General features: G+C 38.6%; 3 protein-coding genes across 5 annotated transcripts; all 3 read left to right on the forward strand.

Annotated features, from left to right (window-relative positions):
* Positions 1-7,729: 7,729 nt before the first annotated feature.
* Positions 7,730-14,310, forward strand: LOC122042742 (diacylglycerol lipase-beta-like). Of its 3 annotated transcripts, none has more exons than XM_042603041.1 (9): positions 7,730-7,962; positions 8,138-8,247; positions 8,570-8,872; positions 9,725-9,924; positions 10,454-10,804; positions 10,945-11,145; positions 11,262-11,332; positions 12,145-12,284; positions 13,700-14,310. In XM_042603041.1, the coding sequence occupies exons 2-9, from the start codon at positions 8,235-8,237 to the stop codon at positions 14,041-14,043; spliced, it is 1,623 nt and encodes a 540-aa protein (XP_042458975.1). In that variant the 5' UTR covers positions 7,730-7,962; positions 8,138-8,234; the 3' UTR covers positions 14,044-14,310. The 3 variants fall into 3 exon arrangements, with proteins under 3 accessions (XP_042458975.1, XP_042458976.1, XP_042458974.1); XM_042603042.1 differs by lacking the exon at positions 8,138-8,247 and having other exon boundaries at positions 13,700-13,921; positions 14,003-14,310; XM_042603040.1 differs by lacking the exon at positions 8,138-8,247 and having other exon boundaries at positions 7,731-7,962.
* Positions 14,311-17,144: 2,834 nt separating this feature from the next.
* LOC122040157 (LOB domain-containing protein 14-like) lies at positions 17,145-18,416 on the forward strand. Its single transcript, XM_042599501.1, has 2 exons — positions 17,145-17,652; positions 17,912-18,416. Exons 1-2 carry the CDS (start codon positions 17,374-17,376, stop codon positions 18,302-18,304), a joined length of 672 nt encoding a protein of 223 aa, XP_042455435.1. The 5' UTR covers positions 17,145-17,373; the 3' UTR covers positions 18,305-18,416.
* A 2,793-nt stretch (positions 18,417-21,209) lies between these two features.
* LOC122040159 (zinc finger protein ZAT11-like) lies at positions 21,210-22,512 on the forward strand. The gene has a single exon (XM_042599502.1). The coding sequence runs from the start codon at positions 21,376-21,378 to the stop codon at positions 22,168-22,170; it is 795 nt and encodes a 264-aa protein (XP_042455436.1). The 5' UTR covers positions 21,210-21,375; the 3' UTR covers positions 22,171-22,512.
* Positions 22,513-72,089: the final 49,577 nt, after the last annotated feature.

Genomic DNA, 72,089 nt, shown 5'->3' on the forward strand with positions numbered 1-72,089 from the left:
ATCTGGGAATTATCCTTCTGTTGTAGTTTTGCTTCATCCTCTGTCGATACGCCATCAATCGAATGGCGGCTTTGACTCGCGTCTCGTCCACCAAGTCCAGCTCCAAATGCCTCCGCTCAGCATTGCTCTCGTCGTAGACTTTGATCTGGTCGGATTCTACCCCGACTTCCACCGGGACGATGGCTTCCCCGCCGTACACCAGGTGAAAGGGGGTCGCTCCTGTTCCCTCCTTGGGCATCATTCGGAGCGCCCATAATACCCCGGGCAACTCGTCGACCCAACTGCCACCCTCATGGTCGAGCTGAGCACGGAGAATTCGTAAGATATCCCGATTGGTGACTTCGGCTTGCCCGTTACTTTGGGGATATGCTACAGAGGTGAAGGCTTGTTGAATGTCGTACCCCTCGCACCATTCCTTGAGCTGCTGACCCGCGAATTGCCTTCCATTATCGGAGATGAGCCGCCGCGGGATGCCAAACCGACAAATGATATGCTGCCATATAAATTTCTTGACCATTTCCTCGGTTATTTTAGCTAGCGGCACTGCTTCAATCCACTTGGAAAAATAGTCCACGGCTACTAGCAAGAACTTCCGCTGTTCGGTCGCCATTGGAAATCGTCCCATAATGTCCATGCCCCATTGATCGAACGGGTAGGACACCGTGGAAGTTTTTAATTCTTCCGCGGGACGGTGTGAGAAACTGTGGTACCGTTGGCAGGATAAGCATGTGGCGACTGTCCGAGCGGCGTCCTCCTGTAAGGTCGGCCAAAAATAGCCGACCAAAAGAATCTTCTTTGCCAACGAACGACCGCCTGGATGTTCACCGCATGAGCCTTGATGTACTTCTTGCAAAATGTAGTCCACATCCTCCGGGCCGACGCATTTAAGCAGAGGCCTGGAGAACGCCTTTTTGTAGAGATGATCACCAATGAGGACGAACCGACCAGCTCTTCTTCTGAGCAGGTGTGCCTCCGACCGATCGGACGACGTTGTTCCGGACTTCAGAAACTCTGTTACAGTCGTTCGCCAGTCACTTGAGAATGCGAGTCCCTCCATTCGGTCAATGTGGGTGACCAGGGACACTTGCTCGACTGGCTGCTCAATGACGATAGGTGATATCGAACTGGCCAACTTGGCCAGTTCATCTGTAGCTTGATTGGCCGAGCGGGAGATCTTCTGTACCAGCACCTCTCGGAAACCGACCCTTAGTTTGGCGAAGGCTTCCGCATAAAGCTTTAGCTTAACGTTGCTTATCTTAAACGCCCCCGCAAGTTGCTGAGCGGCCAACTGTCAGTCTGAATGAATTAACACATTGCTAGCCTCCACATGCCGAGCAGCCTGCAGACCAGATATAAGCGCCTCATACTCAGCTTCATTGTTGATTGCTCTGTAGTCCAGCCGTACGGATAGGTGCATCCGTTCTCCGTGGGGGGAGACTAGCAGCACGCCTACTCCACTTCCTTGCCGAGTGGACGATCCATCTACATACACCTTTCAGGTAGCTTCGGGCTCGGAATTTTGTATCTCAGTGATGAAATCTGTCAACGTCTACGCCTTAATTGCCGTCTGGGGCTGATATTGTATGTCAAACTCGCTAAGCTCTGTCGTCCATTTGATCAGCCGCCCGGATGCCTCAGGGTTCAGTAGAACTCAGCTTAAGGGGCTATTCGTCATGACGATAATCGTATGCCCCAGGAAATATGGCCGGAGCCTTCGAGCGGCCAAAACAAGTGCGAAGGCAAGCTTCTCAAGACCAGTATATCGAGACTCAGCATCCTTTAAGATGTGGCTAAGGAAATACACTGGCTGTTCTTCGTCGTTCTGCCTGACCAGCGCCGAACCGACCGCATGCTTGGTTGAAGACAGATAAATGCGGAGGGGCTCGCCGACAGATGGCTTAGATAATACAGGTAATGAGTTTAGGTAGGCCTTCAATTCTTCGAATGCTCGGTCACATTCCTCATCCCATTGGAATTTGGTCGCTCGATGCAGGATCTTGAAGAAGGGCATGCTCCGATCGACCGTTCGGGACATGAACCGGGATAACGTTGTTATGCGGCCCCGTGAGACGCTGGACTTCATTTAAGTTTCGGGGTGGTGGCATATCTTGTAGCACTTTGACCTTGCTAGGGTTGGCCTCAATGCCCCGCTCGGTGACTATGTAGCCTAGGAAACGATCACCTTTTGCTCCGAACAGACATTTCTACGGGTTCAACTTGATCTCGTACGCCCGTAGTGTCTGGAAAGTTTCCTCCATATCTGCATAGAGGTTGGCCGCCCGGAATGATTTAATGAGTATATCATCAACATATACCTCTAGGTTTCGCCCGATCTGCTCCCGGAACACCCTGTTCATGGGCCGTTAGTACGTGGCCCCCGCGTTCTTCAATCCGAACGGCATGACGTTGTAGCAATAAGTGTTGTCCGCCGTGATGAAATTGACCTTCTCTTGATCCTCCCGGGCGAGCGACACTTGGTGATAACCCTGATATGCATCCAGCATGCATATCAGTTCGCACCCGACGGTAGAATCCACCATTTGCTCAATCCGGGCAGTGGGTAAAAGTCCTTCGGACACGCCCTGTTCAGGTCACAGAAGTCGATGCAGACTCTCCATTTGTTGCCGGGCTTGGAGACTAGCACCACATTTGCGAGCCAGCTTGGGAACTGCACCTCGCGTATGTGGCCGACCTCCAAAAGCTTCTCGACTTTTGTCCGTATGATGACGTTCTGCTCGACGCTATAGTCCCGCTTCCTCTGCTTGACGGGCCGAGCATCCGGCCGGACATGTAGCTCGTGTTGTGTGACGCTCGGCGAGATTCTTGGCAGCTCGTGCGTCGACCAAGCGAAGACATCGTGGTTTTGTTGGAGACACTGGGTCAGCTCTTCCTTCTGGCTTGCCTCCAGGTCGGAGGTTATGAACGTCGTGGCCTCCGGTCGAGCTGGATGAATCTGTACCTCCTCTTTTTCTTCATAAACAAAAGTAGGCGGCTTCTCGGTTACAGTATTTACCTCGATACGGGGGGCTTTCCGAGCAGATCTCGCCTCTGCTCGCACCATCTCCACATAGCAATCCCGCGCTGCTAACTGATCGCCTTTAACTTCTCCCACTCGGTCTTCCACGGAGAATTTGATCTTCTGGTGGAAAGTTGAGACGACTGCCCGAAACTCATTGAGGGCCGGTCGGCCCAAAATGACGTTGTACGCAGAGGGAGCGTCCACAACGATGAAGTTAGCAGTCCGCGTTCTTCTGAGTGGCTCTTCCCCGAGCGAAATGACCAACTTAATCTGACCGACTGGCTGAACTTCGTTTCCCGTGAATCCGAACAAGGGCGTGGTCATCGGTAGTAGCTCCGCCTTGTTGATTTGGAGCTGGTCGAACGCCTTCTTGAAGATTATGTTGACCGAACTCTCTGTGTCAATAAAGATGTGATGAATAGTATAGTTTGCTATTACTGATCGGATGATGAGGGCATCATCGTGTGGCACTTCGACTCCCTCGAGGTCGCCAGGACCAAAGCTGATTGCCGGCCCGCTCGCATTCTCTTGGTTGCATCCCACAGCATGTATCTCCAATCGTCGGGCGTACGACTTACGGGTTCGGTTGGAGTCCCCACTTGTTGGTCCACCGGCGATGATATTGATTTCCCCCCGAGCGGAATTACTTCTATTTTCTTCCTCCCGAGCAGATGGTCTGGCTTGCTCGCGGGTGACTCGGGGGCTAGCCCTTGGCTGGCGCTGTTGCTGCTGATGTTGATGCCGCTTGGGCGAGCGCCGAACTATTCGCCGCTCAGTGTGCTGATACTTAGTTCGCCTGTCCGGTGAAGGTGACCGGCGACGATAGATCCTCGGCTCAGGTTGGCTGACCGGGGGGAGACTTCGGCAGTCTCGAGTATTATGGGCGGCTGATTGATGAATTTTGCAAAACATGGGCGTCCATACCTTGCCCTTTTGTCGAGGCCGCTCGACCGCTATGTGCTGAACGGTGGGCGATCTGAAATCTTGAGGTGGCATCATCCCCTCGGCACGCGACCCTTTTGGCGGTTGCTGGTTGACATGAGTTCTCCGTTCGGCTTGGGATGGGGGCTCGCCCATCGCTTCCTTCTTTCGGGCCGCTTGTGCTTCCTCGACGTTAATGTACTCATTAGCTTTTTTCAGCATATGGTCGTAGTCGTGAGGCGGCTTTCTGATGAGCGAGTGGAAGAAGTCCCCATCGACTAAGCCTTGTGTAAAAGCATGCATCATTGTCTCAAACGAGACCGTGGGGATGTCCATAGCTGCTTGGTTGAAGCGCTGGATGTAGGCTCGGAGAGTTTCTTTCGGGCCTTGCTTCATGGAAAAGAGGCTGACACTAATCTTCTGATAGCGTCGGCTGCTGGTAAAGTGATGGAGGAATGCCGTTCGAAAATCTCTGAAGCTCTTAATCGATCCATTCGACAACCTCTGGAACCAGCGTTGAGCCGAGCCGGACAATGTAGTGAGGAAGACTCGGCATTTAACTCCGTCGGTATATTGATGAAGAGTAGCAGCGTTATCGAACTTACCGAGATGGTCGTCCGGATCAGTTACGTCATTATACTCCCCGATCAATATTGGAGCGTAATGCTTCGGGAGTGGGTCTTGTAAAATCGCCTCAGAGAATTGGCGATTGACCTGCTTGGGAGATGACTTTGTACACGGTGCTTTCCCCTTTCTGGCGTCCCTCATGGGCGCTTCGTCGGACGATCCCTGGTTGGCTAGGGCCAGCTCCGACGGGGTCTGGAACAGTGCCCGATGAAATGGAATGGGAGCGGTCGGCGCGTCTCTTGGTGTGCCGGTCTGCCCTTTGTTCTGAGCCCACGTAGAATATTGTTCCGGTCGGTCCTCTATGGCTGCTTAGCCTCCAGAGACCGAGGCGGCCTGTTGCGCTATCCTTTCTGCTTGGGCCTTTTGTTGTTGCTCCAACATCTTTGTGGCTCGCGCTTGGATGAGTGCTTCGAGCTCCTCGGGAGAGAGCGTTACCATAAGTTGGCGTCCAGCTTCTTCCATCTTCTCAACTCGGATTCAGGTGCGTTGCTACAGACGGCGCCAATTTGATCCTGTCCATGCACTGAGTCGATGGAAACTGGGGACGTGGCGCTCTCTGCTGCTCCCAGGTGATCTTCACGGCGACGTAAACCTCTAGTGATCCTGCAACCAAGTCGGGCCGGGAAGGGGTTCCAGGCGACGACCCTCCGACGCTCAAGTCAGACGACGGCGAGAAGAGGCACAAGTAAAACAGAGACTGTAGCTATAGTAGAATAGGAGAAAAAAATCATACCTCCGTCGAAGTCCGGGGGTCTTTATATAGGACTCCGGAGAGGTGAGTGCACGCTTCCCAAGGCGTGCATGCTACTCAAAGTATACCTTGGAATGACTGTGTCAGAAAAGCATGCTTGACACCATACCTCAATTGTCTGAGCATATCTCTGTCATGGCAGCGGAAACTTCCTCCGTACGATCCCTAGCACGGCCCGGCCGCCGACCATGCTGCTTGTCGGCGGCAGACGTCTCGAGAATGATATCACTAGCTGCCCCTTTTGTTTTCTTCTAAGCCCTTTGTTTTTAACCGGGCCGGTCGGGCTGATCGCTCGACCTCCCGGACGTCCGGGTATACACGTGCCTCGGACCGGGTGAGCCGGCTGATCGGTCATATACTCGGATGGGGGCACCAGCTAGTTGTTCTGCCGTTCGACCTAGCAGCCCAGCTACTCGGCATAGCGGTTCCTCTATAAAAGAGCTGGTGAGCGTCGGAAGCTCGACCCGAGGTCGAGCTGTCTTCATGCCGGTCCGGGGTCTACCCAGGCCGGTCGGCCAAGAGATTCCTCCCTGCTCGACCGAACCTTTGACTCTTTCGTACCATTGACCCCTTCCCCAGTGGGCCCCCGCTCTTTGCCACCGGATCACTTATGCTTATGTAATGGATGTGGTTAGTTGTACTCGAGGACCTAAGCCCGGTAAAGCGTACCAAATCTTATTATGAGTTAAGTCATGATCCAGGGACCTAAGCCTGAGGAGCTTGCCAAATCATGTTCTGGGATGGTGGTATGATCTGGAGACCTAAGTCCGATGAGCATGCCAGAATTAATCAGGATATGTTCTGGGATGATTGTATGATCCGAGGACCTAAGCCCGATGAGTCTGCCAGAATCAATTAAGATATGTTCTGGGATGGTGGTATGATCCGGGGACCTACGCCCGTTGAGCACGCCAAAATAAAGGGGGACTCCGGTCCTAAGTTCGGACCCCTACCAACTTAGTGCTAGGGTAGTTGTCTGATCAACAACTTATGTTACGACACTGCTAAGTGTAACTATGCCATCTAACAATATGTTTATAAGTACACATGCAACTATGTTCACGTTATGCTCGTGTTCATGCTTAAGTTTACGTTACGTTTATACTTATGTTTATGTTTATGTTTATGCCTATGCCTATGTATATGCTTATGACTAAGTCTATCCTTATGAGTATATTTATATCATACAAGTATGCTTATGCTTATGCCCTCATGCTTATGTCTATGTCATGCTTACGTTCATAGTATGCTAGTAGGAAGATTTCAAGTTACTTAGGATGGAGTCTCCCTCAGTACATTAGATTATAGACGTTAACTAATGCATTAATACGATTTTGAATATTCTGAGTCTTTCGACTCACAGATGTTAACTTTTTTTTTCAGACAACGGGACAAATGAGGCAGGAGGCAATGATCAACTCGGAACAATGGCAGCACAACTCGAAGATCTCGTTTAATTCCACATTTAGTTATGTTTACTTTTGAAACCGTTTATGTAATTTGAACTAAAAAATCATCATGGAAGTAAGAATAAGTGACCCTCGCAATTTATGTTTTATTATGTGTGTTTTTTTTAAAAAAAAAAAACTAGGGGGAGTTTTAATAACCTAGTTAAAACAACATTTCAACAACAAAATAAATGATTATAACTTCATGACATTTATTATATTTCAAATGAATATTATCTTATTACAATCGATATAAAATTAGCATGTAGCTTCTATAGAAAATAGTTGCTAGTTTCTACCATTGTAACTTTATATCATTTGTTTTTTTTTTTTTTTTTTGTTTGTAGGAGTGATAATTGATTAAAATAACATGTCAATGAACCAACTAAACGATAAAATACTCATTACATTTTAAATAAATATAATTTAATCATAATTAAATATGTAAAAACTAGCATTTAATTTCTTCAACGTAAAGTAATTATCAGCTAACTTTTACAATATATAAAAGTTAATTGTAGTTATTACATATTGAAAAAGCTAGATGCTAGCTTTATACAATACAACTGAATTCAAGATTTTTTTCGAAATAATTAAATTTACGAGAGAAATATTTATTTGACTTTTTTTTTAACAAAAAGACGTGCTAATATGATATTTTTAATTTGGGACACCATTTTAATTTTTTCCAAGATTTTTTATTAAATATTTTATTATTTTTTTTAAAGAAGAGGTATTTAAAAAAAAGAGAGTAAACTCTAACGGATAAAATATTAATAATTAGGGTGTTAAAAATTATTGTATCAAGATATCATGCGAAAATAAATACTCTAGAGAGTCCATTAATATTTTGATCATAGTTTTTGTCAATAGATTTATTCTGAAATTTAATGATTATATATATTTTTGGATGTGAAAAATGATTATAGATTTAGCTCTTATTTTCATGATTGTTCTAGAGACATTGATAAAAATAAATTGTCACGAGTCTTCCCCCTTTTCTCCCATTTTCTACGACACGATCAACTGCAGATTGCCGAAGGATATCGTTGCCAACTCTCTTGCCTCCACAGTCGTCTTCGCCACCCTCTCTCTCTCTCTCTCTCTCTCTCTCTCTCGCTCGCTCGCTCGCTAGTCGGTTGTATTGCCACATGCGCTATCCCTGGAAATGGCGAAGCGGCTGCTCCTCCATCTCAGTACGCGCTTCTCTCCTTGCATCTTCTAATTTTTACAATTTTTCGAACCCTAGGATCAAGAATTGCGCTTGTTGTTCTTGTGGGATATCCTTCCCTTTCAAAATCACGTTTTAGTTTCTTTTTGAGGGAAATTGATGCGCGATACGATTAATCGCCTGTATCATTTGTGCCACAGGAAGTGAAGTGGGGAGCAGGGCTTACATTCATTATTAAATCATGTATTCAACTTGCAAGTGACCGATAAATTTTGACCAGGCTCGTATTAGGTTTTGATGAGGTCAACTGGTAAAGGATGCTTCAATTTATACTCTCAATGAGGAAAATGAGCTTTCTTTTTTGAACAAGAAAGCAAAATTCATGAATTTGTTTGTACTGTGAATTAACAAGCTCTAATCTTCATTTAATACGGACTCCATGAACTTATGATACTTTGGAAATGGGTGTAATCTTTGTTTGGTAATCACATTTTGGAAAAGCTAATGAGAATAAGGGCAGTCTAATGCTGTAGATCAACCTTGATTAGGATTCCATATTGGTTGTACCAAGTTTATATTTAGCATCTTCCTTTTCTGGAACTTACAGTCTGCATCCCATTGATTTTCTATAGATTCTGGTATCCGTTCAATGAGAAAAGAAGAATCGTACCTACAATATGTAGCCGGCGTTATAAATCGATGCCTTTCACAACACCCTAAAGTGGAGAGAGAGGATAAAGTGTTCAGCTCTAATTTGAGCAAAGCTGAAACTTCACCTGTTATCAGGGATGAGAAATTGCATGAGCCTCACATCTATGATAATGGTAGTGATCAATCTGACAATTTTGCTGGATGGAAGCAGAAACTTGAAGTTGCATGGCTTTCCAAAGCTCTTGAGCCAGCAATGCAGTTGTACAAGTGGGCATCCTTGGCAGGTGATTTTGTTGCTTGATTACTTTGCTTCAATTATGCATGTAGTATTCATGCTATCATATCTCTGGTATTTCCAAACCAGACAACTGTGATTGTTATTGATATTTGGTTATTTTGTTATCTTTCCTAATTATTTTTTGAAAAATCTTTAAATTGTTCTTTGTCCACCACAAAACAGCCTCTTACAACTTTCAATAGACTTAAGGATCTCTTCAAAATTATTTGCAATTGAATTTCCAATATTTGCATATTCAAAGATAACTTTACAATCTTTTGTATATGCTTTAAAGGGATTCCTTTTTTGGTTTCCATCAAATGTCTGGAATTGTGATCGGGATTGCTTTCAGAAATATTCATGTCAGAGTGTTTATTTTGTTTCTCAAAACTCAAAGGCATATTTATGATCCTTGTTTAAGAAGAAATCATAGAATATCCATTAGTATACGTATTATGTTTTGATATGACCTTGAATAGTTGTTTTTGTAGTAGTAGTAGTAGTAGTAGTTGTTGTTGTTGTAGTTGTATCTGTCAGGACTTTTACTCACTTTACTAGTTTAAGCTTTTGGGATGAATGTTCATCCAATCATTATAGCAATAGGTTAGATGTTCAGATCCTGCTAGCTCCAATAGTTGTAGAAAATATATTCCGATGTAATTCAATTTACGTGCTGGGTTTAGGCTGTTTGTTCATAGTTAAAATTAGTATTTCTGTTTTTTTTTCCCTAATATCCCAAGCTTTTATGATAAATTTTCATAAAATTCAAACTTAAGACCTTTCAATTGACCACAATAAGAACTATTTTGCTTTCTATTTGACCTATGGCTTGATTGCTTTGATTGACAAAAATTTTCAGGCAGCGATGAGAAGCATAATGCACCCTCAAGCAGTAGATCATTGTCTGAAATTTTTACGAGTATACAGAAAAGTAAAATTGGCATCCAGGATTGGAGTTTTAGTGACTTAACAGTTGGTTTATATCTTATTTATATCAGTCAAGCTTCAACTAAGAAGGCTGAGGAGTTTGAGGGTGTTCAAATTTTCTCAGATTCTATCGTAATTTCTTCTCTGATTCTCTCATTAAAAGCATTCACCATATATATTTTAGAAAGCATTTCAATCAGAATTATTGAAATATATGGCTTCATATACACTGCCTGGTGGGGATTCTCACATCTATTGCCTTGTGTAATCTATGTTGTTTGAAACTTTTTTGTTGTGCAACGTATTAGTCAGTAATGTATTTCTGTGTGATAAACATGAACTTTAGTTGTGATTGTTCTTTTGCCAACTCAGTTGATGCCATATATACTAAATGTAGGAGCTATCAGTTATTTATATTTTTGTGTGGATCATATGGTTGAATTGACCTAAAGTTGTTGATTTCTCATATTCCAACTGACCTATTACCTTTTTTTAACTGAGAATTTGAATCATTCCATTATTGATCTCCATAAGCACCTGTATATAAATGAGATATTTTAACATTGATTTCCGAACATGTAAAACATTATATTTTTCTTTGAAGAAATAGTTATAGTAAATTTTTTATTTTTAGTAGCTTCCATAATCTAACATTTTTCAGGTCCAAGATCTTATCTATTACCTTGAGCTAGCAAAGGGGGCTTATAAAGACAATGCGACTGTTCTCTCACGGATAAGCATGCTCCAAGAAAGGAACATTTTGAAGTTTATTAAAGATTCAAGCTTGCTAAGGCCAGGCTACTATATTGGGATCGATAGACGCAATAAACTAGTTATCTTTGGGATACGTGGAACACATAATATCTATGACCTCATTACTGATATTATTACTTCAAGTAATAATGAAGTGTCATTTGAAGGTTTCACGACACACTTTGGAACAGCTGAAGCTGCTCGTTGGTTCCTTCATCATGAGTTAAAAACTATTAGAAAATGCCTGGAAAAACACAAGGTAAGTTAAACATTTCTGCAAATACAATGTTACACCTTATATATAGCTTTCAAATAATAACTAGATAGAAAGATTCTGTTTGTTGCTTTATCACTGTCGTTTCATACACTTATCCCAGTGGAAAGATTTTTTTCATACAGGGTTACAAATTAAGGCTAGTAGGCCATTCCCTTGGTGGTGCAGCTGCTGCTTTATTTGCTGTGATCTTGCGAAAACAATCAGCTGATAAGTTGGGCTTTGATCCTGACATTGTATCTGCAGTGGGATTTGCAACTCCACCTTGTGTTTCAAAAGAACTAGCTGAAAGCTGTGCCAGCTATGTTACTACAGTTGTTTTACAGGTTAGATTTGGATAACAAAATTTACGTGTTGTATTTTTATTTTTTTTTTGGGTTTTGTAGTTTGATTTTGTTGCATTGTCTTTTTCAATTTTTGCTTCCTTGACTCCTTTTTACAGGATGATGTGATTCCTAGATTAAGTGTTGTTGCATTGGCAAAATTGCGAAATCAAATTTTGGAAACTGACTGGTAAGCATTGAAAAGGTACATATTCTAAATGCATCAAAGTTAAAGCTGCAGACCTTGCACAGCTGTGGTCATTGAATAAAAGAGACGATTGCTGGACACATTTGTAGTATATATGCATTGTTTCTATATACGATAATTCCGTAATTTCTATTTGCTTTTGTCCATGGCTATAGTCCATGGTGAATTCGTGAAGGTGACAATTTTAACTCAGTTTTTCTTCTTTTTTGTAGTATAAATTAATCAATAGGTTTAAGCAAGTTCTCCACTGTCATCTTCAACCCTGTTATTCATAGGTTTACCATGTTCTAAATTTCGATTTAGACGCCCTTTTGATACAATAATGCACGAAATTGAACATTAGGCTAAAAATGCTCTAGTTGAACTTTTGTGTCGACAGATGGTAATACACACACACATATACATATAGTAACGTGTGGAGAACGAAGCCTTTAAACAGGTTGAGCAAGAATGGATGTTATCAACAATAGTTCTTGTGATCTGGTTTTCATGCCTATCCATTTTAGGTTAACCAGCTAACCTCTAGACATTCCATTTCTTATTAAATGGAAGCCTGTGTTGATCACCCTGTTTGCAAGTTTCATGTCATCTTTAAGTGAGTTAATTGAATAATGGAAGCAAGTGTTGATCATCCTGTGTTGATCTGGTTTTCTTGTCACTTTGTAGTTTCAGTTTTATTTTGTCAATTAGGTATTCCATGAAATCTTACTTAACACTCAGAAATTCTGTTTCGTATAACTTTTTATGATGTTTTTTACATGCTCATTCATCTTTCTCTCCCTGAAAACTTGCAGGATGAGTGTTCTAGGTAAGGAAGATTGGAAGGGAATGTTTGATTTGGTGGCAAATGCTAAGCAAGTTGTTTCTTCTGTTCAAGATGCCGCACGGAAGCTTACTTCTTACACCAAGTTTAGGGATGCATCAATCGTTTTTGGTATGCCTTTCAAAGATATTTTTGTCTCAGCAATCTGTAGGGTTTTTTAACGATTAAAGGCAACATCATACAACAACAACTAAATTTTATCTCACTAAGTGGAGTCGTCTATATGAATCGTCTTATTTTATTGGGCTCTATATTAAAGGCAACATATAATCATATTCGCTTTGCAAATCCTAACAATCAGTGATTGAAATACTGCTTTGTGCCGGGCAGCAATAACGGTTTTTACTGTTCTGACTCGGGAGCGAAACCGGCACTATACGCGCGACAATTTTGCGTGTGTCATCACACGCGTGTCGCGCGATAGGTGGGTCGGAAGCGTCCTACGATGCCTCCTGTGCCGCTAGCAGTGTCCCACAACGCGAGATGATGCTGGAGGCATCTCGCGACACAATGTTATTGTTCCTCCGAAGAAAATTAAAATTGGATTTAATTAACTCAAACAATTCTAACTTAAGTGTGATATTTTAAAGAGATTTTTATAAATCCTAATTAAATTATCACAATAAAAAACATATAAAAATATATTTAAAAATTTTAAAAATTAATAAATTTTATTAATTGATATTCTGATTTTTTATTGTTTTAAATTTTATTTAAACATTTTAAAAATTCTAATAAGTCATATTTATATTTTGACAATTTATATATATATATATATATATATATATATATATATATATATATACTTATTTTTTTACTATTTTAAATATATATTATTTAAATTAATAATTAATTAAATGAATAAATAGTTAATTTATATAATTATTATATATAAAATAGTTTTTGTTGTATTTATATAATTATAATTATTTAATCTGGGTGTTGGAGAACCAATGCTTTCATTTGGTATTAGTAAAATAGCATATTATGATGTATCAATTTTAATTCGAGTTATTGATTGATCAATTTTCTTTAAAGAAAATTATATTTAATTATTTTTTTTCTAACAATATTAAGTTGTTCAATAATGAAGAATTTATATAAAATCAATAGACAATTTATTTTTAAATTCTACACAATTAACATATTTATCTAATAATTCCTATATATAAATAAAAAAATACCGAAACTGTATCGGCACGATACGATACCGAAATCGTATTGTTCTAGACATGTGTTGAGATTTTAAACCTTGCTAACAATCAATCATTGACTCTGAAATAAAAAAAAGAAGATGAAAATGTACTCATCTTTCATGAAAGATTCAACATGACTATATCTTTGACAATTTACAGTCCTATCACTACTGGAAATACTAAAACTGTGGCTAAATTTTCATCTTTTTTAGTGTCTTTTGACGGTAAAATTTTTAGGAAGAACAACACGATATCTGAATACTACTCGATATTGTTTTTGCTGTAAACATATTATCTGAATACTACTACTCGATATTGTTTTTGCTGCAGAAGCAAAACAACACAAAGATTCAGCTACTTCAACTAAACCCGACACAGATTCCCTATCCATTACAAAACTTGAGGAACAGCTTCCTGAGGAGCTTTATGTACCTGGAACAATTTATTACCTTAAACGCGGTATCAATAATATCGACGGCCACAAAAGTGGAGAATCATATTCGCTCTGGAAGCGGAACCCAGATCAGGATTTCCGCAGCATAGCAATATCAGGCAAGTTTATCTCAGATCATAGATGCGATAGTCATTATTATGCATTAAGGGAAGTGCTCAAGAGCCTGCCAATCTCTGAAGGTGGAAGAACAGTCTCAGATCTGAGAGATCTGAAGACTTAGTGATTACATACTTAAAACTTTTGGCGTATGGAACCTTCAAATTATTTCTATCGACCAGGGTATCGACCGAACTGAACGTGCTAGACACTTGGATTGGCATTCAAAGTTACTTGGATATACCTCAGAATTTGTAGTATAATGTAATTGGCAAAAATAAAAAGGTGCGACCTGTCATATTTTTTTATCCATATCTTTTTTAGTAATAGTTGTTACAACGTGTAGCTACAATCATTACGTGTCAAGTAAATTAGTAATATTTTTTTCCAACTTGATTAAATTATTACACATTGTCTCACTGTTATATTAAAATATTCTTTATCAACTTATCAAATATACGATAATAATTTTATTGTTTGTATGTATACAACAAAAACATGGCATGAGTTTTGTGGAGGAATAATTTCTCTGTTAGCACTTCTTGCTTCAAGTGAATTTGAAATCGCTGGGTTTCAATCCAGATTTTTAATATCATTCTGAGTGACAGTTTCAGCGACCTGTTCGAAGGAGATTGATCGATCGATCGCTGACATATGGTGCTGATAACGAATTGGATGTTGAGGAATTGAAGAAGAAGAAGAAGAAGAAGAAGAAAGTAGTAAAGAGGCATTCAATGGCACACAACCACAACTCAACCTCACAAAATGAACACAGTTCTAACTCTCATCCTCAATTGTATTTTCTTCGTTCGTTCATTCGAGAAAACAAACACCTCCATCAATCATCAGTCTCTCTAGCATCAAAGGTTGCAATTGTTCAATACTATTTTTTATTTTTTTGTTTTTCTGGTCCAACATCAAAATCAAATAGCAAAGAGACATGATTAAATTCTTGGTCAAGGCTTCAAGAGTTGGAAGATCTGTCTCCAAATAAGACAGTGAGTCCACATCCCACCCAACTATAAACCACCAAAACCTAAAGAAAAAGGAACAAAAAGCTTTTCTGCATGGAGAAGACCTTGAAAGCAGTCATGTGTTGTGTGACCATCAGGCAAGAGTGGCAAAGGGGCCACCATTGTCCCCCCTGCCTCAATATGTGATCGAATTACGCTTCGGAGGAGTGTGTTTCAATTTGTCTAACCCTTTAATTTGTTGGAAGAAGACAAGAGTTGGAGAGCTTCAATAGTTAAAAAAGGTTCTTGGATACTCATCTAAGCACAAGGATGAGAGTTTGGATGCTAAAGCATTGCAATCTGATTATATTCATTAGTACTCATCCACTATACAATTGGCCATTTCAATTTAGCTTTCTACGCTGACAAGGACTGCAACTTAACCTAATCAATGTGCATGTTCTCAATGATATCATACAAGTTTACAATGTCATTTCAAGGTCAAACCTAAGTGAGGAAAAGTTTGAAAAGTACAACCCTTTATGTATCCATCAGATCAATTTTTTTTATTTAGTAGATTGTGTATCCTACTGCCATTGACTATTATTTCTCAGCATGTGGTTTTCCACATACAGCTAAAAGCCCTAACTAGGGTTTTGTCTCTTGGAGCTAATAAGTTGGCTTGTTGGAGAAAGACAAACAATGGTTAAACCCTAGAATTATTTGTGAATCAATCTTGACCAGTCTTTGGAGATTTCATGCTTTTACTAACTTGTTAGTTTGCTTAAGCCTCACTAGTTTGACCACCTAATGATTAGGGTTTGGGTTTATTAGGGTGTCCTCTCGATCGGTCCAATCGAATCAAACTAAACTAGATTAAATTTGAGATGTAGATCAAATTGAAATCACAATCCAACATTTTATCCTTTTTTTACAATTTTTATTTAACTATAGTTTTAGGGATATTAAATGTATCGTCTAGGTCTAGATGTCAATCCCTAAAACTAGATGATTCATTCAATCTTCAATTATAAATTCAATCTTCAATTATAAATTAAAGCTTCATGAATGTGGCAAAAGATAATTCGCTCGTCCCAGCGCCCCCATCAACCTATCCCTAGATCAACACGGAAGAGGTAAATCACGGGTGAGACTACTAGCCATTAGTGCAGGGCTAACACGGGGGGAAAGACATGCTCGGACGCGCCAAGTTTCGACCCCATGACCTAGTGTGGGAACATTCCATGCCTAAATCATCGCATCGCCTCGAGGGGATAATTAAAGCTTCATAAATGAACTTTGGTTGGGTAGATTGTGTTGTTTCATGGACTCGATTAGACTTAGTGGTTATGGAAATCAAGCACACAAATGAGTGCGTGACAAATTGAAGAAAGTGAGTGAGCTTACGAGTTGGATGGACCCGATACGAATACAAGAGATGAACCTAATGGATTAAAAAATGGATAGATACAACCGAGCTAATCAAACATGTTAACAGTGTGAAAAACATATATATAAAGATATAATCCTCCTACCTATAGTTCAATCATTCCTTGTAAGAGTAAGCAACAAGACTTTGATGATCCTTTTAGTTCTAGTTTCTTTCTTTTCTTTTCTTCTTCTTCTTGAAACATAAGACTCAATATATTAATTAGAACATGAAACAAGACTTTAATCTCATACTTGGAAATAGTTTCAACTAACACAATTTCATTATTGATAATCAATCTAATATTATATCTTTCATGATTAAAGACAAAAGTGGGCACAAATCTCTCTTCTCAATGGTAGCCATTTTGAATAGATTAACATTTTTTATTTATTTGAGTGCTTTCGGTATGCTCCCCCTCTAATTCTTTAACTTTCCAATTGTCTTCTTCACCTAAAAACAAACAATTTTGTGAACCATTTCTTCATGGTTAAGTGTCAAACATCTAAACTTGAAAATGATAACAATTATATCAACAAGTAAATAAAAAAACCTAAGTTTTTCAAAGAAATCGATATAGAAGAAGATGAAATACTACAAAGCTAATTCTATATTTCAAATGATCACCTTCTTTTAATGCCTCAAGAAACAAAAAAAACACTAGTACAAGACAATCTAGAAGCCAAAAAGAAAAAAAAGCTTTCAATTTCGATCACGAGTAACACACTTACCACCCTTTTCATTCATAGAGTTGAGAATCTAAAGGGAGGCAGAAAAGGAGCAAGCAAAATGCTGAAGCAAACTGAAATGGGTTGGGTTGTCTTTACCTTCTTTTGTCATCACTCTCTGTGAATTGGCCTTTCGAATTTAGATGAAGAAGATGATTTTCTTTAAAAAAAAATGGCTAATGCAGGCCATTAAGGAGACCAACTCTTTGTAAATTATTCCCCAAAGCATGATCTCCACCTCCCCTTCTAAATGTTTATAATGCCATGGTGATTCACCACAAGGCCTAAGAATCGAATTGAATCGAATCGTCGGCAGTGTGAAGTTGAGTAGTAGCTAGCTCGGCATGGCAGGCTTTGGCTCTCCTTGTGGTGCATGCAAGTTCTTGAGGAGGAAGTGTGTGAGAGGATGTGTGTTTGCTCCCTACTTCTGCCATGAGCAGGGGGCTGCACATTTTGCAGCCATTCACAAAGTCTTCGGGGCGAGCAATGTCTCGAAGCTCCTCCTCCACCTCCCGGTTTCCCACAGGTCTGAGGCTGCCCTCACCATTGCCTATGAAGCTCAAGCCAGGCTGCACGATCCTATTTACGGTTGTGTGGCACACATCTTTGCATTGCAACAGCAAGTGAGTACTATTTTAGTCCAAAGAAGTGATCTTGATACTAAGTATGCAGTATCAGTTTGATTCACTTTCGATCTTGTGCCAAAGAATGTGGATGTTCAGGAACATAGTTCTGGACTAATCAGTATCGAACATATCAAATTTCATAACTTTTGATACAATTTGAATCAGAGTTGATAAATTAGTACATGAATCAGAGTTGATCAAAGAAATAAAATGTCAATGCTTTACCATCACTGATTTCTTACCTTGTTTTGTGCAGGTTGTGACTTTGGAAGCTCAAATTGCTTCATTAAAAGCTCAAACATCAAGGCTCGAGGAAGAGGAGTCAAGTAACAAGTTCCTGCAGTATGAAATAGGCGAGGACTATTTCTTGCCCCGCGAAGTGAGCATGACCCAATCTTCAGTTTCAGATGCCAATATGAACCCTGAAGTGATGTTGTTGTACCATGACAATGGCCTTCTCGATTCGAATACTTTACGACCTTCTCAGCATTCGTATATGAGACACACTGATCAGTCCTCATTCACCATGGATGACAATTCGTCGTGTGCCATGACCTCACTTGACCTTCAAGCAAATGCAATGAGATCGACATATCATGATATGGATGACCTTCACTCAGTGGCATTTGGTCATCTTAATTGTGCATGAGAAACTTATAAGAAGAATGATTTCTTGGTCAAATATGACAACCGATTAGGCTTGTCGGTGTATGATAAATGAAACGATAAAGCTGAATTGAATCGAACTTATTCAGGATATATTACAGAGGTCTAAGTGAGTAATTCTATAAAAGAAAATTGCTGTTCATAAAACCTTCTTTTCTCAGTAGCTTCTCATCAAACAAAATATAAATAAGCTAAAGAACAAATTGTCCCTAGTGCCTCTTTCTTTCTGCTCTTTTTCAGATACCTGATCACTTAGAACATTATTATATCTTTTCCTTTTTGTGTTCTTGAATGCTCAAATTGTCGACACAAAAAAAAACATATTTTTCTTGCTTTCGACTCTAAATTCAAACAACTAAAGCCATGAAGTACCAGTCAAACAATGGATTGAAGAAAGAGCAAAGCAACTCTAATCATCATTGAGATAAAGAACAAGAAGGTGATCAAATGAGAGTGGCACATTAAAAGTGTGGCTTAAAGAAGTGAGAGTCAATTAAATGGAGTTTAGCTGCTTTAATGATTGCTTTGCCAACTTATTTGTTTACTAACATTAGAATTAGATAGCCATTTAGCACACTGTTAGTATCACATTAACCTAATTCAAAAAGATCAGTCATTAAAAGATTGTTGGGCTCAGCAAACATATTAAGCTCAGTTATGCTCGGCCCAAGTCATAAGATATCGAAAAACTCATGAGAATTTTTATTTAGTACTAGAGTTTGGAAAAAAACAGTCTGAAATGAGCCTTAACCCCTAAGTATCTAATTGAAGGATGATAAGAACAGTGGTTAGGAAGTCATTTTCCTTTTTGGTTTTATTATTTGAAAATAAATAAATCAATCGAGTGAAGTTTTCTTTTGTGAACAGTTTTTATTAAATTATTTGGATATTTGAGTTTGCAATTCATTTAATTACATAATTGTGATGCAGAAGAAGAAGAAGAAAGAGATTGCAGCTCAGCTGTATTTTTCTCAGCAACTATGGAAATAGAAGACAGGGACAGCAAGAGATGCTTCCTATTTAATGCTGGATGTCAACTAGCACCATCACCTCCACCACTTGCTCAATTTTTTCTCTAGTTGTTTCTTTTAACTAGGTTCTAAAATTAACCACGCACTTAAAATGATCATATCTTAAAAATGCATCTAACTTTTAAAGTTTTTAAATAGTGCATTTGTTTTTTATTTTGATCCTATGTGGGATTGAGCCGGTCGTCCCGACGTCAATATTATCCGGTTCATTAATTTTTTTTACCATTATGATATTAAATTTTAAAGAATAATACCACTATAGTAATGCATTTTTAAATTAGATGTTAATTTAAAAAAATCACATTATAGTAATACTTATTTTAAAAATCAACATCATAATAATACTATACAAATCCTAAAATTAAAATCACAATAATATGATTCTTTGAATATAGTACTATGTCCTATAGGATATAGATTTAATTTCTAACTATGATCTATTTATAGAAATTATTTCTTTAAATAAAAAAATACAATAAAAGATTATCATATTTCTTCCACTCTCTCTAATCAGTTGACTATCGATTATAAACTGACATGTAATTTATGTCTTTTGTTTATAACCTGGGATGCCTAGGATGAACAGGATCCTTTTTTTTATTACAATTTGAATATAGCTACAATTTGAATATATCACCGTGATAATTAAATAGAGGGATAAAAAAATTAAATATGTCTAGAAATTTAAAGTTAGATGTGCTTTTAGAATTCCACTTTTAAATATGCCCTTCCATCAATTACTGAAAATTAAGTATTTTATTTATTTTACAAAAGATCAAACTCCATTATAGGATCCAAAGGATGACATACTATACTCTTTTCTAACTATTTTTGGAATGGGATGCGATGATAAAAAAAGATCTATTAAAAGATAAATTGACCATAAAAGTCAAAGTTAAAGAAGGAGTCAAAGTCGGTTGAGCAGATCTATTACGGATGAGCAAATGGTATGTCTGAGCAGATGAGCAAGGCCAAATAACTCGAGGTTAAGAGATAAATAGATAGTGCATCCCTCATTACCGTCCCTGTCGAACGGGAGGCATGTCTGTCTGGATGAGAGGCAACCCTCCGACAACGGAAAAGCTAAGTGAAGGGGGATTGATCGGTGCAGCACGGTCCGGCTGAGCGGCCACAGGTCAACCTACAGCGGAACCCACCCGTGTATCTTCTCATATTCTTTTGGAGGTTTGTGTCACTGACAACAGAGCATGCTCCGCAGGCAAATCGCATTGTAGAAGCTTCTAGACTGTTACATTAGATATATATATGCTCGTTTAAGGAAAGGTGTTAGGGACACTTTTTGACTTGTCTTTTGATAGGATACTTGGGAAAACGTACACACGCTTTGAGATGTGTTGCACAGGCACTACAATAACACTATAAAAGATGTTTCTATCTACAGACGGAGGTATGCACAACTTCGTTATTCTACACACTTTAGTTACAATTTTCCACTATTCTCTATATCACTGGAAATTGACTTGAACGTCGGAAGACCAACACCGAAAACTCTTTCCTGGCTCAGCACTAATGCTTCTGTGTTGCAGGACTACGTGGAGTCTCCATCCCATTAACTTTCTAGCCACATTCCTAACTTTCCATCTTCTCCACTTTCGGACAGGAACCGAATGAATTATTTTAAGATTTTAAATTTTTTTTAGAATAAAAAAAATAAAAATTGAAGCCTAATTGATTAAGAGAATTGATCAATACGTCTCATGGATTTAGATTCAATTATAATGTGATTAGAATGAATACAAGTCTCGTGAGTATATATAATTGAGAAGGACTAACAAAATTAATTTAATATTTAATATTTAAACACAAATGAGTATAAAGAGATCACAATGATTTCATCGTTGACACCTGATTACGTTTTCTACTTCATTTTTACAAATAAACCCCTTGTTTTACTTGCGCGTTGGAACAAGTCAACATACATTCGTTCTCCACTCCCCGTAAGTCTATATAATTCCACAACCACCCTCTCTGTTCCTATGTTTTGGCTGCGGCGGAGAAACCCATGGAGCTGAGCACCGGCGGCAACATGGATAAGAACCATGAAGCCTTCTCACCGTCGGTACTCAAGCGCAAGGGGACGAAGCGTCTGCGTATGGAGGCGGAGGACGAAGCACCGGCGGCTGCTTCCTCCTCGTCGGCGGGGGAGCCCTACAGGAGCGCCACGGGCCGAGAGGATGAGGCCACGGCTCGCTGCCTCATCCTCCTCGCGCAGGGGCGCGCTTCTCCTCCGCCTCCGGATTCCTCCGAGTGGAAGTCCTTCGTTGCGAACGCCGCCGCTGGCGGCGGCGGTCGCAGGTTCCCCGGCGAGGAGTGCGCGTACGACTGCAAGACATGCGGCAAGAGTTTCCCCTCCTTCCAGGCCCTCGGCGGTCACCGCACCAGCCACACGAAGAACAAGGATTCGCCTCCGCCGCACGGCGAGGCGAAGCGAGTTCCGGCGAAGAAGGAGGACGTAGGCCAACGGACCGTCTGCAGTTCGCCGAAGCCGCTGCGGGTGCACGAGTGCGCCATCTGCCGGATGGCCTTCTCCTCCGGCCAGGCCCTCGGCGGCCACATGCGCCGGCACCGCCCGATACCTTCCCCCGCCGACGAGGCGGCGCCGCTTCCGGAAGTGAAGAATGAGGTGATCAAGAACGCCGTCGTTTTGGACCTCAATCTACCTGCGCCGCCGGAGGACGAAGACTCCGAGGAGCATCGTATGGTCTCGCCGCCGCCGTCAATTGTCCCCTTCCCCTTCGAGAACCAGCAACCACTCGTCTTCCCGGCGCCTCCAGCATTGGTGGATTGCCATTATTAACCAAAACAAATCCACGCCATAAAAAAAAAAATAGTACCATTTTTTATCGCCTCTGTTATGTACATGGAAAATATTGGAACTTTATGGGCTTTCCTGCAAATTACACCTATCATCAAGTGATCAAACTATACATATATTTTTAAATATCCACGGGACAGTTAGCTAGCGCATGATAACATCATAAGATCCGAGAGTTAAATCTCTATTAATAGCAAAGTATTGCCCTCTCCTATATGTTATTCAATTGTCCAAGATTATTAGTCATCCGTAATTTATCTTTTTCATATTAGTCTGTAGAATAGTTGGCAGAGGTTTTGGGACAAATAAATCATCTTTTACTATCATAATCTATCCTTTGAAAAAAAATATTGAATCACGTAACATCAACTTATTCTTTGAATTCTTACGGCATCTCCTTCTTGTCCACATTATTATGCATAATATCACGATCGAATAGACTATACGAAAAGTATACGCATAATCAACTAGAGATGAACGAGAACGAGAATGAGTGAGCAATCTAGCGAGTAGAGTGATGGAGAGAACACGAGTGATCCAGGGATGTAACTTGAATTAGGATTTGGCATTGTTTAGCTTCTCCACCACCAAATTAGGCAAAAGGTATGGATGAGGTTTTTGGAGGTCGATTTGTTTGCAAGTAGCCATCTCCCTTTTCGAAGTCTTAAATGTGAAAGCGAAAAAGGAACAAATTGAAACAAGCGTTGAAGGAAGAAGACAAGTACGATACCTCCTCTTCCAAACAAACAAAATGTCGTCACGATATAAACGATGGAGTATACGAAGGGAAGGACTCCACTTCACTCCAAGTATGTCCATGCTACGAGGTAATGCTTATCTCCTACATCGCTTTCGTTAAATTTATCGGTATGGCTTCGCTTGTTGGCTAGCTATGTGTTTCTTCCTTCGTGTACTCTGTTTTTGTTCTAATAGATAGTAGGTTTCGTTTGGTCAGTAATATAATAAAATTTATAATGTAATTTAATATAATTAATATTATATTACTTTATTTGGTGAAAAAGTTGTATATTATACATGTAATCTTTGATTATAAGGATGATTATATATTTTTATTTAGTGTTCATTATTTTTTATAAGAAATATAATTCATATTATTATAAAATGATAAAATATCCTGTGACTTCTGCCGCCGTCGGCGGTTGACGGTGCCGACACTCGAAGGCGGCCGGTGGCACCAGCGCTTGAAGGCGGCGACGACGGTGACATCCAACGACGACCGGTTGATACAGGAAATGGACTAAGCTTAAATGCTTAGTGACTTAATCAAGGGCTTGTTATTGTTGGTGCAATCGGGTCAAGATTGACTAGTTTGACTAAGTTTGAATTGACTCGAATTTGAATTTCGATGTTTGATAATATATGAGAGAGAAGTCAAATAGGTCAAGGGAGGACTGGATACTTGTCTGGAAAAATTCTAACTGGATGTTAGGCAACGGGAAGTCCTAATTGGAAATTAGGCAACGAAAAATCCTAACTAGAGGTTAGGCAATAGAAAAACCCTAGTAAATGAAGTTAGACAATGAAAGTCCTAATTAGAAATTAGGTAACGAAAAAGCTCTAGTGAGTGAAACTAGACAGTGGAAGTCCTAACGGATCCAGGCAAAGGAAAAATATAAGTGGATCAAAGGTTGATTGTATATTTGGTGATCGAAAGTCCAACGAGAGTTGACACTAGATGAAAAGTTCAAGTTGGTCAAAGGTTGATTGGACACTTAGTGAAAAAGTCTTAGCAAATCAAGGATGACTGCATGCTAGGCAACAGGAAATCCCAACGAGTCACGGATGACTTTAGGGTTGGGTAAAGGAACCCTAAACTTGATTTCAGAATTTAGGATTCGATAGTCGATTTGCTTAATCTATTAGGCCAAGGAATTACCTAATCAATTGGGAGGTTTTGGCCAAACACAAAAGGCTTTGAATCGATTTGACTAACTTATTAGGTCTTATGTTAATCGATTAGGGCAATCGATTAAGAGTATTTTCACATGAGAATAGAAGGGCTTGGAATCAATTGGGGCAATCAATTTGGGCTTCACCAATCGATTGATATTTGTGCGTGAGAGGACAGTAGGTGTTGGAATCGATTGAGAGACTCTCGTGAGAATAGAAAGCTTCTGAATCGATTGGTTAATCGATTGGAAGCTGCTGAATCAATTGGTATGACTTACCAATCGATTAGTCAGGCAAAAAAAAAATTGTTTTATAGGTTTTAAATGATTGAATTGACGTGACCTAATCAATTGGGAGGTGTTGAAGCTGTTGGATCTGGTGGACCGGCTAGAGGGGGGATGAATAATCTACAATAAAAATTTAGAACTTTCTCTTGCTGCTTACTTAGGAAGGACACACTAATTAATTAAACAAAAATAATAACATAAAAAGAAAGAAGAAGGTAGAAATTACTTGGTCACAACCTACATGGTTGTTAATTCACGACAAATGAAAGCACTAAAAGAATGCTCCTTTTTCGACAATATTCGAAGGCAGGGAAACCCCTTATAGCAGTTAGAAGCTCAATAACTAAGTACAAAAGTTATTTTTAGTGTGTGTATTGAATTCCTAGTTCTAAGATGATATTTATAGCATTCTGGAAAAAATATTACCATTTGTTGACGTGGCATTGGAGGCACATCAAAACACTTGGGATACGTTTGGTTGGGTGTAATGTAATTGAACTTGTAATGTAATCAAATTTGTAATGTAATGTAATGTAATCCTGATTACATTACTACGTTTGGTAATGTAATGTATGTAATCTTTGATTACAAGGATGATTACATTCTTTTGTTTGGTGTCCATTATTTTTTATAAGGAATGTAATTCGTATTATTATAAAATGACAAAAATATCCTATGACCTCTACCGGTGGGCGCTACATCTCTGTCGGAGTTTGCGGTCGTCGCCGTCGCCGGTCGTCGGCCGCCGCCACCGCCGGTCGTCAGCCGTTGCCGTCGTCGGTCGCCGCCAGCCGGCCACCGCCGGCCACCGCCTGCCGGTCGTCGGCCGCCGCCGGCGGTGGGCGGCGGTGGGCGGCGACAGATTAGGGGTATATTTGACATTTAAATTTTTGTTAAACGATGACCTTGTAATGTAATCGGATTACAATGTGTTTGTTTTATAATCCAGATTACAAAACTTCATTACATTTTGTAATCCAGATTACATTACATTACAAGTTAAAAATGAAACCAAACAAATTAATCAGCCTTGTAATGTAATCTGGATTACATTATAAGGCAGATTACCCCCTACCAAACATAGCCTTGGTGGTGCCTCCAGTTGGATAAAACTTTATCCAATACTCAACAGTAGCCTAACGGTTATTGTTCACTAGAGGAGCCTCCGATCAACTGGAGGCGTCTCGACTATTATTCATTCGAAGCGCCTCCAATCGTCTCCGCCTAGACTAGAAGCACCTTGGACGTTTGGCAAATGAAGTTACCGAAGATGGGATTCAAGGCGCCTTTGATGGACTGGAGGCACCTCGGTTACTGTTCATCCAAGGGTCCTCCAGTCCATTGGAGGCGCCTCGAATCCCATCTTCAGTAGCTTCATTCACTGAACGTCTGAGACACCTCCAGTCCACTCGGAGACGTCTTGAGCACTGTTCATTCGAATGGTCATTCTCCTCATTGATCATTCTTTTCCTCGCGCTCGCTTGGGTGATGATTCAATCGTCTGAAGTTGAGCTCACCTGAACCTAACTCTGAACTTCTTCTCGAGTAGGCTTCCTCCCGGCTTCTTGTCCCTTGAACACTCCGCTTGCGTCCTTCTCGTTCACTAGTGTACTCTTCCGCAACTCTTCATCCCTCAGATGAATTGAGTCCGTCAACTCGCTTCCCGTATCATCCTTCTCGCTCACTGTGTCTTCAGCTCAATTTCTTATGTTCTTAAGTTCCTACATACTTAGACACAAGATATCAATTACACAGGATCTACATTAACTAAGTTGATCACATCAAAAATAACCCGAGATAGTTTCAATCTCTCATTTTTGATATGCTTCAACCCGAGTTAAGGTTAGGGTAAGTAAAGAAAAGAATAATTTATAAAATTAAAAACAATTAATTTTACAATTTAGTACAGGTAATAAAACAATATGAAATATTGCAATTAAATACTAGCAATGCAATCTAACAATGTAAAATATTGTAATTGGCAATGCAATTTCCTTCTTAACTTCACCTCTATAATTTTTTCTCATTTGATCACGTCAAAAAATAAGAGAAAATAAGAAAAAAGGAAAAAATTTAAAAAAATTCTAAGGGTTGTAAACATATTATTCAAGAATATATTTTTTTATCAAAATTATTTTACAAAGAAAATAATTTTTAACAATTAGTCCTCAGTTTTGATAAAAATTATTTAAGAATTTTTTTTTTAAAAGTTCATGAAATTTTTTTGTCAACATTAAACAGAAGTATTCGTATCATGATAAAAATTTTCAAAAAAGAATACTTTTTTTTAACTAGAATAAATATTATTTAAGAGAAATAGTTATTTTCGAATTTAAATACTTAAAAATATATTTTAACTTATCAAAATCTTAATAATTTTTTTTGAACATTTAAAATCTAGCAATTAGTTTTGGAAAAATCAAAAATTTTAAAAATTTATCATCAAAACATTTTAATATTAAAATTTCATTTTTAGGTAAAACTTTCATAAAAAATTGTGTATAAGTAAAAAAATTTTAAAATATTTTCTAGCAACAAAAAAAAAACATAATTTTATATTAAAAAAAATTTAAACTAAATTAAAATCGAACAAAAGAGTTGCTAAAAATAATTTTTAAGATATTTTTATAATCTGGCCTTTGTACTTTTTTAAATACTAATTTAGTCCTCTATCATTTTTAATATTTGAAACTCGTAAAAAAAAATTAAATTTGAATATGCAGAATTCTTTTCTAATAATTTTATTTTTATTTAATTTTATATTTTCAATTTTAATTTTATCAAAGTCTTTTAGTATGCATGCATAGTCTTTCTTTGATTATATATATTTGGTCCTAATTTTGTATAATGATCTACTTAACATCTTAATAACATCGTATAATTGATCGGATGATAGGAATCATAGCTCACTTATTGTGTTAGACTAGTAGGTGTTGGGATGTTGATGCTTGACCAGAGGGGGGTGAATAGCCGATCACCCACTTCGTTCGCTTGTTGGCGAACAGTGGAATAAAAAAATAAACTAACAAGAATAAAGCTAAACCCTAAAACAAAGACAAGACAAACACTAAGCAAACCTTAACACGTTTATGTAATGTGATTTGGAGATAACTTACTTCTACTCTATGGTGTGTCCGTAAGGTGGATGATCCTTGTGATCTTTCGATGGATCAATCCCCGGAAAATCTCCGGCTAGCACGATCTCCTTGTGGGTGGAGAAATCTCACTACAACCTTGATCACATACACACGGATCACACACAGGAGTTTGGAAGACTACTAATAGAGATTAACTATCTTTATTTCGTCAACCATGGCTGACCACCCCAAGCTCTATTAAATAGAGCTCGGGAGAAAACACAGGCTATGTTTTTCGCCACCAGTCGACTGGTAAAGTCACAAGTTGACTGACTTCTATGAAAAAATTGACTGTTACACCCCAACGGCTTGATACTAGTCGACTGTCATACTTATTATTGGACCTTGGTCGACCAACAAGAGGGGATGAATTTCCCTGAAAAACTAAACAGACCTTTCTCAAAACTTACAGCTTGATTAAGACAACTACTTTATTAGAATAAACTAAAATGCATAAATTAAAAGAGGCTAATAATTTTTACTTGGTTACAACCGGAGAGGTTGTTAATCCAAGATGTAGTTCGAAGTACAGAAAGTGTTATGTTGAACTACTGAGACAAGAGCTCTATTTATAGCCTGGTCGAATCTGACCATTTACTGACGTGGCAGCTCCAGGTGCTTAGAAGGGCTTTGGGTACCTGAGTATGGATAAAACTTTATTCACGTCGCAATAGCTCGCAACGACTGGTGTTGATAAAACTTATCTAGTCTGAGTGCTTAGAACAGCTCTGGGCATTCAGACTGCCTTCGCCAAGGGCGCGTCGAGGAGGTGCCCTGGGCTGCCTAGGGCAGTCCGGGCTCTCAGACTAGTTCGTGCGTCCGAACAGTCAACTTCTTGTTGACTGTTTAGTTTCTCCTCCATTTGCTTAGGTGATTTCGGCCATCCGGAATATGACTCACTCGAACTAATTTTCTGGCTTTCTCCTCGAGCAAACTTCTGCTCTGACTTCTCGTCCCTCGAAAATGTCGTACGCCTCCTTCTCATTCGTCATCATACGCTTCCACAGCACCTCGTCCCTTGGATGCACTGAGCCCATCAAATCTCTCCCATGTCGTCATTCTTGCTAGCCGTGTCTTTCGCTCGACTTCATGTGCTCCTAAGTTCCTGCACACTTAGACACAAGACATCAAATACACACAGGACATAACTTAACTTAGTTGACCACATCAAAACTACCTCAGGGTCCCTACAATCTCTCCCTTTTGATATACATCAATCCGAGTTAGAGTTAGAGAAAAAACATAGTTTTAATAAAATGACAATCAAAACTGAAATTTTGCAAGCGGTAAAATTACAAACATAACATCCCCCTAGACTTAAGCTCTTATCTCTTATTCTCCATCTTTGATCACAACAAAAATAAAGTAGGGAAAAAACAAAGTTAAAAAATTTGAAACATTTTGTAAAGGTTAAGGAAACAGAATTCAAAGTAAAAAAAAATTATAAAATATTTTTATTAAAATCTGAATTCCCATGACTTAATAATCACATTTGTAAATTTAATTTAAAAATAAGTTTAACATTTCAAAAGTTTTTTTAAAATTTTTCTTAAACTTCAACAGAAGTATATGAATATGCAGAAAAATTTTCACGAAAAATTTAGAAGTATTTTAGCACAAACAAATTATTTTACACAGAAACATAGTTTGCAAGTTAAATTTTAAAAACTCATTTTTATTCAAATAAATCTCCCAAATTTTTTTAAGTATTGAGAATAGAATGCATAGCTAATGAAAATTTTTTCAAAAATAAGTTTTCAAGACTTTTTAGTTTAAAAAAAAAACATTTTAGGTAAATAATCTATAGAAAATTTATTATTTATCAAAAATATACAAAAAAAAATATTTTCAAATAGAAATTCAATGATTCTATCACTATTAAAAATTTAAATAAAAATTTTAAATAGAAAGATTATACGAAAAATACTTTAAACAGACATGATTCTTTTTGAAAAAATATTTTAAAAATAGTTTTATTAACCAAAAAATCAGATTGATTTTTTGTTTATTTAAAATATAACGGTAATTCTCTGAAAAATTAGGATTTTCAAAATACATATCCATAGAATTTTAAAATTTAAATTATGATTTTTCAATCTAAAATTCATAAAAAAAAATTTCCAAAGAAAAAATTTCAAAAAAATTTAATAATGATAGATTTTTCATTCAAGCAATAGAGGGGAAAAAATTTAGTAATAAATGTTAATAGTAGGCCTACGAACTTAATTTTGTAATTAAAATTAATATTCCAAAAATAAAAAATATTTATTTATACTAAGCAAGATTTTAGGACCCAAAATAAATTTTTACCTATATGATTGATAAGAAGTTTTGGTGTATATTTTTATGATATTTTTCTAATTTATCCCATATAATATTTAGGATAACAATTTAAGTTTCTATAATTTCTCTAGGTATTTTAATTAACGCATGTAGAATTTCTTGATTTTTTAATTTGGTCCTTTAATTTTTTATTTTCATCCTTTAATTTATCATATATTTCTAAAGGACATGTATTTGCTAAAATTATTTTCAATTCTAAAATTTCCTTTTTCAAATTATTATTTTAAGATTTAAGTTTATATAATGATCTAGTCATAGATTTAATACCTATATATAATTGATTAAGGATAGTAAACATACCTCACTTACTGGTTCTGCTCTGAAGTTTGTTTCTTCCTCCTCGCTGTATCTTTCTTCTGAGGAGCCTCTCCCTTTGTCTATGCTCTCCTCTTGGTGACTTGCCATTAGTGCAAGTCCAACGTACTCCTCCAGATCTATTTCTAATGATGACTTGTCCCAAGTCGCCTTCAGGGTTTTGTGCTTTATTGTGCTTGGACCTTTCTTGTTGTCCTTCTTCAGCTTTGTGCAGTCCTCCTTGATGTGCCCCTCTTCATTATAGTTATAACATCTTATCTTCCTTGCTCTTCTTTTCTTTGCCTGCACTTGATTATTTATTAGATATAAAGAATTTCTTAAATTTCCTTACCATATATGTTGATTCATCATCGTCAAGGGAAGTGTCCGCGTCTAATTTGTCCTTCTTGGCTTTTAGGGCAATGTTGTTAGATTTTTTATATTTCTTGATATTTACACAACGAGACTCGTGAAGTGAAAAAGTTGAAAAATAAATTTTCAAGAGTACTCGCCTCGATGTCCTTAGAGATGTAGTAAGCATCTACTAAAGTTGACTACTCTTGAGTTCTCAGAAAGGTGTTAAGTGCGTACCTTAAAGAGTCACAATTTGTTATCTTTTCTCTTAGGTTGTTAAGCTGGGTGATCAAATCTTTGATCTTTGCATGGAGTTGGGCTACCTTTTCTCCCTTGTTCATCTAGAGGTTTGTCATTTGGCTTCGGAGGATGCCTTGCTTTGCTAGTTTAGCTTCCAAAGTACCTTCGTGAAGCTCCATGAATTTTTCCTAGAGATCTTTGGCAAAGTCATAGCTTTCGATTCGACTGACCTCCTGGGGCGGAAGAACACTAAGCAGATGGAACTGTGCTTTTCCATTCGCCACAAAGTCATCTTGTTCCTTCTTCGTCCATGTGTACTCTTCTTTCTCGGTCCCGTACTAATCTGTAAGTGATACAAAATTATATTTTATAATTAATAAGATTTCATAATTAGTCTTGAAGAATACTTCCATGCGCTTTTTCCATGTTGTGAAGTCTCCCTCAAATTTTGACGGGTAGATGCTGGATCCGACCATTTCTTTTGCTTCGGATGGTGGTTAGTCCTTCTGAAGTGAACTTAGCTATGATATCACTTGTTGGATCTTGGTTGGCTGACAAGAGGGGGTGAATTGCCCTAAAAAAGCAAATAGATCTTTCTTGAAACTTATAGCTTGATTAAGACAACCATTTTATTAGAATAAACTAAAATGCATAAATTTAAAGAGGCTACCAATTTTTACTTAGTTACAAAAGGGGAGGTTATTAATCCAAAACGTTGAAAGCACTAATCAAATTATCCTTTTATCATAGGCGGAGAAGCCTCTTACAAGTGTTGAAAGCATAGAACTTGAAAATAGAGATGGAGTTTGAAGTATAGAAAGTGTTGTGTTGAACTACTAATATTAAGGCTCTATTTATAGCCTGCTAGTCGAATCTAATCATTTACTGATGTGGCAGCTCCGGGCACCTGGAAGGGCTCTGGGCGCCTGGTGTAGATAAAACTTTATCCATATCGCTATGGCTCGTAACGACTGGTGTTGATAAAACTTATTTGGTCAGGGCGCCCAAACCGCCTTCGACAAGGGTGCGTCAAGGAGGCGCCCTGGGCTATCATGGGTGGTCTAGGCGCTTACACTAGTCTGGGCACCTAGACTATTGACTGTTCAATTTCTCCTCTGTTTAATTGGGTGATTTCAGCCATCTGGAATAGGGCTCACCAAAATTCATTTTCTGGCCTTCTCCTCAAGCAAGCTTCCACTCCGATTTCTCGTCCCTCGGAAACGTTGCACGCCTCCTTCTCGTTCATCAGCATACTCTTCCGTAGCACCTCGTCCCTCAGATGCACCGAGCCTGTCAACTCTCTCCCATGCCGTTCTTCTCGCTAGTTGCGTCTTTCGCTCAACTTCTTGTGCTCCTAAGTTCCTGCACACTTAGACACAAGACATCAAACACACACAGGACCTAACTTAACTTGGTTGAACACATCAAAACTACCTCGGGGTCCCTACACTTACCAATCGATTGCCACAGTAACTGCTACAGTACCAGTAGACTGGTTTTCACGGCCATCAGGTATAGAAACATTCTGTACCTTGGCCCAATCGACTAGTCCAGTTGCTAGTCGACTGGTAAAACCATAAATATAGGATTTTACATTAAGTACAATTTCTCACGCACTCATCCTTGCCCACACAACCTCGACCTTGCCTTCTAGCCTCTTCCATCAACTTTCCGTCCCTCAGATGTTTTCCCATCCTTCACGCATTGCCTTCAAGAGATTCCTTTAGCCTTGTTCTTTATTGTCAGATCTTCCATTGCCAAGAGACTATTCACCTCTGGGACTTCATCCTTTGCCAAGAGCTCCTCGCTTCGGGACTTCAACCTTGCCAAGCACACTTGGGTTTACATTGCCTAGACTACATACTTGGACTTACACTGCCAAGACTCTACTTGGACTTTCACCATTGCTAAGATCACACTTGGACCTTTTCTTGTTGTACTTGTATCCTGCATACTCATAAAGTATATCAAATACAATAATAAACCTAACTTAAACCTTTGCCGAAATATCAAAACCTAGGGTCACATAGATTGCTTCAACAATCTCTCTCTTTTTGATATTTGGCAACCCATTTAAGTTAGGGAAATAATATAGCAATACATATGCAAATCAACTCATGTATAAATAATGGAACCTAAATCCCTAGCCCCCCTTGACCTAAGCTCCCCCTTGAGCTAGAATTTCTTGTAAAGGTGTGTAGGTTTCTCACTTAAACCCAACACTTTTTCCCCTTTGCCATACATCAAAAAGAGCTCCAACAATATCCAAATTATTGGGCTCTTTAACCTCTAATAACCATAATTATTATGTATTAATCCCCTTTAAGATTACATACATGTACATAATCTTTTTGGTCATTTTCTATTGCTAAAAAATAATTTCAGATTGTAACAGTCGACTATCATAGAACCTAGTTGACTGCCCTCATCGAAACAAGCTCACAGAATCATTCTGTATTTGATGAATAGTATTATCAGTCGACTGGTAACTATATCAGTCGACTAGTATATTATTTCAACCCTAAATAACATTCTGAACCTAATTTCAGAAATGCATAAAAAAATCAACAGACCTCTAAAAATTTCTAAATTTTATGGAGAGGTTTGCTTTACCAATATCTACTTGAAAAAATGTATATAAAAAATATATTTATCACAGATCCCAAGATTGACACAAAACCTAAAACTATTTAAATGGTTCAATTGAATCTTGACTTAAAGTCCTAGTTTTGGCTTCCTCTTGATGTATCTACTCATACTAAACCATATTTCATCCTTAACATTAGTTTATATGGCATCTATACATCAAAAATAAATTTTCATACAATATGAATCCCTTTTCATATTTTCATGTATGTTACTCAATCCAATTGTACTAATGTCTTGAATTTGAGACTCAAGTCTGTCTCCAAATCACTTTAGCACATTTCATGACACATCTTGATTCCCAAGTATGGTTTGCTTGAGATCCATTTATCATATGTCCCAAAGACTCTTTGAGCTCCCCCTAGAGCTATTAACTTTAGTCACTTCCCTAGGTGACTCATCCACTATGGCTAGGCCACTTCGGTGCACCTCAGGTGACACTTGACCTACAAACTTGATTTTTTTAACCTTAGACACCTTATCTTTGGTAAATTTTTTCTTCTCCCTAACCTTGGATATCTCATGATTGCCATAATTATATGCAACTCTAGCATATTTCTTTTTATCCTTGGAAGTACTAGATGGGTATCCCAAACTCAATTTATCACTTTTAATTTAGATCTTTGACTATCTAAACACATGTCAAGTCTTCTAGGTCCAATAATGAACCTATCTAAGACTTTCTCTATTTCCTCAAGCCTTTCCTTTAAGGCTTGATTTTCTAATTCTAGGGTTCTAACCCTAAAATTAATATGTCCACCTTAGATATTCCTAGACCTACCCTTTCTAAGCATATGTCTCCCCTTCTGGGATTAATGCCTAGGTTTTCAACCATCTTTCTCTCCTTAGGCAAGGTAGGTTGTTTATTTTTAGGTATATCATTTGAAAATGATTTCCTAGGGTTATCTACCTTGTTAACTCTATTCCTATCATTATATCTAAATCCATAATTATGCATGAGTACATAATTTTCATTATTCCTAACAAGCAAGAAGGAATTTAAAATTGGATTAAACTTTAACTTCAGGATTGTTTTCCCTTTTACTTTTGGAGCTCCCCCTTGACTTGAAATCCTCTTCTTCTCCCATTTCTTCAGGTGCATCAATTTCTTGAGCTCTCCTCTCCTTGGGCACTTTGTGTGGTAGTTACCTGCTCACCACACATGAAGCACACTATGTACTTCTTCTCCTTGTTCTTCCTACAACTCACGTTAGATTCTAAATCAACCTTGATGAGTTTAGGAATTACCTTCTTAAGCAAGGGACATTTACTCTTGTAGTGTCCCATCTCCCCACACTCAAAGCACTTGATGTGAGCTTTAGTGCTCTTCTTAGTAGGTATGGTTGAAGGTTGAGCTTCCAAGACTTCTTTTTCACCCGTCTTGGCTTCTTGTTCCTCACTTGAAGATATAGACGGTTCCACTTCTCCCTCTTCTTTACATGTTGAGGTTGTCTCCACATCTGATTGATCCTTCTTCTCCTCTTGAACATAGGGAGACTTAGCAATGGGTGAGATTTAGCGCGATAAATCAATAAGCTCGATAAGTTGGGAAATGATATTACTTATAGTGTGTGTTGTTGATTATAGAAGGAAACTGTGTCCTAATAATCTAGGTTGAGAATTACCCAAGAGGAGCTCATAAGGATTGTCATGTTAAACCCTGCAGGTGGACTTAGTCCGACATGACGATGAGGTTGAGTGGTACTACTCTTGGACTAAGATATTAATTAAGTGAGTTGTCAGTAACTCATTTAATTAGTGGACATTCGACATCTTAAATACAGGGAGACTAACACACTCATAATAAGAAAGAGCCCAAAATGTAATTTGGGATTGGTGCGGTAGTTCAATAATAATTCTTTAGTGATATGAATTATTATTGATGAAATTAAGTTGTGTGTTCGGGGCGAACACGGGAAACTTAATTTCATCGGGAGACCAAAACCAATTCCTCCTCTCGGTCCCTACCGTAGCCTCTTGTATATAGAGATTTATACCACCATATACTTAATTCTTACCCAACCCAAGGGGGCCGACCAAGCTAGCTTGGAACCCAAGCTAGGGCCGACCAAGATCAAAGGATTGAGCCAAGTTAATTGGCCGGCCATGGCTTGGAGCCCAAGCTTGATTGGCCGGCCATATTAAAAGGATTTTATTTTTTAAAAATTTTCTTATGTGGATTCCATGGTTTTAAAAGAGAGTTTCAAATTTAAATCTTTCCTTTTTATAGCTTTCTAAAAAAGATTAAGAAAAGATATGATATTTTTCCTTATTTGTAGATTGAAAGGAAGATTTTAATTTTGAGAAAACTTTCCTTTTTTAACCATGTTCATGATTTAAAAGAGAGTTTTAAAATTATAATTTTTTCCTTTTATAAGTTTCTACAGAGGATTAAGAAAAGATTAGATATTCTTCGTTATTTGTAGATTGAAAGGAGATTTTAATTTTAGAGATAACTTTCCTTTTTGGAAATCATCCACATGTTTTAAAAGAGAGATTTTAATTTAAAGAAATTTCCTTTTATAACCAACCATGAAGGGATAAATTATTAGAGAATTTTTTTATTAAAATTTTCGGAAACAAATTAGGAAGTTTTAATTCTTGTATTAAAACTTTTCTTGTTTGGAGCTTGTAGGTGGCCGACCATGTAGATAAAGAAAGGAAATTGATTTTTAATCAATTAAATTTTCCTTTTCATGGCAAAAGGAATTAAGGAAGTTTTTATTTAAATTTTCTTATTTTTCAAGACCAAGGATTATAAAAGAGATGGTAGGGGTGTCTTCATGGTGAACAACTCTATTCTATTTCCCTCCCTCTCTTCCTTGGTGGTGGCCGACCCTAGCTCTTCTCCTTTTCTCTTCCTCCTTTGTGGCCGGCGGCATCAACACAAGAGGAGTCCTTGGTGGCCGGTTCTAGCTAGGAGAAGAAGGAGAGAAAGGAGGCTTTGTTTCTAGCATCCCTTGGAGCTTGGTGGTGGTGGTCGGACCTCTACATCTCTTGGAGAATTGGTGGTGGCCGAATCTAGCTTGGAGAAGAAGGGGCTTGGTGGTTCTCGTCTTGGAAGATCGTTGCCCACACAACATCCAAGACTAGAAGAGGAATACGGTAGAAGATTAAGAGGTTATTTGCTTACAAAGAAAGGTATAACTAGTAATTGTTTTCCGCATCATACTAGTTTTTCTTTGTATGAATTCCAAACACAAGAGGCATATGATTCTAGAGTTTCGGATTTGTTTCGAAGTTGTGTTTTTTTTTATTTTTTTTTCGAATTTGTGATTCGTTTGTTCTTTTCGGTTAAACCTAATGTTATTTTAGGAAATTAAATATTGAATTTCTATTAAAGGCTTTGTCGAGACAGTGGTGGATGATCCCATACCCAAGAAGACCTAGTGCCTCACCATGTTTGACCTGGGAGCCGATTTTAGGAATAAATATTTAATCAATTTTATAATATAGGTGGATTTGGATCAATAGTGTTAAGTTCCGCTTGCGATCCAAATCTAAACCATTAAGAAAAGATAAGTTAAATTTGGAATCAATAATGTTAAGTTTCATTTGCGATTCCTAATTTAATTTCTAAAGAACACAATAGGTTGTTTAGGAAAGGTTCAACACTTGTACAAAATTTTTGTACAGTGGAACCGGTACGATCTTCTTAGGACCAACCAACAGTCTTGGCTTCTTGTTCCTCACTTGAAGATATAGACGGTTCCACTTCTCCCTCCTCTTTAGATGTTGAGCTTGTCTCCACATCTGATTGGTCCTTCTTTTCCTCTTGGACCAATGAGTCATTCTCCTTGGGCTCCTCCACTTCTCATTCTTGTGTAGGGTTTTCATGAAGAGCAATCACTTTGCTCTATAGCTTATGTACATACTTGTACTCACCTACATGTGATACAATATTAGAAGGTAATAAATTCAACATAATTCTAGTTACCTCCTTATCCGTCTATGATTGTTCCCTTTGCTCCTTGATCTAATACCTAGGTCGGAGAAGCTTCCCTTTCTTGTCCGTCGGAGCTTCGAAAGAAACTTCCAATGGGATCCAATGGTCCTAATCCATTTAGAACCAAGTCTCCAACCGCTTTCTCTAATACTCAAAATCATCTCGATCATATAGAGATGAGATTCGGATATCCCATCCTAATAGTCCTTCTGACTCCATCTTCTTCCTCTAGCATTTGCTCCTTTAGGCGATTAGTTCTTCAAGAGTGCTCCTCACTCTGATACCAATTGTTGGGACCTTGATGCCTGGCTAGAGGGGGGTAAATAGCCGATCACCCACTTTGTTCGTTTCCTACACTTGTTAATGCACAACGGAATACAAACACAAACTAACACGAATAAAGCTAAACCCTAAAACAAAGGCAAGATAAACACCAAGAAAACCTTAACACATTTATGTAACGTGGTTCAAAGATAACTTACTCCTACTCCATGGCGTGTCTGTAAGATGGACGATCCCTATGATCCTTCGGTGGATCAATCCATGGAAAACTTCCGGCTAGCATGATCTCCTTGTGGGTGGAGAAACCTCACCATAACCTTGATCACGTACACACGGATCACATATAGGAGTTTGGAAGACTACTAATAGGGGTTAACTACCTCTATTTCATCAACCATGGATGGCCATCCCGAGCTCTATTAAATAGAGCTTAGGAGAAAACATAAGCTGTGTTTCCCACCACTAGTCGACTAGTAAAGTCACCAGTTGACTAACTTCTATGAAAAAATTGATCGTTACATCCTAACGGCTCGATATCAGTCGACTGCCATACTTACTAATCGACTACTACAGTAATTGTTGCAATACCAGTTGACTAGTTTTCATGGTTATCAGGCACAGAAACATTCTGTGCCTTGGCCCAATCGACTGGTTCAGTTGCTAGTCGACTGGTAAAATTATAAACCTAGGATTTTACACTGAGTATAATCTCTCATGCACTCGTCCTTGCCTGCACAACTTCAACCTTGCCTTCTAGCCTCCTCCATCAGCCTTGCGTCCCTTAGATGCTTCCACATCCTTCACACCTTGCCTTCAAGAGCTTTTTTCGGCCTTGTTCTTTGTTGTCGGGTCTTCCATTCCCAAGAGACTCCTCACCTCCAGGACTTCATCCTTTGCCAAGAGCTCCTTGCTCTGGGACATCAACCTTGCCAAGTCACACTGAGACTTACATTGCCAAGACTACATACTTGGACTTACACCGCCAAGACTCCACTTGGACTTTCACCATTGCTAAAATTACACTCAGACTTTTCCTTGTTGTACCTGCATCTTGCATACTCACAAAGTATATCAAATACAACAATAAACTTAATTTAAACATTTGCTCAAACATCAAAATCTAGGATCACATAGATTGCTCCAGCAGTAGGTAGATGCTTCCCCTTTATCATTGTTCTCTTCTGAAGTGGCTCGTCGTCTTCTTCTTGGTGGCTAGCTATTAGTGTGAGTTTGGCATATTGTTCTGTCTCATACTCCTCTAATGACGACTCGTTCCATGTTGCTTTTAGGTTGTTGTGCTTGGACTTTCTTCGGCCATTTTTCTTTTCTTTTCCTTTACTTTTTAGGCATAGATATTTATCTTTAATATGCCCTTCTTCTTGGCAATTGTAGCATCTCACTTTTGTTTTACCTAATAGAAGCTTCTTGACCTGTATCTTATTAAATTTGTTGGTTTTAAAAAATTATTGAATTTTCTTACCATGAATGTTTCTTCATTTTTGTCGTGCGATGATTCTGAATCCGACTCGATCTTCTTGGCTTGCAGTGCTAAACCCTGATTCAGCTCATTATTTTGTTCTACACATCGAGACTCGTGCAATTCCAAAGTTGAAAATGTAGGAAATGGGAACATGAGTTTCCATAAACGCGTGCATGCCCACGTTGCCCATTTTCTTTGGGATAAAATGTCTCTTGTACCCTAGAGATAATTCCCATTATAAAGGATGCGTCCAAGGGTGATTCACGAGATTGAAGAATAGGAGATTTGTTTTCACCGTGGAAGAAGAACATCCAAAGTTGTCGGATTTGGTTTGTGGATTTGTCAAGAGCTTTTCGATTCTGTGATTGCTCTTCCGACAACGAGCAAGTAAGACATTTGTTCTTCCCCTTTAAGAGACTACTTTATTTCGGGAGATCACTGTAAATTTTTACAGTTTAAGAATTTTCATATTCTTTATTTTTATGCTTTAGTTTCTACATTGCTATCAAAGCATAGGTTGTAAAAGCATGAAAATAATTTGTATTACTTCGTCTGAAAATTACAACTTTGTGTCAGTAATTTTCATCCTGAAAGACTCGCGAATGATCGCCGCATGAACTAGTGATTGAATCACACACCAACCATGTCGGACCACTAGTGATCGGTGTCCAATGCCGAAAAGGACTAGCTGTTGATACAGTCTGACCTGGATGTTGTTTTGCTGTTAACACTGATTTAAGTTTGTATCAGATATTTAACTCAGATTGATTACTAATCTAGGTTGATTTGGTTGACCTGATTGAAAAAGTCCTAACTGGGATGTTAGGCAGTTGGAAAGTCCTGGTGAGTGAAGCCAGGCAGATTGGAAATCCTGATGAGTGAAGCCAGGTGAAAACCCTAGTGAGTGAAGCTAGGTGCAAGTCCTGGTGAGTGAAGCCAGGCAAGGGAAAATCCAGATGGATCAAGGATGATCGGACATCTGGTGTTGAAAAGTCCAAGAAGGAAACTTGGCATGCGAAGTCAGAGAGGGCTCGGTAGCTCTGGACTGATGGAGTCGGAGAGGGCACGGTAGCTCGCTCTCCGGATTAGGTCCGAGAGGGACCTAAGTGGACATTCCATGGCACATGGATCGGTCAGACCGATCCAATGGCTCATGATCGATATCCGGAGCATCATCCATCAAATCGAGTTCCATGGATCTCCGATCGACGTCAACTGAGCTACAGAAATGCTGATCGGTCCGCAGATCGATCGAAACACTCGAGCACATCGAGTAATCGATCGGCCGTGAGACCGATCGGAGAAGAGTCGCAGAAAGGGGTGGATCGGTGCGGACCGATCCACACTCAATCTGATCGGTCCCTGCGACCGATCAGGACGATCGCTTGCTCGATCGGTCAGCGTGATCGGTCTGGTGACCGATCTACACACTCTGATTTGTTCGCTGTATCAGCGATTCCTTCACTGCTTTTGATATACCTCATTCATTTATGTGATATAATCCTCTGTGCTGTTAGCTTTTGAGTTTGCAGGTTAACAGGTATCATTCCAAGTCTAATTTCAAATTAAATTCATAAGAGGAATACGACAAATGGTCTTTCTGCTGGCTTCAGCGGCGCATGGTGCATTTTAGGCATCAACGGATACTGCTGGGATCTGGCTGCGATCTGCTTGACTCCTGGGGATTGGTTCGAGCTCAGAAGACGCCAGTGATGACTGCGATATCATTGGTGTGAGTTCAGAGAATCAGGTAAGGAGGAAGAGGGATTGGCTGCAGCGCTGATTTGCGCAGTTTTGGACCAGATCGGTGACAGCAGAGATCAGGTTTGAGAAGCAATAGGAAACAGCGAGAGGAGAGAACAGAACAACAACAAGAAATCTTGAAAGAAAAGTCTGTGCTGTTGTGCGAAGTTCTTGAGCTCTCGAGTGAACTGCGATCTCTGTTCTGCTACTGATCCTCGCGTGGTTGTAAGCATTTTTATTCTCCTTTGCCACCGAGCTTCTGTATGTCTTGTGCTTTAACTTAGATATTTCTTGAGGCTTTGTGGGAAGGTTACTCCACCTAGAAGGAGGATCTTTAGCCGGAATTCTTCCGGGGTGCGATCTACCGAAGATCAAGGAGTCGTCCACCTTACGGACACGCCGAGGAGTAGGGGCAAGTTATCCCCGAACCTCGTAAATCTGTGTATCAGTGTTTGTGTGCTGGTTTTCGTTTTGTTTTAGTTTGCTTATTCCGCTGCGCTAACTAGTTTCCGTGAAGAACTCTCTGCTTTTGTTTTTAAGAGGCTATTCACCCCCCCTCTAGCCATCTAAGATCCCAACAAGTGGTATCAGAGCCTGGTGCTCTTCATTTCGGCTTAACAACCCAAAGAGCTAAACAATGGCCATGAAGGAGGGATTCAGCACCAACCGTCCACCCTATTTCGAGGGAGCAGATTTCCAATACTGGAAAAGCCGCATGGAGTATTACCTCAAGACCGATATCTCCATGTGGTTTTCCGTCAAGGAGGGTTTTACACCACCAAAAGATGAAGAAGGTAAGGAACTTGATTCGTCTAGGTGGTCTACCGAACAACTACGCAAAGCACAAGCCGATGCCAAGGCTATGGTCACCTTGTAATGTGGAATCGCCAAGGACCAACTCGTCAAGGTAGGTCCGTTCTCGAGTGCAAGAGACCTATGGAACAAACTCATCGAGCTCCAAGAGGGAACTCGAGATTCTCGGATTGCCAAGAGGGACCTATTCTTGAATCAGCTTCAAAATCTAACCATGAAGGACAGTGAAACGGTAAGTGAACTTCATGGGAGATTCAAGGAGATCATCAACGGTCTACACTCTGTGGACGAACGAGTGGAGAATCGTGATCTAGTAAGGTATGCTCTAAAAGCTTTTCCTAGGAATGCCTTGTGGTCATCTATGGTAGATGCCTACAAGGTATCCAAGGATCTTTCCATTGTTAAATTAGATGAATTTTTCTGTGAGATGGAACTTCATGAGCTTGCTAACAAAGGTCAAAAAGAGAAGGGTATTGCTTTGTTTGTAGGACCAAAGAGCAAGGATGGAAGAAGGAAGAAGGAAAAGAAGAAAGAAAAGGAGATTTCCTCATCCACCTCTTCCTCAGAATCCGATGATGAAAGTGGATCATCATCAAGTGAGATGGCGAATTTCGTAAGAAGAATCATGAGAAGGAGCAGGAGATACAAAGGAAAAGGTAAACCTAGTGAACAAAATATTGACAAAACTAATGTTACATGTTATGAGTGCAGCAAAAAGGGACACTATCGAAGTGAGTGTCCAAAACTTAAGAAGAAGGAGGAACGAGCCAAAAAGAAGGAGGAAAGAGCCAAGAAGAAGAAGGCTCTCAAGGCCACTTGGGATGAGTCCTCATCAAGCTCATCGGAGGAAGAAGAGAAGATGGAAAAGAGCACACGACAATTAGCACTCATGGCAAGGGAGGTTTCGGACTCCGGAAGTGAGGGAGATTCGAGCGACGCTTCAACCGCGGCTTCATCATCGTCGGATGATGAAGAGGTAACCTCTTCTCATATAGAAAAGTGTTATAAGACTATCACTCATTTATCTACATTGCTTAAAAAGTCAAAAACAGAAAATAAATTGTTAAAAGAAGAAGTAAAAACCTTAAGGACCCTTAGGGAAGATGAGGTCGATGACCTACATCTAGAAGTCCTTGAGGATGAGAACAAGGCTTTAAAGGGTGAGGTTGAGAAACTCAAGAAAATGCTTGAGAAGTTCTCAACTAGCTCTAAGACTCTAGACATGATTCTAAATGCCCAAAGGGCAGTCTACAACAAGGCCGGGCTAGGGTATCAACCCAAGGAGTCGAGTTTCATTTCTCTAATGTCTAGAACTCAAGATAGTAGATTACATGTTTCTAGGGCTCATGGAACTAGGAAAGGTATGACCAAGGCATGGGTTCCTAGGTCTTTCGTTGTAGAAGCATTAGGTCCCAAGATTTGGGTACCTAAAACCTCTATCTTCCGTGTCTTGTAGGCATTGGTCGAGGGGGAGCATCTATCAACTTGGTTTGTTGATAGTGGATGCTCCAAGCACATGACGGAACAAATCACTATTTACAACCATTCAAAACAAAAGTAGAGGTAATGTGTCTTTTGGTAATAATGGTAGCCTTAAGGTTAGGAGTTGGAGACATTCATATATCCGAATGTCTCCATATCAAGAATGTCCTTCTAGTCAAGGGGATGACTTTTAATCTCCTAAGTGTCAGTCAATTGTGTGATACGGGTTACACAATTGAATTTCATTCAAGTCAATGTTTGGTTAAACACATTGACACACTTGACACGGTACTAGTAGGCACAAGGGTTGATAATATTTATCAAGTATCGTTTAAAAGTGCTACTAATGCTTTGATTAAGTGTTTCATGTCAAAAGAAGAAGAGTCTTGGCTTTGGCATAGAAGGTTGGCACATGTAAACATGAAGAACATTCGGAAGTTGGCCAACAAAGGACTAGTACGAGGCTTACCAAGCATCAAGTACCAAAAGAACAAACTATGTGATGCATGTCAAATGGGTAAGCAAACAAAAGCACCTCATAAAGGTAAAAGCACTGTGAGTACATCTACTGCCTTAGACTTATTACATATGGACTTGTTTGATTGTAACAATGTTATTTCATTGAATGGTAGTAGATATTGTTTAGTAATTATTGATGATTTTACTAGATACACATGGACTTTCTTTTTGAAAACTAAGGATCAAACCATAGATATTTTTATTTCTTTTTGTAGAAGAACTGAAAATGAAAAATCAACAACAATTAAAACCATTAGAAGTGATCATGGTGGTGAATTTCAAAACCATAGGTTCTTAGAATTTTGTCAAGCAAAAGGGTATAGACATGAGTTCTCAACTCCAAGGACCCCACAGCAAAATGGGGTTGTGGAGAGAAAGAACCGAGTCTTGCAAGAGGCTGCACGAAGCATGCTTAATGAGTACTCACTACCGAGTTACTTGTGGGTGAAGTGTAAATACAGGTGCTATGTGCAAAACCGAATATTGATACATAGGTTTTAGGAAAGACCCCCATGAACTTTGGTTTGGGAGACCCCCTACAATTAAACATCTTAGGGTGTTTGGTTGTAAGGTGTTTATCTTGAACACAAAGGATCATCTTGGGAAGTTCACGGCTAAGGCTGATGAAGGGATACTGGTCGGGTACTCTCTCACCAGCAAAGCCTATCGAGTCTACAACAATAGGACTAAATTGATTGAAGAGTCCTCAGATGTAGCGTTTGAAGAAATCCCCAACTCAAATGATCAATCAAGGGATGTAGGAGAAATTCAATTTGAACTTAGAAACCTAAGTTTGAATGATCAAAATGAAGAAAGAGTCGAGGTTGACTCTGATGACGATGAGCAAAGGCAACAAAGGGCTCCGGTTGATCCCTTGCCTGATATTGAGTCCTTGCCTGTGCCTAGTGAGACCATTCATGAGGCACCACCAACACCAAGACAATCTAGGATAACCACTAGTCATCCCCAAGACCAAATTGTGGGAGATATCCAACAAGGGGTTAGGACTAGGTCATTCTTTAGAAATGAGTCTAATGAAGTCGCATTGATTTCAGAGATTGAACCAAGACTAGTTGATGAAGCATTGCACGATCCTGATTGGATCATAGCTATGCAAGATGAATTAAGTCAATTTGAAAGGAGCCAAGTGTGGGACTTGGTTCCTAGACCGAAAAAGACCACCATTATTGGAACTAAATGGGTCTTCAAAAATAAGTTAAATCAAAAGGGAGAAGTTGTAAGAAACAAGGCAAGACTTGTAGCCAAGGGCTATAGTCAAGTCGAAGGTCTCGATTATGATGAGACTTATGCTCCCGTGGCATGATTAGAGTCCATTCGTTTGATGCTAGCTTTTGCTGCACATAGAGGTTTCAAACTCTATCAAATGGATGTTAAATCTGCCTTCTTAAATGGTTTTATTAAAGAAGAAGTCTATGTTGAACAACCACCGGGGTTTGTGAATACCGAAGCTCCAAACCACGTGTACAAGCTCAAGAAAGCACTTTATGGGCTTAAACAAGCACCACGAGCTTGGTACGAAAGGTTGTCAACATATTTACTAGAAAAGGGTTTTGTGAGAGGCCAAATAGACCCAACACTATTTCTGCGTAGAGATGGTGAAAATATTTTTGTAGCCCAAGTATATGTCGATGACATAATTTATGGCTCAAATAACAAGGGCTATTTGAATGATTTTATTTCTCACATGGAGAGTGAGTTTGAGATGAGTCTAGTAGGAGAATTGACATTCTTCCTTGGGCTTGAAATCAAACAAACTCGAGATGACATTTATGTCCATCAGACGAAATACACTCAAGAGATGCTCAAGAAATTCAACATGAGTGACTCTAAGGAAGTATCCACTCCTATGGCGACAAACACTCGCCTTGACAATGATGAGAGTGGAAAACCAGTTGATCTAACGCAGTATAGAAGCATGATTGGTAGTCTTCTATATCTCACAGCTAGTAGGCCTGACATACTTTTTACTGTGGGCATGTGCGCTAGATATCAAGTCTGTGCCAAGGAATCTCATTTAATTGCAGTTAAGAGAATATTGAGATACCTTAAGGGCACAATTCGAGTAGGTCTATGGTACCCTCGCACGGAGTCTTTTGACTTGGTAGGCTATACCGATTCCGATTATCTGGGTGCAAATTGGATCGGAAAAGCACTAGTGGGGGTTGTCAATTCTTAGGTTCATCATTAGTTAGTTGGTCAAGTCGGAAGCAACATTGTGTTGCTCTCTCCACGACCGAGGCTGAATACATTGCCATGGGAGAGAGTGTATCACAATTGTTGTGGATGATACACACCCTAGAGGATTATGGACTTTCTTATAAGGGTGTACAAGTGCTATGTGACAACATTAGCACGATCAACCTAACTAAACATCCAGTCCATCATTCAAGGACCAAGCACATTGAAGTGCGTCATCACTTCATTAGAGATCACGTAGCTAGGGGTGACATTGTGCTCACATATGTGGAGTCAAAGTCAAACCTAACCGACATTTTCACCAAACCCCTTCCGGAAAATGAATTTAGTCATTTAAGGAGGGAGTTGGGGATGTGTTTGGCTCATTAGGTCCTTAGGACTTCATCATGATCAATAAGGACAATTAAAATGACAAGAGAAATTGGGAATGATTTTGGGCAACCTGGGAACATCTCACACAAACTATAAGGTTGAACAAAATGTTTTTGCTTGCTAGAAATGGGGTGAGATGTTAGGATCAACTAAATTATTCAAAATGTATCATGCATCCCTTGAATAATTAGATTGAAGAGATATAGATTGAGTATGGGGAAGACCTTTACACAATTCATGTGTAATTGGTTCCTAGATCTTACTCATATATTCCAACCAAGGAATCTTGGTTGGACCTATGTCTAGAAATTCTCTAACCTTGTTGTGTTGATTGATAACATTGCTTGATACCTTCCTGTTTGAATTTAGGACAAGTTGGTGAAAAAAAAATATATTTTGACAAACTTGGAACTATTTATTGCAAGGATATATTTAGGTCAAGTTGATTGAAAATTTTAATATATTTTGACAAACTTGGAACTATTCATTGCAAGGATATATTTAGGTCAAGTTGATTGAAAATTTTAATATATTTTGACAAACTTGGAACTACTCATAACAAGGAGATATTTTGAACCGATAGCCTGAGTACTTGTTTCACTATAAATTATGGTTTCAACAAACAAGCAAACAAAGTAAACTTATTCAGCACATCCGTTATGATGTGTCTGAAAAAGTTTCGCGCCCTAAATAATTCCAAACCATTAGAGCTCCTCATTAGAAAATATTCATTGGTATCACTGAATATATTCTGTGGGCTCTCCGGATCCTAGGTTATGAACTTGGAAGCTGTTAAACCAAAATTTCAGAGCTTTTGATAAGAATTTCAGAGGCTGAAATCGCTGACAATCAGACACTGATCGGTCCAGGGACCGATCAGGATGATATCTGATCGGTCTCTACGAACGATCAGGGGCGTATGATCAGTACTGATCGACCTCTGATCGATCCAGGGACCGATCAGGAGGCTCCCTGATCGGTCTCCACGACCGATCAGGAGGATATGGCATGCGAGGCTCCCTGATCGGTCTCAACGACCGATCCGGGAATGCCCTGACCGATCAGGACGTTCCCTGATCGGTCAGGATTCCTCCTGATCGGACAGCCGTCCGATCTTCTGATCTTCTGACCCTCTTTTAAACTTCTCCCCATCCCTCACTCTCTCATTTCACGCCGAAACCCTAGCCGAACCCCTCCTCAGTCCCGACTCTTCTCTTCATCCTCTCCGAAAACCTCAAATGGCGCCCAGGTAACTCTCCTTCTTCCCGAGATTTGTTCATTCTTAGCATTTTAGCTTCTTTTCACAGTTTCTCTATGTGTGCTGTCTCGGTTCTCTCTGTGTGGCTCCCGTGGACTCCCATTTGCCCCGACCGTGTCCAAATCTTTATCTATTTAGGAAGAAAGCAGCCGGTGAGGGTTCTTCTAAGTCCCCAGCTGAGAAATCCAAGTCCCATGCACCCTCTCGACCCCAACCAGCTAGTTCCAGTAGATTCCCAAACCGCCAGTTTGAGCAAGCATTTCAACAGAGGACATTCAAGCTGCTTCCATGTCGATCTGTGGATCGAAAGTGGATGGATGAATTTTGTCCCTCTGTATCCGAAACCCTAGCCTATTATAAGCTTGATTCAGTAGTTTACCTAGAAAGGGACATCAATCTTGACCTAATATCTGAATTCTATAACAACCTTCATCAAAACCATGATGGTGTTTATAACACTCGAGTCGCTAAAAGAAGTATCGATTTCTCCATCAGAGAATTCTTTGGGTATCTAGGTTGCCGTATGTGTTCAGGAGATCCTTTTCCCTTGTATCCTGATTTACCAGAGTCACTACCTCCTCCACTTGATGTATCACCTGACGATATTTATGAGTACTTCTTCAGGCAACCTAGACCGGATGGACTAGATGAGCTAGATGTTGACTTCCCTACTTTTGCAGCCTTGAGATTATCTCCTCAAGACTACATTCTTTTTAAGATTGTCACGAACTGCCTTCTACCTATCACATCTAAACCATTATCTGAGATCTGATCATATCATTGTCTTATGCTTTATGGTTTGCGTCGACGTCTCGATTTTGAAATCATGTCGAGCATCTACTCCTCGATCATATCATATTCTAAGCCTAGCGGCTCCACTATTTATATGCCTTATGGGCATAGAATTACTGATTGGCTCGAGACCCTTCAGGTTGATGTCTCTAAGGGTAGAATAGTCAAAATGGTCAGGCAGGATTGCCGACTTAGGAAACGGGCATTTTCCAAGTCTGGCATCATAGGGCAAAATGGGGATGTTCGGTGGAAGGATGGGAGAGCACTGGGTGAGTTACCACGGGGACCTCCACGACAGGTTGCTCCTGTTGCTGCTCCTCCTGCTGCTGACGATGGAGAGGCCGATCCTGATCTGCGCTGGCAGATCGCCGAGCTGGAGAGCCACTTTGATCAGCACGATGAGATGATATCTGCTGAGCTGGATGGCCTGCGTATTCGGATAGACCAGCGCTACGATGACCAGCGCTTCGATGATATGCGCAGTCATCAGGTGGTGACACAGCAGTTGCTACTCGGATGGATGGCATACTACCCGCCTCCGCAGTCTTACCCAGGCTATCCATCCTCCGGCGTGCCGCCTCAGGATTTCACCCCTCCTGCCGATGATGGTGATGTTCCTCAGTGTGAGGATATTGATTGATACAGTTTGTTTGTTGACTGTATGTATTTTGGATGTTATTTGTTAGTTTTTATGTCTGACCTGGATGTTTGCACTTCTGATGCTACTCATGTATTTATGCTACTCAGTTTTATATTTGCTTGCTCTTTATTATGTTTCATTTTCTATCCGTTATTAATATGTTGTTCGCTTGCATGTCTTGTTTGTCCTTTATTTCCTTATTACTGTTTTATAATACACTTAGAGGGAATTCTAAGTGCTTTAAGAAACAGACAGTAAGGGTTAAGGGGGAGTTCTTTAAGTTATCTTACCTTATTCGCACCTTTTCGGTGTTTGACAAAGGGGGAGAGGATACCTAAGTTTAGAAATGTATGAAAGCTTGATTTTAGGGGAGAGGATAACGGGAAGGATCTTGATTCCCGTCATTGACTTGGTGGTGTATCCGTCTTAGGGGGAGGATCCTGATTTCCCTAAAAATTATGGGTATATGAGCATTTCTGATCTAAACTTAAATCGTGTTGTCAAACAACAAAAAGGGAGAGATTGTTGATACAGTCTGACCTGGATGTTGTTTTGCTGTTAACACTGATTTAAGTTTGTATCAGATATTTAACTCAGATTGATTACTAATCTAGGTTGATTTGGTTGACCTGATTGAAAAAGTCCTAACTGGGATGTTAGGCAGTTGGAAAGTCCTGGTGAGTGAAGCCAGGCAGATTGGAAATTCTGGTGAGTGAAGCCAGGTGAAAACCCTAGTGAGTGAAGCTAGGTGCAAGTCCTGGTGAGTGAAGCCAGGCAAGGGAAAATCCAGATGGATCAAGGATGATCGGACATCTGGTGTTGAAAAGTCCAAGAAGGAAACTTGGCATGCGAAGTCAGAGAGGGCTCGGTAGCTCGTTCTATGGACCTGATGGAGTCGGAGAGGGCACGGTAGCTCGTTCTCCGGATTAGGTCAGAGAGGGACCTAAGTGGACATTCCATGACACATTGGATCGGTCGGTAGACCGATCCAGTGACACATGAATCAGTGGATCGGTCGGCAGACCGATCCAGTGAAACTGAGTTCCATGGATCAGTCTGATGACCGATCAGATGACACTCAGTAGCACACTGAGTGAAATCTGATCGGTCTGCATCGATCGAAAACACTCGAGCACATCGAGTAATCTGATCGGCCGTGAGACCGATCGGAGAAGAGTCGCAAGAGAAAAGGGTGGATCGGTGCGGACCGATCCACACTCAATCTGATCGGTCCCTGCGACCGATCGAATAACCTCGAACCATCGGTGTTGCACGATCGGTCAGCATGTGATCGGTCCGTGACCGATCTACACACTCGATTTGTTCGTGATTCCTTCAACGCTTTTGATATACCTCATTCATTTATGTGATATAATCCTCTGTGCTGTTAGCTTTTGAGTTTGCAGGTTAACAGGTATCATTCCAAGTCTAATTTCAAATTAAGTTCATAAGAGGAATACGACAAATGGTCTTTCTGCTGGCTTCAGCGGCGCATGGTGCATTTCAGGCATCAACGGATACTGCTGGGATCTGGCTGCGATCTGCTTGACTCCTGGCGCTGCGATATCATTGGTGTGAGTTCAGAGAACCAGGTAAGGAGGAAGAGGGATTGGCTGCAGCGCTGATTTGCGCAGTTTTGGACCAGATCGGTGACAGCAGAGATCAGGTTTGAGAAGCAATAGAAAACAGCGAGAGGAGAGAACAGAACAACAACAAGAAAGCTTGAAAGAAAAGTCTGTGCTGTTGTGCGAAGTTCTTGAGCTCTCGAGTGAACTGCGATCTCTGTTCTGCTACTGATCCTCGCGTGGTTGTAAGCATTTTTATTCTCCTTTGCTACCGAGCTTCTGTAAGTCTCGTGCTTTAACTTAGATATTTCTTGAGGCTTTGTGGGAAGGTTACTCCACCTAGAAGGAGGATCTTTAGCCGGAATTCTTCCGGGGTGCGATCTACCGAAGATCAAGGAGTCGTCCACCTTACGGACACGCCGAGGAGTAGGGGCAAGTTATCCCCGAACCTCGTAAATCTGTGTATCAGTGTTTGTGTGCTGGTTTTCGTTTTGTTTTAGTTTGCTTATTCCGCTGCGCTAACTAGTTTCCGTGAAGAACTCTCTGCTTTTGTTTTTAAGAGGCTATTCACCCCCCCTCTAGCCATCTAAGATCCCAACACTAGCAACTGCCCTTGTAGGTTGGTGATTGGCAATCATGGCCGATGACCATATCTGTCGTGGTTACGCAGTTGAGTGTTCTCTCGGGGTGGTGCGATGGTTAAGGCATGAGGTGTTGCCACATGAGGTCTTGGGGTCGAAACTCGGCATGACCGATCATAACCTCCCCCATGTGTCTTGACCATTTGTACTAATGGCTAGTAGTCATCCATAATTTATCTCTTCTATATTGGTCTAGGGATGAATTGACGTAAGTACTAGGGGCGAGCAAATCACTTTTTGACACATGGTTACGCAGTTGAGGCAGCGTGCAGCGTGGAGATTGTGGTGAAAGAAACGACGCTGGTGGGTTTCGTGATTTAGAAAAAAAAATTCTATTGTGTGGATAATTATTTTGATTTTAGAAAATCAAAATAAAAAAAATGTGTGTTTTCTCACGTGAAGGGACCAAAGAAAGAACCGGTTTGATTCAAGTTAAATGGATTTCATCCAGCTTGGTTCAATAAGATTCAGATTTAATTTGAATTATTAGTTGTTTTATCAGACCATTTTGATTTAATTATATCTCAACCTTATTCAGACCATTTGTTAGTTTAAACGAATCAGTTTGATCTATATCATAATCAATTCGGGTTGATTTGAATAATTGAATTTAGATTAGATATGATCAAATGACTAAATTTATTCTATTAGATTAAATTTTATTAAATGGATTAGATTTGCTCTAATGAGTCCGCCTTAAACTGATAGACATTGATTTGATCAAACAAACCTGAATTTGATCAATAAGTCTTAGAGTGACTTAAATAAGCTTATGTTAAACAATAATAGAATATATATATAAATGATCTCTACCCAATTAGGTTAGTTCTAATAAAGACAATGGACAAAGTTCAAGGTTCAATTTCCTAATCAGACCAGATTGAATAAATTGGATCAGTCGACCTAAACTCCTGAAAATTGAGAAGATTTATTTTTCTGGATTAATAATGTTGGTTCTATGTCTACATAAATTGAATTAAGCTAGTTTTGTACTGATTAGTTGGTTTTGTATTGACTTATTTAATTTCAATTTACAGATGACACAGATGATTACCACCTTGGCTTGTCACGAAGTGCAACAGAATAAGCTACGAGAGCAGATTTAGGAGATCGAGTATAACCTTATTTTTGGAGTCAACGGACACATTGGATGACTCAATAGATTATTCTAGAAACTTGAGCGGAAAAAGTTTCCAGTTCTAGACAATTACAGGATCTTGACTTTGATATGTTCATTATCAGTGTATTTCAAGGTGGTAGCAGACTATGTATGGGGGCACTATGAAGGACGCGTCACATATTCAAAATTATGTGAGGAACTACTTCACCATATGAATGAAGAAGATCCTGAAGAATTTCAAGAAGATCCAGAAGAGAATCCAATTATGAATCCGTTGGAGAATCTTGAAATTGTCCTACCTAAGATTGCCTCAAATTCTAGGTTGAAGGGGATTGACTTGACCACGACACTGGTGTTTGTTCTAGTGGGAGCAGTATTGACCTATCTAGTTTCTTAGAGTTCTTTTATTATTACTGTCATTATGTATGAATAGCATTAGTCCATTGAATCGTGTAATAAATTCTGTCGTTATGCATGAACAGAGTTATTTTATGAAAAGTTATGTTATGTGTTAATAAACTTGAAAATGATTAGTTCATCTCATGATTAGTTCATATTTAATTAATGGTTTGTTAATTTTATGATTAGTTCATTTGTTGGGGTGTATGTAATACTATTGATCAATGTTGATTTGATTAGTCATATAAATAATGTGTGGAAATATTATTATCACTTGATTTTATAAATCAACTCAAATTAATATTGAATCAATCATAAATTACATACATATGAATTACACTGAATACTAAATAATATATTTATATATGTTAAATCATGACAACTAAAAACATCATAGCTAAACTCAATAAGGGAGAGAAACTTAATGGAGATAATTATAAAATCTGGCACCTCATGATACAGTTTGTACTTGAAGAATAAGAAGTTCTAGAGGCTATAAATTTGGTTATGGTAGAACTTGTAGATGGTCCCACTACACATAATAGATGAAATCTTGATGCATATAAGGTATGAAAGAAAAAGGACTCCACTACAAAGAATATATTGATTGGTCTAATGGTTGATGACCTAGTTTTTGAGTATGAGTCGTATCTTATAGCTTATGCAGTCTGGGTAGCCCTTAAGGAGAAATACTGTGGAGTAAGTCTGAGCAAACTTCGAAAGCAGATGATCAAGTTTGACAGCTACAAGAAGCGTCCGAATGTTTCAATGGTTCAACACCTCAGGGAGATGGTGAATATGATTCGAGAGCTTAAAACTGCTGGTATGATATCGAAAAGAATTTAGATATCTCCACAATGGTATGATATTGTCCACTTTGGGCCTAAGCCCTTATAGTTTTGCTCTTGGACTCTATCCAAAAGGCCTCATGCCAATGGAGATATTTTTTCTCTTATAAACTCATGATATTTCCCATGCGTTTTCAACATGGGACTATGTTTGCAACCTTGCAACCCAAACAAACCTTTCTCGGACTTATAACTTAAAATAACACTTGCATAAGAATAATAAAGAAACTGAAAGGAAGAGGCTCAACAGATTTACTTGGTTACAACCGGGGGGTTGTTAATCCAAGACAGATGAAAAGTACACTAAAAAATCTCCTCTCGGTGGAGAAACTTCTTACAGCATTCAAAGCTCATGAAACAAACCTAAACTCAGACAAACTCAAGCACAAGTGTTGTTTCTCTGCAATTCTAGTTGTAGTTAGCTTTTGGGAGCAGGGTTGCTTATATAGTCCTGCTTGGGGCGCCGGAAGGGTTCCAGGCGCCTGGAGTGGGATAAAATTTTATCCCCAACATAACAGTCACAAGCTACGTCATTGTTGATAAAATTTGGATTCCGGGTGCCCGAAAGGGTTTCGGGCGCCCCGGACTGCTCCGGGCCCTTCCGGGCACCCTGAAGGTGAAAGTCAACCTTTTGTTGACTTTCTCTCTGGGCCTCTAGTTTCGGCTCCGCTTGCTTCAGTCTGGATCTTCCGCTCCAGCTCCGCTCGCTTGGGTGATTTCGGCCATCCGGAATAGGGCTCACCCGAACCCAACTTCCAGCCTTCTCAAGCAAGCTTCCACTCCGACTTCTTGTCCCTCGAAAACGCCGCGCACCTCCTTCTCGTCCGCCCGCATACTCTTCCGCAGCACCTCGTCCCTCAAACGCACCGAGCCCATCAGCTCTCTCCCATGCCATCCTTCTCGCTAGCTGCGTCTTTTGCTCGACATCCTATGCTCCTAAGTTTCTGCACACTTAGACACAGGGTTAAAAACAACAGGACCTAACTTAACTTGTTTGATCACATCAAAACTATCATGGGGTACCAACAATCTCCCCTTTTTAATGTGAGCAGCCCAAGTTAAGTTAGGGTTAACCAACATAAGGTAAAAGTAATAAATTTGCAATAGAATGCAAAAATTTAAGAATTTGAAAAAGTTAAACTACCTCCCCCTAGACTTAATTTTCCCTTCTCCCCCTTTGATCACATAAAAAATAGGGTACCTCAAAAATAAAATCTAAGGGTAACTTTTAAAAAATAAGAAAATATTTTAGATATATATATAAACTATGATTTTCCAAAACAAAAAAACTTATCAAGTTTTTAAAAATATTGAAAATAATTGAAAATAATTTGCAACGTAAATAATTTTAGAAACTTTAAGTTTTGTAAAAAAAAATAATTTCCTAAGTTACGAGTAAATTTGTAGAAATAATTTTGGTAAAATAAAGCTAATACTTCCAAAAGAAACTTTGATAGACAGAAAAAAAACTTTAAGTTTTTTTTTTAAAAAACATTCTAAGTTAAAAACATCAAAAAAAATATTTAAGTAACTTTTTAAAGTATTATTTAATTACAATTAAATGCTTTATCAGTTAGTCAATTAAATATTTTATTTCATTAATTGACTTCCTAGCTATGGTGAGGCACTAGACCTTCTTGGTTATTGGAGCAACAACTACTTTCTAGATAAAGCCTCTTAAGGAAATCAAACATTTAATTTTCTTGCTGAAAACCTTAAGTCTAATTAAAGTTCAATTTATACAAGATTTGGGAATCCAATAGAGGTTCCTTCCAACTGAATTAATTAGAAATCTCTTAGAAATAGATTTCTGAGAAAATTTTCTAATTTGTCCCTTGTGGTAATTAAAATACCAGTTCAAATTATTATATTTTCTAATATTTTGATTTTTCACATTTAAGCATGTACGATTTTCAAGTCTTCTACTTGTATTTTCAATTTATCGTTTTCCAATTTTAATTTTTCAAAATCTTCTAATAGACAAGATTTGGCTAGAATTAACTTTAATTATTTATTTTCTTTTTTCTAGTTTGCAACAGTGTTTAGATAATAATTTAATAAATTTAAATAACTTATCGGGAGGAAAAGATTGTACCTGACTTACCTTGTCGCTCTCGTTATCCGTAGCTCCCCCTAAACTGCTGCTTTATTCCGATGTTGCTCCCCCTTCATCGATGCTCTCGATGCTCATTTCAGACGAGTTTGCTTTGTATTCGTTCTTGATGACTTGCCACTAACGCAAGTTCGACAATGGCTTCAATTTCCGATTCGAACGACGTTTCATCCCACGTCACCTTTAGAGTCTTGTATTTATTCGATTGGACAAGCTTCTTGTTCTTTTCTTTGTCCTTGTCCTTGATATTTAACTTAGGGAAGTTGTCTTTAACATGCCCTTCTTCATTGCATTGGTAGCATCTGATTGTTCTTTTCTTTCTACTTTGCAGATGGTTAGTTTTTCTAGATTTAACTAATTTTTTAAATCGCCTTACCATCATTGTCGTTTCTTCATCGTCGAGAGAGGATTCTAAATTTTGTTCGTCCATCCTTGCCTTAAAGCCAACATTGTGCTTCAGCTCCTTCTTCGAATCTGCACATCTCATTTTATGGACTTCAAATGTTGAAAACATTTCGTCTAAGGTAGCAGATTCTAAATCTTTAGATATATAGCAAACATCTACTAATGATGCTCACTCAGTAGATCTAAGAAATGTATTAAGTGTGTACCTTAGCGAATCTCGGTTGCTTACCTTTTCTCCGAGATTCGTGAGTTTGGTGATTAGTTCCTTTATTCTCGAGTGAAAATGTATAACGGTTTCTTCTGCTTCCAATTTGATGTTACTAAACTGGTTCCTCAGCAGATCCCGTCTTATGAGCTTAGCTTCAGACGTCCCTTCGTGTAGCTCAAGGAACTTCTCCTAAAGATCCTTTGCTGAGTTGTAGGCACCGATTCGGTTGACTTCTTGTGGCGGTAGGACGCTCAGCAGATGGAACTCTGCTTTGTCGTTTCCACATAGTCGGCCTGCTCTTTCTTCGTCCACTAGTATTCTTCCTTATCTTTGGGTGCTACAAAACCAAACTTTATTATTAAAAGCAGTTCACAATTAATTTTAAAGAATACTTGCATTCTCTTTTTCCAGCTCGTGAACTCCCCCTCGAACTTCGGTGGGTATATGCTCAGTCTAGCCATCGATTGATCAGTGCTTCGATCGGAGGTTAGACCTCCTGAAATGTCCTGGCTCTGATATAACTTGTTAGGACCCTTGGCGGCCGACTAGAGGGGGGGTGTTAGAGTGTATACTAAAAGTCTAGCTTTTGTATAAACATTTAAGAATCATATTGGTCAAATATCTACATTTATATGCTAAGTGTAGTTATTCAATTAATTTATATTGTAGATAATATGATGTGTGGTGTCACACACAGAAGATCATGTTATCACTTCCTTATAAATTATAAACAGTAGCTCACGACTAAGATGGATAAGAACAAACCATTGGAATAGTCGTAGTGTAATTTTGTATTAGTTTATCTTGACTATAAAATTACACTAGTACACTCTGAGTGTATTGAGCAGGACCATTTGAGGTAATTTCTTTTTATACTGACTAAACAAAAGAACAATACCTCTGTTATTATGGAAGTGTGTACTCTTGATCCTAATATAATAACAAGCACATATATTTAATATTTATTTCTTTAATTTATCAAAGGGTGCGATTTAGTTCGATAAATCAATAGACCTGATAAGTTGAGAAATAATATTATTTATAGTGTGTGTTGTTGATTATAGAAGGAAACTGTGTTCTAGAAATCTAGGTTGATGATGTCCCCAAGAGGACCTCATAAGAATTCTCATGTAAACCCTGCAGGTGGATTTAGTCCGACATGACAATAAGGTTGAGTGGTATTACTCTTGGAGCTAGACATTAATTAAAGTGAGTTGTCAGTAACTCATTTAATTAGTGGACATTCAATATCTTAAACACAGGTAGACTAACACACTCATGATAAGAAGGAGCCCATATAGTAATATGGAATTGGTGCGGTAGTTCAATAATAACTCTTTAGTGGTATGAGTTATTATTGATGAACTTGAGTTGGGTGTTCGGGGACGAACATGGGAAGCTCAAGTTCATCGGGAGACCAAAACCAATTCCTCCTCTTGGTCCCTGTCGTAGCCTCTTAATTATAGTGTTATACCCACCCATATCCACCTTCTTTCCCATCCTAGGTGGCCGACCAAGGCAAGCTTGGAGCCCAAGCAAGGGCGGGCCACATCAAGGCTTAGATGGATCAAGTGGTGGCCGACCCTAGCTTGGAGCCCAAGCTTAGGTGGCCGACCACAATAAATTAAAAGGATTTTATTTTTTTTTAAAATCTTTTTTATGCGGAAGCCATGGTTTTAAAAGAGAGTTTAAAATTTAAATCTTTCCTTTTATAGCTTTCTACAAAAGATTAAGGAAAGTTTGATATCTTTCCTTATTTGTAGTTAAAAGGAAGATTTTAATTTTTGATAAAACTTTCCTTTTATGAAACCATCCTCATGATTTTAAAAGAGAGTTTTAAAATTAAATCTTTCCTTTTATAGCTTTCTACAAAAGATTAAGAGAAAAATATCTTTCCTTATTTGTAGTTAAAAGGAAGATTTTAATTTTAGAGAAAACTTTTCTTTTTGTAAATCATCCACATGGTTTAATAGAGAGATTTTAATTTATAAAAGTTTCCTTTTATAACCAACCATGAAGGAAATTTTTAAAAGAGAAATTTTTATTTTAAAAATTTTCGGAAACAAATTAGAAAGTTTTAATTTTGTGTTTAAAACTTTCCTTTCTTGGAGGATTAGAGGTCGCCGACCACATTAATAGAAGAAAAGGAAATTTCTTTTATCAATTAAGTTTTCCTTTCTATGGCAAAGAGAATAAAGAAGTTTTTATTAAAACTTTCCTTATTTGCCAAGGCCAAGGAATATAAAACAGAGGGTAGAGGTGCCTCACCTTAGAACAATAGATATTCTATTATTCCTCTCTTCCTTGGTGTGGCCGACCCTCTTCCTTCCCTTCTCTTCTTCTTGTGGCCGAACCTCATCTTCTCTTGGAGTTCTTGTGGTGGCCGGATCTTGCTTGGAGAAGAAGGTGAGAAAGGAGGCTTTGTTTCTAGCATCCCTTGGAGCTTGGTGGTGGTGGCCGAACCTCACCTTTTCTTAGAGATTTTATGGTGGCCGAAACTTACTTGGAGAAGAAGGAAGCTTGGGTGGATTCTCATCTCGGTAGATCATCACCCACACGACGTCCGAGATAAGAAGAGGAATACGACAGAAGATCGTGAGGTCTATAAGCTATAAAAGGTATAACTAGTTATTAGTTTCCGCATCATAACTAGTTCATCCTTTTATTTAGATCTTGAAATACTAAACACAAGAGGCTAGTGATTCTAGATTTTCGGATTTATGATTTAAAGTTGTGTTTCTTTATTTTTTGATCTTGTGATTCGATTGTTCTTTTTGGTTAAACCTAGGGTTACTATAAGGAAATTAAATATTGAATTTCTTTGAAAGGCTTTGTCGAGGTAGTGGTGGATGTTCTCATACCCAAGAAGGCTAAGTGTCTCACCATGTTTGACCTAAGAGCCGATCTCTGAAATAGATATTTAATCGAATTTGTAACATGGGTGGGTTTGGATCAATAATGTTAAGTATCGTTTGCGATCCAAGTCTAAACATCTAAGAACAGATAAGTTAAATTTGAAATCAATAATGTTAAGTTCTGTTTGCGATTCCATATTTAATTTCTAAAGAACACAATAGGTTGTTAGGATAGGTTCAGGACTTGTACAAAATTTTTGTACAGGGGAACCGGTACGACATTCCGAGTAGCAACCAACAATTGGTATCAAAGCTAAGGTTTGCCTCTATGTGTTTGGTTTTCAGTTTAATTATACACATGTCATATATATTTTAGGCAGGATAATAGTAGGATATGCTAACTCTGTGGTTGCAGGTTTTAACTATTATGGCTTAATGTGATTGTGTGTGATTGGACTCTTGGACATGTCAAGGGCATTCTATGTGTGTGCATGATTGTATTTATTAAATACAGTAGGAGTTGTATTTGCCCTAGGATTTTACATTTTTGTTTGATCTAGATTTCATGTACATTCCCTTGGGAATATAGGATCGATGTATGTAAATTTCTATTTTTATCACGGATCGTATCCTTGCAAAGCATGGTACTATTAGAGGACCAAAAGCGCAGCAGAAAAGGAAGCTCAATGGACCCGATGACATGGACCCTAGGGCTGGTAGCACACGGAAGATAGTGATGGAAGAAGCCATAATAGTTGGAAAATTAATTTCCATATTTATTGCTTTTATTTACTATGATGTGTGTGTGCATGTGATGTGTGCTTGCATAATTAAAATTCCTCACCTTAAATAACTAAGTGGGAGAGGGATTTTTAAATAAATTCCACGGTCTCTATTACTGGTTTGTAAGTGATTCAAACAAACTTGCGTGTTGGCTCTGAGTGCCTTCTTCCACAATGGATGAGTTTGTTTACGGATCACTAGATCAAACTTCCTTTATGAATGATTACTGGTTTGTAGGTGATGCATTCAAACTTACGTGTTGGCTCTGAATGTCTTCCTCCACAACGGATGAGTTTGTTTGCGGATCACTAGATCAAACTTCCTTTATAATTAGTGGTTTGTAGGTGATGAATTCAAACTTGCGTGTTGACTCCGAGTGCCTTCTTCCACAACGGATGAGTTTGATTGCGGATCACTAGATCAAACTTCCTTTATGGGTAATTATAGGAAATTGTTTAGGTTTGTGTGATCTTCTCTAGGTGAAGGAGCACAATCCTATAAGTAATCAAGTAATGGTATACACTTAGGCACATTTAATATTATCCTCCCCAATGGAGTCACTGCTATTATTTGTGTGACCAAAGGAAAACCAACTATTAATTATAATTGTCATAAAGTTAGGTTGATAAGATAATTAATGGGTAAGACCCTTCTCTTACAAATGTCTAAATTTGTATACGTCCACACTAACGTGACATACAAAATTCACGGTGTTTGACGTGTTGGTGAATTTAAATAATATTGTTTTGAGGAATCAATATTATTTTAAATTTAAAGTTTTGACCAAATATTTAATCAAAGACAGACCAACTATTAATTTTATTTGTCATAAAGTTAGGTTGACGAGATAAAATTAATGGATAAAATCTCCTCTTAAAGTTTGAATTTGTATACGTCCACACTAACGTGACATACAAAATTCATGGGGATTTTGAGGTGTTGGTCTTGACCAAATATTTTTAGTGATTCTTAGGATTTTAAATGTTTGTCAATCCCCTAGCTGTTATACTATAGAATAGACTTAGTAGTCCCAATTATAATGATTGGAAACAAAACTTGGACATTAAGATGAACTGTCCTCTTAGAAATGAGAATAATATAGGTATTTTATTCATTAGCTGTTGAAACATGTTTAGTGGTGTTGTCTACCAGTACCTGGTGTGTAGATATGGGAGCTACTGATCATGTTTGCAATTCATTGCAGGGGTTCTAGGGAACCTAACAACTATATGAAGGGGAAATCACCGTCTACATGGGCACTGCTACAAAAGTAGCAGCTGTTGCAGTGGGAGATGTTTATCTTTTGATAAAACATGGATTTTGAGAAATTGTCTTTACGTACCAAGTTTTAGAAAGAATTTGATTTTAGTTTCTGAACTATTCAAAGAACTTGATATTCTATCTCTTTTGATAACAAAGTTGTTATCAAGGAAAATAGGGAAGTTATCTGTTCTAGTACATTGGTTGACAATTTACATATTCTAAATCCAATAACTCCCACGATGCAACAAATGAAAATTAATAACACATCTTCTAACTCTAATAAGAGAAAGCAGCCTTCGAAAATGAACCAATCATGTCTTTTGACATTTAAGGTTAGGTCATATTAACTTGAGTAGGATTCAAAGGATAATAGCCGATGAACTTTTGAGTTCATTGGTGAAAATTTTCCAACCTGCGAGTCTTACTTGGAAGGAAAAATGACCAAGAGTCTTTTTAAGTCTAAGGGGTATACAACCAAAGATGTATTAGAATTGGTTCATTTTGATTTGTGTGGACCTTTGACTATCCAGGCAAGAGGTGGTTTCGAATATTTCGTCTCTTTTATAGATGACTATTCAAAATACGGGTACATTTACTTGATGCGCCACAAGTTAAGTGCTTTGATAAGTTCAAAGAGTACAAAGCTGATGTGCAGAAACATCAAGATAAAAGTATCAAGACACTACGGTAAGATCGTAGTGGTGAGTACCTCTTAGGAGAGTTTAGGAGTCACTTATCAGAAGTCAAGATTCAATCCCAACTGACTGCACCTGGTACACCCCAACAGAATGGTGTAGTAGAATGAAGGAATAAAACTCTTATGGAAATAGTTAGATCAATGATGAGTTATTCAGAATTACCAAATTCGTTTTAAGGATATACTCTAGAAATGGAAATGAACATAGTACCTTCTAAGTCAGAACCCTCTACTCCCATAGAATTGTAAAATGGGCGTAAGCCTAGTCTAAAGCATATTCGGTTTTGGGGTAGTCCACCACATATGCTGAAGGGAGACATTGATAAGTTAGAATTAAGTACAGGAGTTCACTTGTTTGTGGGTTATCCTTGAGAAATGAAAGGAGGTTTATAGTCCTAAAAATCAGAAGGTCATTGTTAGCACCAATGTCCGATTTTTAGAAGAGGACTATGTTATGAACCACAAGCCCATGAGTAAAATTGTTCTTAAGAAAATTAGAGAAGACACGTTTAAACTAGTACCAACTGTACAAGATGAGATACCATAAGAAACTGTAACACGTGTCACAAATAATGCACAATTGCAGACAGTGCCTCGTCATAGTGGGAGGATTGTTAGGCAACCTGAAAGATTCATATTTTGGGAGTCTTTGGACTTGATCCCTGGAGAACATAAACCCGATCCCCGGACATATGACGAAGCGCTCCAAGATAAAGATGCAACATCTTGGCAAAGAGCAATGAATTCAAAAATAGAATCTATGTATCCTGATAAAGTCTGGGAGCTTATAGAACCACCAAATGGTGTAAAACCCATTGGGTAAAAATAAGTCTACAATAGAAAAAGAGGGATAGGCGGGAAGGTGGAAACTTTCAAAGCAAGGCTTGTTGAAAAAAGGAAACTTTTTACTGGTAGCCATGCTTAAGTCTATCCGGATTCTTTTATCTACTGCTGCTCATATGGATTATTAGATTTGACAATTAAGTGGATGTCAAGACAACTTTCCTTAATGGAAGTCTTGAATAAAACATCCATATAAAGCAACCAGAGGTGGTCATTGCAAAGGGCAAAGAGCATCTAGTATGTAAGCTCAGTCGGTCTATTTATGAACTGAAGCAAAGCTTCAAGGTCTTGGAACATCCAGTTTAATGAAATAATCCAGACCTATGGATTTATTCAGTGTCCGGATAAGTCTTGTGTATATAAGAAGTGTAATGGAAATGTGGTGGTATTTCTTGTACTATACATAGATGACATTTTTGGTAGTTGGAAACAATATCAAAGTGTTGTCGGAAGTAAGGGTATGATTGACCAAGCAATTCGATATGAAGGACTTGGGAGAATGCACACATATTCTCTGGGTCAAAGGGATCACAAGAAAAGAATGTTGTGTTTATCCCGATCTTCATATATCGATACTATCCTAGCTCATTTTAGCATACAAGACTCCAAGAAAGGCTTTCTACCTTTCAGGCATGGAGTAACTTTATCAAAAGAGATGTCTCCGAAGACATCAAAGGAGATAGAGGACATGAAGGCAGTTCCTTATACTTCGGCTATCGGAAACCTAATGTATGCAATGCTGTGTACGAGACCGGATATCTGTTTTGCCGTGGGCATGGTTAGCAGATATCAAAGTAATCCATGACAAGGACATTGGACTACCGTAAATCATATAAGGACTTGAGATTATATGCTAGTTTACCAAGCAGATGATTTGATCCTTGTGGGTTACACGGATTCTGACTTCCAATCAGATAGGGACAATAGTAAGTCAACCTCGGGGTTTTATGTTTACTTTAGGAGGTGAAGTCATAACTATGGAGGAGTGTTAAACATATGTGCTTTTTTTTACACCACCATAGAAGCTGAGTATGTGGCAGCCTCTGAGACAACCATAGAAACTGTATGGCTCAGAAACTTCATGATGGACTTAGATATGATTCCTAGTTTACCCAAAATTATTACAATGTATTGTGATAATAAGTGGTGCAGTAGCAAACTCGAAGGAACCACAAGCCCATAAGGCAAGTAAACACATAGAGCGCAAGTACCACCCAATACGAGACATCGTATAACAAGGAGAAGTTGATGCCGCCTATATTGCTTCAGGTGATAACCTGAAAGATCCTTTCACTAAGGCCCTTAATGCAAGAGCTTTTGATGGGCATGTTGAAGGGTTGGGATTCAGATGTACGACAGGGTATATGGCAGCATAGTCTTTTAGTATAAGTGGGAGATTGTTAGAGTGTATACTAAAAGTCTAGCTTTTTGTATAAACATTTAAGAATCACATTGGTCAAATATTTACATTTATATGCTAAGTGTAGTTGTTTAATTAATTTATATTGTAGATAACATGGTGTGTAGTGTCATACACAGAAGATCATGTTATCAGTTCCTTATAAATTATAAACAGTAGCTCACGACTAAGATGGATAGGAACAAACCATTGGAATAGTCGTAGTGTATGTAACGACCCGCCTTCTACTAGCTAAGCTGTAAGGCCGATCGTTACGTAATGCTGTGCTAAATTACTATTGCGAAAATCTGGATTGATTAAAATTTTGCTAAACTATTATCTTTGAAATCTGATCTTAATATTCTAGGTGTACCTAGGAGTTGTACACATGCTAGGGAAGAGAACCTATGCCTCTCGGATGACCTGCTAGCTGTAATCAGGCATTTCAATCGATCCATGGATCGATTGGCCTGTTGGATCGATCCAATGATCGATCCAGCTTGATACTGGCACGGAAACAATCCTCTGGATCGATCGGCTGACCGATCCATAAGCTGTCGCTTCTGTACGCAGCTGGATCGGTCTACCGACCGATCCAGAGTCTGATCCGTGCCAGATCAAGCTGATCGATCTGATCGGTCGGCTGACCGATCAGTGAGCGTCTGTGCTCTTTGTTCGCCTTTGGATCGGTCAGCGGACTGATCCAGTGCAGACGCGAACTCTCTGTTCGCATCTGGATCGGTCGGCTGACCGATCCAGCGGCACAACTCGACCCTGATCGGTCTGTAGACCACTCTGAAATTCTGATTTCAGCACTCTGGCGTGCCAAAACCTCACACAACAATTCTAAAATCAATTGGAATATATTCTAGCAACTATTAACCAACATTCTAACATAATTACTAACAAACTAAGTAAATCTCCCATGGTTTAAACATTCTAAGGTCTAAAAACTGCATGAAAGAAGAAATACTAAGAATTCAACTATTTAAGCTTGCTAAAACCCCTGAGGATCTTTTATTCCAGTTCCTGCCACACACACCATCTTTGCATTGAACTCCAGCTTCCTCTGCTAGTCCATTTTCCCTTTACCTTTATCTGCAGTATAAGGAAAGTAGAATCTGTAAGCTTAAAGCTTAGTAAGAAACCAACTACCTCACTAAAACATGCAACGATGCAAACATGCTTTTAAAGAATGCTATTTGAAAACATGTACTGGCATGGTATACTATGGTTGCAAGCGTAAACTGAAATAACTGAACATGTAAGCTGAAACATGGCATAGCAAGCTAATCACATAGAACAATAATAGAGAACCAAGCTAACTGAAGCTAACCTGAAGCTGAAATCAAACTCAACTAACATAACTGATTTTATGAGTTTTGGAAAACTAATAGCATAGTAGATCAAAATAATAATCATGTGCTGTTGGGCTCGGCAACTGTACTTATTGTGCGCGCATCCCTAACTAAACCCGGGTTTGCAAGTCCCAAATTTAGTAGGGTTTACTAGGTTATCTGAACCTAGGGACGACTGTGGGAGTCCAACCTAATGGATATCTAATCCGGTACAGTGCCAACTGAAAAGTAAAATACTAGTATAGCTAAACTGTTCTAAATTGCTGTTTCTAGGTTATCTGAACCTAGAGCTAGGTTGTCTGAACCCAGAGGCGACTGTGGGAGCCCACCCATTGGACCGTAGTCCCATATAAGCTAGAATAAACTGATTTACTGATTTAGATGCTTCTAATGCATTCAACTGAGCTGTTAAAATACCTAATTTGCATTTTTTTACTTAACTAGCTATTTTATCGAACACTTAGTGTGCCCCAACTCTCCTCTCTATTAGGGAGACCACTTCTAGGCACCCGACAACGTCTAGAAACCCCCACTGAAGAGGGATTACGTGTCCGGCCCATCTAGAAGTGCTCACTAATTCCCTAAACCTGCGAGGAGGGTCAATTTCACGCTATGCGTAGATAAAAATCTGCATATAGCTAAACTAATGCGTAGAAAATCCAAACGGAGCTACTTATACTGCAGGTGAGGGGTTTCTTACCTCGTACGCTAATTTCCTTACAATTCTATTCGCTAGAATTCCGGTGGAGACGACTTCTCGACGATCTTCTCGCGTCTAAGCGTTCCCCTCGCGAAGGAGAGCGTCCTCGTTCCGGAGTTATCGCCGGAAGATGTCCTTGGGGCCCTAGGGAGAGAACCCTAGGTCTTCCTTGTGGTTGGCGCCGAGAGAAGGAGGAGAGGGAGAGGTGGCGTCGGTGAGGTTAGGGTGAAGGAGAAGTTGCCGAACCAACACAAAAATAAACCAAACCCCACTTAAATTTTCTATTTATATCAAGTGGGTATTTCGGCCCAACTTAAACTTAAATATAAATGTTTCCCTTTCCTTTCAGCATGGCCCTGCTGGGTTCAACTGGTTACTAGCATTATCCCTAAGCCATAGGTCTCGGGTTCAATCCCCGCTTAGGTCGTTTTCGTTTTCTATTTATTTTTGCTACTTCTGCTACTCTAAAAATTCCGTAAAAATATCTAAAAATTCCAGAATAATTATAGAATATTTCTAATATAGTTTTGAGAATTTTCGGGTGTTACAGTGTAATTTGGTATTAGTTTATCTTGACTATAAAATTATACTAGTACACTCTGAGTGTATTGAGCAGGACCATTTGAAATAGTTTCTTTTTATACTGACTAAATAAAAGAACAATACCTCTGTTATTATGAAAGTGTGTGCTCTTAATTCTAATATAATAACAAGCACATATATAATTAATATTTATTTCTTTGATTTATCAAAGGGTGTGATTTAGTTTGATAAATCAATAGGTCCGATAAGTTGGAAAATAATATTATTTATAGTGTGTGTTATTGATTATAGAAGGAAACTGTGTCCTAGAAATCTAGGTTGATGATGTCCCCAAGAGGAGCTCATAAGGATTGTCATGTAAACCCTGCATGTGGATTTAGTCCAACATGACAATAAGGTTGTGTGGTACTACTCTTGGAGCTAGATATTAATTAAAGTGAGTTGTCAGTAACTCATTTAATTAGTGGACATTCAATATCTTAAACACAGGGAGACTAACACACTCATGATAAGAAGGAGCCCATATAGTAATATAAGATTGATGCGGTAGTTCAATAATAACTCTTTAATGGTATGAGTTATTATTGATGAACTTGAGTTGGGTGTTCGGCGCGAACACGGGAAGCTCAAGTTCATCGGGAGACCAAAATCAATTCGTCCTCTCGGTCCCTATCGTAGCCTCTTAATTATAAAGTGTTATACCCACTCATACCCACCTTCTTACCTATCCTAGGTGGCCGACCAAGGCAAGCTTGGAGCCCAAGCAAAGACCGACCACATCAAGGCTTGGATGGATCAAGTGGTGGCCGGCCCTAGCTTGGAACCCAAGCTTAGGTGGCCGACCACAATAAATTAAAAGGATTTTATTTTTTTTTAAAACCTTTCTTATGTGGAAGCCATGGTTTTAAAAGAAAGTTTAAAATTTAAATATTTCCTTTTACAACTTTCTACAAAAGATTAAGAGAAAGGTTTGATATCTTTCCTTATTTGTAGTTAAAAGGAAGATTTTAATTTGTGATAAAACTTTCCTTTTATGAAACTATCCTCATGATTTTAAAAGAGAGTTTTAAAATTAAATCTTTCCTTTTATAACTTTTTACAAAAGATTAAGAGAAAGATATCTTTCCTTATTTGAAGTTAAAAGGAAGATTTTAATTTTAGAGAAAACTTTTCTTTTTGTAAATCATCCACATGGTTTAATAGAGAGATTTTAATTTATAAAAGTTTCCTTTTATAACCAACCATGAAGGGAATTTTTAAAAGAGAAATTTTTATTTTAAAAATTTTCGGAAACAAATTAGGAAGTTTTAATTTTGTGTTTAAAATTTTTCTTGCTTAGAGGATTAGAGGTGGCCGACCACATTAATAGAAGAAAAGGAAATTTCTTTTATCAATTAAATTTTCCTTTCTATGTCAAAGAGAATAAGGAATTTTCTATTAAAACTTTCCTTATTTGCCAAGGCCAAGGAATATAAAAGATAGGGTAGAGCTGCCTCACCTTAGGACAATAGATATTCTATTATTCCTCTCTTCCTTGGTGTGGCCGACCCTCTTCCTTCCCTTCTCTTCTTCTTGTGGTCGAACCTCATCTTCTCTTAGAGTTCTTGTGGTGGCCGGATCTTGCTTGGAGAAGAAGGAGAGAAAGGAGGCTTTGTTTCTAGCATCCCTTGGAGCTTGGTGGTGGTGACCGAACCTCATCTTTTCTTAGAGATTTTGTGGTGACCGAAACTTGCTTGGAGAAGAAGGAAGCTTGGGTGGATTCTCGTCTCGGTAGATCATCGCCCACACGGTGTCCAAGATAAGAAGAGGAATACGACAGAAGATCGTGAGGTCTATAAGTTATAAAAGGTATAACTAGTTATTAGTTTCCGCATCATAACTAGTTCATCCTTTTATTTAGATCTTGAAATACCAAACACAAGAGGCTAGTGATTCTAGATTTTTGGATTTGTGATTCGAAGTTGTGTTTCTTTATTTTTCGATCTTGTGATTCGATTGTTCTTTTTAGTTAAACCTAGGGTTACTATAAGGAGATTAAATATTGAATTTCTTTGAAAGACTTTATCGAGACAGTGGTGGATGTTCCCATACCCAAGAAGGCCAAGTGTCTCGCCATATTTGACCTGGGAGCCGATCTCTAAAATAGATATTTAATCGAATTTGTAACATGGGTGGATTTAGATCAATAATGTTAAGTATCGTTTGTAATCCAAGTCTAAACCTCTAAGAATAGATAAGTTAAATTTGAAATCAATAATGTTAAGTTCCGTTTGCAATTCTATATTTAATTTCTAAAGAACACAATAGGTTGTTAGGATAGGTTCAGGACTTGTACAAAATTTTTATACAGGGGAACCGGTACGACATTCCGAGTAGCAACCAACAGGGGGTGAATAGCCCTTGCACTAAATAAGAAAACACAACCTTTCTCAGACTTATAACTTAAAATAACACTTGCATAAGAATAATCAAGAAATTGAAAGGAAGAGGCTCAGCAGATTTACTTGATTATAATTGGGGAGGTTGTTAATCCAAGGCAGATTAAAAGTGCACTAAAAAATCTCCTCTGGGCAAAGAAGACTCTTACAGTATTCAAAGCTCACAAAATAAAGCTAAACTCAGAAAACTCAAGCACAAGTGTTGTTTCTCTACAATTCTAGTTGTAATTAGCTTCTGAGATCAAGACTGCTTATATAGCTCTACTCGGGGTGCTAGAAGGGTTCCAGGCTGCTAGAGTGGGATAAAATTCTATCCCCAATGCAACGGTCAAAAGCCACATCGTTATTGATAAAATTTGGGTTCCGGGCGCCCCGAAAGTGAAAGTTAACCTTTTGTTGACATTTTCTCCGGGTCTCCAGCTTGCTTTGGTCTGGGTCTTCTGCTCTGGCTCCGCTCGCTTGGGTGATTTTGACCATCTAGAATAGGGTTCACCTGAACCCAACTTCCTGCCTTCTCAAGTAAGCTTCCACTCCGACTTCTCATCCCTCGAAAACGTTGCGCGCCTCCTTCTCGCCCGCCTGTGTACTCTTCCACAGCACCTTGTCCCTCAGACGCACCGAGCCCGTTGGCTCTCTCCCGTGCCATCCTTCTCGCTAGCTGCGTCTTTTGCTCGACATCCTATGCTCCTAAGTTCCTACACACTTAGACACAGGGTTAAATATAACAGGACCTAACTTAGCTTGTTTGATCACATCAAAACTACCATGGGGTACCAACAAAATCAACATGAATTTTTGGAATGGACTATGTGGCAGACAAGCTTGTGTTTTAACTTTGAACTCTCATGCTTGGACTCTAGGATCCTAAAATTTAAGGCATTCATTTTTTTAAAGGGGGAGTGAAAGGAAGTTTAAGGCTTTAAAGTTAAAGCATTGTTTTCAAGATTTCAAAGTTGATTTTGTAGATTTTTTTAAAAAAATTTAGGGTTATTTTTGGTTTAACTATTTTTGAAAATAAAATTTAACTATTTTTTTTTGAAAAGATAAGTTTTCAAAAAAAAAAGTTAAAATAGCTTTTGAAAAAGTATTTTTAACTAAATTTATATGTACTTAACTAAGTTTTTCAAAAAGCTAAGTCATTTTCAATAACTTAAATTTAGCTAAGTTTTTTTTAAAGAAAAACTAGGTCATTTTCAAAACTTAAATTTAGCTAAGTTTTTTTTTTTTTGGAAAAAACTAAGTCATTTTCAAAACTTAAGTTTAGCCAAGATTTTCGAAAAAGCTAAGTCATTTTTAAAGCTTAAATTTAGCTAGGTTTTTGGTAAAAGCTAAGTACTTGATAAAATATTTTTTTTGCTAAGCTTTTAATTAAAAGAAAAAGCTAAGTTCTTTCTCAAAACCTTACATATTCCTTCAAAGCTTTAGAAAAAGGCTAGGGTGTTTAAATTAAAAGCTATAAATTTTGGAAAAACTAAGTTTCAAAAACTCTATTTTTAGCCTTCTAAAACTTAAGTATTTTTTAAAAGATTTTTCATAATTTTTAGCTATGTTAAAGTCCCTACTTGGATTTTTTTTTTCTCATTTCCAAAATATTAGATTTTGAAATCAAATATTTTTTCCTCCCTAAATTATTTTTTGAATATGGTAAAGGGGGAGAGAATAGTCAAAAGTTAAGGAGGAGTGATAAATAAAGGGGGAGCTAAAACTGCTTTAGTATGAAAATTACTATGTTTTTTCTTTAAAATACTATATGTGTTTACTTAACTTTTGAACCAGGTTACCATAATCAAAAAGGGGGAGTTGTTGGTGCAGGGAACACCAGACGATCGAACCTAAATTTTGATTATGGCAAAGAGTTTAAAAATTAAGTTATATTTTTATCTAATAAGTGTGAATGAGCTTGCAGGAAAGTCCTAAGTGCTCTTAGGCAAAAGTCCTAGTGGATTCTAGGCAGGTGGAAAACCCTAAGGGGAGGTAACCCTAGGTCATAGGGGGTGGTAACCCTAGGTTCTGGAAAGTCTTGGTGGGTCGTGTACTTTGGATGAAATTCTAGAGTCGAGGATGTTGGAGTGTATACTGAAAGCCTAAGCTTTGTAAACATTCATTATGAATAAAGAATCACATTTGGTCAAATTGTCTACATTTAGTTGTAGTTGTTCAATTAATTTATACTGTAGATAACATAGTATGTGGTGCCACATGCAGAAGATGATGTTATCAGTACCTTATAAATTATAAACAGTAGCTCACGACCAAAATGGAAAGGAACAAACCATTAGAAGGTCGTAGTGTAATTAGATATCAGTTTATCTTGACTGTATAATTACACTAGTACACTTAGAGTGTATTGAGTAGGACCATTTGAGGTCATTTTTTTATACTGATTTTATAAAGAAACAAAGACCTCGGTTATTATGGAAGTGTGTGCTCTTAATCCTGATATAATAACAAACACATATATTTGATATTTATTTCTTTAATTTATCAATGGGTGAGATTTAGTTCGATAAATCAATAAGCCCGATAAGTTGGAAAATGGTATCACTTATAGTGTGTGTTGTTGATTATAGAAGGAAACTGTGTCCTAGAGATACTAGGTTGAGAATGCCCCCAAGAGGAGCTCAAAAGGATTGTCATGTTAAACCCTGCAGGTGGACTTAGTCCGACATGACGATGAAGTTGAGTGGTACTACTCTTGGAGCTAGATATTAATTAAGTGAGTTGTCAGTAACTTACTTAATTAGTGGACATTTGTTATCTTAAACACAGGGAGACTAACACACTCATAATAAGAAGGAGCCCAAAAATGTAATTTGGGATTGGTGCGGTAGTTCAATAATAATTCTCTAGTGGAATGAATTATTATTGATAAAATTAAGTTGTGTGTTAGGGCGAACACGGATGCTTAATTTTATCGGGAGACCAAAACCAATTCCTCCTCTCGGTCCCTATCGTAGCCTCTTAATT

The sequence above is a fragment of the Zingiber officinale genome, chromosome 2A (genome assembly GCF_018446385.1).
Source record: "Zingiber officinale cultivar Zhangliang chromosome 2A, Zo_v1.1, whole genome shotgun sequence".
In the NCBI taxonomy this organism is placed as follows: domain Eukaryota; kingdom Viridiplantae; phylum Streptophyta; class Magnoliopsida; order Zingiberales; family Zingiberaceae; genus Zingiber; species Zingiber officinale.

Excerpts from the sequence above, each read along its gene's own strand:
- LOC122042742 (XM_042603040.1), top strand. The coding sequence starts at position 7,935 with ATGGCGAAGCGGCTGCTCCTCCATCTCA. Across the intron at positions 7,963-8,569 it reads GCGGCTGCTCCTCCATCTCA|ATTCTGGTATCCGTTCAATG; the intron begins GTACGCGCTTCT and ends GATTTTCTATAG. Across the intron at positions 12,285-13,699 it reads GGATGCATCAATCGTTTTTG|AAGCAAAACAACACAAAGAT; the intron begins GTATGCCTTTCA and ends TTTTTGCTGCAG.
- LOC122040157 (XM_042599501.1), top strand. The coding sequence starts at position 17,374 with ATGGCAGGCTTTGGCTCTCCTTGTGGTGCATGCAAGTTCTTGAGGAGG. Across the intron at positions 17,653-17,911 it reads TCTTTGCATTGCAACAGCAA|GTTGTGACTTTGGAAGCTCA; the intron begins GTGAGTACTATT and ends TGTTTTGTGCAG.
- LOC122040159 (XM_042599502.1), top strand. The coding sequence starts at position 21,376 with ATGGAGCTGAGCACCGGCGGCAACATGGATAAGAACCATGAAGCCTTC.